The sequence below is a fragment of the Choloepus didactylus genome, chromosome 27, assembly GCF_015220235.1.
Source record: "Choloepus didactylus isolate mChoDid1 chromosome 27, mChoDid1.pri, whole genome shotgun sequence".
Lineage (NCBI taxonomy): Eukaryota > Metazoa > Chordata > Mammalia > Pilosa > Megalonychidae > Choloepus > Choloepus didactylus.
This window is the reverse complement of record NC_051333.1, coordinates 12339224-12389808: the sequence shown is the minus strand read 5'-3', so window position 1 is coordinate 12389808 and position 50585 is coordinate 12339224. Positions and strand designations below refer to the sequence as shown.

At 38.6% G+C, this 50585-nt stretch overlaps 1 protein-coding gene, 1 long non-coding RNA gene and 1 pseudogene across 6 annotated transcripts; 2 read left to right on the top strand and 1 right to left on the bottom strand.

Moving 5' to 3' along the window:
• The first annotated feature begins 964 nt into the window (after window positions 1-964).
• On the top strand, window positions 965-37113 carry ZNF227 (zinc finger protein 227). 5 transcript variants are annotated; one of them, XM_037819502.1, is made up of 6 exons: window positions 965-1293; window positions 1614-1767; window positions 11520-11581; window positions 23609-23735; window positions 24488-24607; window positions 34384-37113. In XM_037819502.1, exons 3-6 carry the CDS (start codon window positions 11567-11569, stop codon window positions 36528-36530), a joined length of 2409 nt encoding a protein of 802 aa, XP_037675430.1. In that variant the 5' UTR covers window positions 965-1293; window positions 1614-1767; window positions 11520-11566; the 3' UTR covers window positions 36531-37113. The 5 variants fall into 5 exon arrangements, with proteins under 5 accessions (XP_037675430.1, XP_037675428.1, XP_037675431.1 ...); XM_037819500.1 differs by having other exon boundaries at window positions 1611-1767; XM_037819503.1 differs by having other exon boundaries at window positions 966-1293; window positions 1611-1767; window positions 24488-24580; window positions 34384-37112.
• On the bottom strand, window positions 3994-5223 carry LOC119521158 (annotated as a pseudogene).
• A 5294-nt stretch (window positions 37114-42407) lies between the features above and the next one.
• Window positions 42408-49647, top strand: LOC119521343. Its single transcript, XR_005214339.1, has 4 exons — window positions 42408-42586; window positions 43751-43914; window positions 48395-48455; window positions 49269-49647. It is a non-coding gene; the product is annotated as an uncharacterized LOC119521343 (long non-coding RNA).
• The last annotated feature ends 938 nt before the right edge of the window (window positions 49648-50585 follow it).

Below are 50585 nucleotides of genomic sequence, written 5' to 3'. Positions count from 1 at the left end.
CAGTCTACCAATCAAAACCCACAAGAAGTTTTACTGGAGCAGGGGATATTTAATCTGTTGTTGATGGCTATAACTTAGGTGTGAATAGAGCATTGCACCATGACAGAAATAAAAATTTTGGCACACACTAAGTGCTCCGTAGATAGTTGTGCATACCAGAATAAGGAATAAATATCCAACAAATGAGAAATACAAACTTTTAGCCTAGGGGATATGTGGATATTTTAAGATATTTCTCTCTTCTACCCATCCTTATTATTTCTTCCACACATCAATTCTTTCATAGAATTCAGCAAATAATTACAGTAGTCTTGATAATGGCCATTGCTTAAACATCCAATTAACAATAATTTGTACATCTTTCAAATTCAGAAACTCCCCGATGAATGATTACAATGCTTGAAGAAGTTGATCACAGAAGTCTATGCTGAAGCCTGCCTTTTCACTCTGAGTATGTCTAGTCCTCAGTAGGCAAGTTATGCTGAATTATGTGTGTTAACAGAAGTAGAAATCTTCAGTTCTGCCTCCAATGTTTCTTATTTTCCTTCCTCTGCAATTTTTTGTTCTTTCATTCTTTTTGTGTCTAAAAAGTTTCTTTCCTTTTATATTGATCCTGCTGCATGTATACAACTGCAAATTAGCATCTTTTCTCCTCCTATTTTCTGGTAGTGGTAGGGTATCTGTTCTTTACAAACGTTCTTTTCTTTTAAGACTCACTCTTCACATATTTGCTGTTATTTTTCTATGTGTGTCATTGAGAAAAAGCTAAGATCTATTAGCATCAAAGACTTCACACACACAAAACGGCAGGTTCCATGAGGAGGATTCTGGGAGTTGTAGTCCGGGAGCTCCGAGAGTTTAAAGGCTTCCCCCCAACACTTCCTCTTTAAGAGGGCGGGGCAAGGTTCTGCCTCCTTTTTGGGATTCTGGGAAATGTATGCCAGAAGTCTTCCCGGAAGCAATTGGGCTGCAGGTGGGGCGGAACAGAGGCGCCTCTTTCCCTTCCTGTCGCCTGCGAAGTGCAGTTTAGGAGCTCTGTGTAGTCGTAGGCACTTCCACCCGGAGAAAGTGAGGCTGCCATCATCTTTTCTGTCAGGGAGGTGAGTCAACTCCGCGCCCCACGACCCTTCCAGGACTTTTCAGCCTGAGCGTGGGTCTCGCCACGACCTACGTCTGTCCTAGGAAGAAGCAGCCGCGGCCACCTTCGGAGGTTGAGAGGCGGAGGGAACGCGGCAGTTGTGGTTCCCTCAACACTTTCCTCACATACCTGCCAGCTCTGTTACTTCTATCCAGGTAATGTATAGCAGTTATTATTTCTGCGCTCTCGTTTCCTCACCTGTAGAGATGAAGAAATCGTAACTACCGGATAGGGTTGTAATTAGAATTAACTGTGACATTATGCTTAAAACTCTTAGAACAGTGGTGGCCCACGGTAATGGATTGGCTTTGCTACTGATAGAATTATTCCCTCATAAGTACCCTTTTGACAGGAAGCTCTTGTGAGGACAGAGATAAAGGTCCGGGCTCTAGGAGGGATGCCATGGCCCTTCTCTTAGATTCCTCAGGAAACCGAGCACTTCTGAACTTTTATTGATCTCTTTTTTTAAAAGAAGGATTGAGTCACCCGAGTACCTGGGGATGTCCACTGCAATTTATCCGGGAGAGAGAGACAATCCAGATAACTCACCACCACCTTTTCTTCACCTTCCCTGAGTTCGGAAAGAGGAGGAAGGAGAAACTTCCTGGCTTCCGACAGCAGAGTCCCAGGTACATATACTACTGAAGGTATTTGTGTGTGTGTGTGTGTGTGATCTTTGTTTTCAATTAATCAAATTTTCTTCACTCATTAGTAAATTCTGCTAGAAAGATGTTCAAATAGTTGTTGAATAAATGTGAGAATGTGTTACAGGGATACTCAGAAAGGAATATTGATGAATTGAAGTAGGTGTTGTTCTTATCCCTGTTTTAAAGATGAAGAAAAGGAGGCAGAAAGAGCTTATGTTACTTTCCCAAAGTCATTGAACTCTCAAGAGGTAGAGTTGGAAATGAACCCAAGCAGTCTCTTTCCAAAGCCTGTTAGTAATACTTACGATATACTCTCTTTCAGTTCTGTGAAGCAGTAATCCAAATGGTGAAAGGGAAGTCATTTGAAATCAGCCCAGGGAAGGTAGTTTGGGACTTTGCTGTGGAATTCTTGAAAAACTACATTAAGTTCCTTAATGTAATTTCTTGAATATCTCATTTATTTATTTTTATTTCATTTCAAATAAGATATGCTATACAGTATTCAGATTGTAGAAGTAACAACAGGAACATTTGAAATGTGGCTAGTCCAAATTGAGATGCACTGTAAGTGTGAAATACACACTGAATTTTAAAGACTTTTTACAAAAAAAAAGTAAAATATCTCATCAATAATTTTTGCATTGATTACATGTTGCAATTATAATATTTTGGAAAAAATGGGCTAAAATAAAATATATTATGAAAATTAACTCCTGCCCCACCCCCCACTCTCCTTTAAAATTTTTTTTTTAAATGTCACTACTGGAAAACTTTAAATTACAACTGTGGCTCTCAGTATATTTCTAATGAATAATATTGTTATAGATAATTCAGAAATTATAAAAATGAATAAGGAAAAAATTAAACTGACTTTTAAAACTGCTAACATTTATCTTTAGTATTTGCTCTGTATATATTTATGGATGTTTCTTAAAATTGGTTTGATACTCTTTTCTTTTTTTTCTTACAGATTATGGAAATTTCCAAGCATATGCAAATGAAATAGAGTAGTATAGTGAAATCCCATGTAACCAACACTTAGTTTAAACATTTGCTACAAATTATCTCCTCCCTGTTTTGTTTTTATTTTTGTTTTTTGCTGGAGTTTTATAGCATATCCCAAACATTGAGTCAATTTTCTTAAATTCTCCCAAACCTCCAGTGCTGAAGCTTGCTTTTTGGCATTTGCTTGGAAATTTTTCCCATCCCTTTTCTTTCAGTTATTGTCTTGTCATTATGTTTTAGTAGTGTTTCTTATAATTAGAATATAATTTTTTTAATGCAGTCTGGGATGTTTAATATTCTTGTTAACATGCATGTATTTTTACCATAGAATTTTATTTAACAACCAAAATTTATTGGCTCACAGTTTTAGAAGCTAGAAGGCTTTCTTCCTCCAGGGATCCATAGCATTATGGCTGTCCAGCAATCCTTGTGCTCCTTGGCTCTCCTGTCACATGGCAGTGTTCTCTTCTTTATCCTTCATGTTCCAGTGACTTCAAGCTTCTGGCTCTTCTCAGTGGCTATGTCTTGATAAGTCCTGCAGTAATAAGAATAAGACCCAACCTGATTCATTTGGTCATACCTTAACTAAAAATAACATTTTCAAAAGGTCCTATTTAAATGTGTTCACAGCCACAGGAATGGGGTTAAAATTAAGAATATGTTTTTTTCCTGGGGTACATTACTCAGTCTATAATATTTACCATGCTTTGCATTCTTTCTTTTTGTTCTCCTTTATTGCCTTCATTACAGTTAATTCCATTTTATTTGCCTTTAACTCGTTTGGAATTTATACAGTCTTGTGTTACTTTTAACTTTTAAAAATGATTATTTTTCTCAATAAATACTAAATTTAATCAGCATATATTCTCATTTTGAAAAGTACAGAAACAAAAAAGGACTTAAAAATTTGAAGATATCCCTTCCTGTTTTTCTTTTTAATTGTAGGTTAGGTTATAGGTCTACTTTTTATTATAACCACCCTCCAAAATTGTCATTTGCCTTTATTTTTTTTAAAGATTGTTATATTACCAATGAATGCACTGTGTCCTGTCTTCCAAAGCTTGTTTGACAGGATAAAAGGGGGGTGGGGTGGGTATGAAATGATTTACAACTTGACCTCTCTACTTTGGCCTGAAAAAACAAGAGTTATTAACTGGCATGAGGAATAAACAAGACCTTGATATTCTGCCCTTTGAGATATAGCTAGTAGAACAACTGGGAGAGAGGAAAAGTAGGAGTGGGATGAAGAACTGGGAGGGATTTGATGGCTGGCGATCTAGTCCTGTACTGGAATGGCTCATTGCTGATCTCTTTGAGAAGACACGTGCATATGCGGGCTTCTGTCACCAAAAAGGAGTCACAGTTGACAGGGTGGCAGTCTTCAAAAGGCAGTCTTCCTTTGGGCAAGAGTTGGGGAATGTGGACGTTGGTGCCACAGTTGGCTACACCAGCGGAGAAGTTGTTGACGTTGGAAGTTACATGGAATTCAGTTAGGCCCTGGGGGTTGTCCAGATCCCCCTTGGGATTGTAGGTGCAAATATGGTACTGGTGCCACTTGCTTAGTTTCTTGATAGACTCCTCAGTGTACTTTAGACCATTTTCTTCTTGTATGGCCGTGGTGTTAAAGTTGTTATGGCAACCTGCACCAGAGTCCGGTTCCCAGGAATGGGCTTAGGATCAAAGGTTGCTATCATGCCAAAGCCTTCACATACATGTTACAAGACAAAATGGGCCACACAGAGATGACCTCCCATGTCAATTCCTTCACGGGATCCTATCTGGAATTCCCACTGGGCAGGCATGACCTCAACATTTGTTTTTGTTTTTTTGCTAGAGTTTTAGAGTATATCTCAAACATCTCTTCAATCTTGGTGCCCACATAGAAGCAGGCCCAGTAGTGGGCCTGCACAATGTCTCGGCCATGGGCTTTGTCTGCTCCCGCACCACAGTAATATGGGCCTTGGGATCCAGAGAAGCCATTGGAAGGCCAGCCAAAGGGGTGTCCGTCTGTTCCAATCAGGGTATATTCCTACTCCGTTCCAAACCAGGGGTGCTAGTTGCTCACCATGTCCATTATCCATTTACAGGTGTGCCTTAAATTGGTCTCTGTAGGATTTCAGTTGTACTTAAAAACTTCACAGAACTCTAGCTTGTTGGGATCCTTGCAGAAAGGGTCCCAAAATGTGGCAACAGGATTGAGATAAGGTCACTGTTGGACCTTCAGACTGAAAAAGTACTAGAACCATCAAAATTCCACTTGGGCAGCAATTCCACACACTTGGGTTCACTGTCCAGGGTGTGGGTTTTGCATGGCAGTCCTTCTCCAGTGTCATTGATCCAGATTTCTGTGGCTTGGACTTTTTCACCCTGAGGCAGAGCCATGTATACCTGCTTGATACCCTTGTTCAAGTGGGGATTAGCTGAGGTGGGCATGGTGAAAGATGTTCTGGGCAGCGAGCGGGACAGAGGGAGGGCAGGCCATAAGAGCAGGGTGAGAAGAGGCCTGGTGTGCAGGTCAGACACTCAACTCTCATCTCACCTTGGCTCTCTTCTTTTGGTGTTTTAATAAATGGTTCCACTTTGCCTCTGAAAAATATCAATTGGCCACATTTGTATGGATTTATTTCTGGGATCTGTATTGTGTTTCATTGATGATTGTTCTGTGCTTTGCCAATGCCACACTGTCTTGAGTACTTTGCTTTATAGTACGTCTTAAGATCAGGTAGTGTGAGTCCCCTAACTTTATTCTTTGTTAAAATTGTGTTAGCTATCCTATTTATTTGCCTTTCCGTAAAATTTTAGAATCAGCTTGTCTATATCTACAAAATATTTGGCTGGGATTTTAATTGAAATTGTGAGAAATTTGTAGATCAAGTTGGGGAGAAATGGCTCTTACCTATATTGAATCTTCTAATTCTTGGGCACGGCAAGCCTCTCCGTTTATTTAAGGCATCTTTCATTTCTTTCATCAAGGTTTTATAGATTTCAGCATGTTTCTTTGTATGTGTTTTGTTAGATTTGTATCTAAGTATTTTGTTATTTTCTTTTTGGAACTATTGTAAATAGTGCTTTTAAAAAATGTTCCACTTTCAAATTTTTCATTGCTAGTATATAGAAATACAATTGATCTTTTGTGGGAGAGTGTATTGGACCTTATATCCTGAGACCTTGCTAAATTCATTTATTACTTTTTTAAAAGCAATTTTATTGAGATAAATTCATATACCATACATTCCATCTAAAAGTGGACAATCAATGTCTTCTGGTAAATTCAGAGTTGTGCATTCATTAGCATCATCAGCACCATCATAACCTAGAACCATCAAGAGGTTCACTATGTTATACAGTCCCATATTTTATCCTCTGGCTTTCCTTCTAGTAACATACACAACTCTAAACTTTCCCTTTTGACCACAATCGCACCCACGTATCATCAGTGTTAATTACACTCAGTATAATGTGCTGCCATGAGCTCTATCCATTTCCAAACATTTACAATCAACTTTATTCCATATTTTGTACAAATTAAGCATCAGCTCCCCATTTTCTGCCCTCAGTCTATCTTTCTTAATGAGCTGTATTCTAGAAATTAACACCATGTATTTCACTGCGGTCCAACAATATTGTCCTTTCATGTCTGACTTATTTCACTCAACATAATGTCCTCAAGGTGCATCCATGTAGTCACATGCTTCATGACTTACATTTCTTCAGCGTAATATTCCATCGCCTGTATATGCCACATTTTGTTTATCCGTTCATTGTTTGATGGACACCTGGGTTGTTTCCGTGTTTTGGCAACTGTGAAGAATGCTGTGATGAACATCAGTATGAAAATGTCCATTCATGTCCCTGCTTTCAGTTCTTCTTAGTTTATACCTAGTAGCTGGATTGCCAGATCATGAGGGAGTTCTATACTTAGCTTCCTGAAAACCTCAAACTTCCTTACAGTTTGCATTCTGCATTCCCACCAACAGTGAATAAATGTTCCTGTTTTTCTACGTCCTCTCCAACACCTGCAGTTTCCTGTTTTTTTTAAATAGTCGCCGTTCTAATAGGTATGAAATGATATTTTGTATTTTTGATTTGCATTTCCCTAATAGCTAGTGATGTAGAACATCTTTTCATGTGCTTTTAAGCCATATATATATCTTCTTTGGAAAAATATCTGTTCCTCTCTTTTGCCCATTTTTTAATTGGGTTGTCCTTTTATCATTGAGTTGTAGAATCTGTTTATATATCCTGGATATTAAACTCTTATTGGATATGTGGTTTCCAAATATTTATTCCCATTGAGTAGGCTTCTTTTTCACCCTCTTGACAAAGTCTTTTTTTCTGAAATTCAGTTTTGTTGCGATGTATTAACATACCCTACAATCATCCACAGTGTACAATTGATTGTTCACAGTACCATCATCTAGTTGTGCATTCATCACCAAAATCAATTTTTGAACATTTTCATTAATCCAAAAAAATTTTTTTTAAATAATAAAACATAATAAAACAACAAGAACACCCAAAATATCCCATCCCCCTCATTATTCATTTCAATTTTTGTTCCCGTTTTTCTACCCATCTCTCCATACATTGGATAAAGATAGTGTGAACCAGAAAGTTTTCGCAATCACACAGTCACACTGTGTAAGCTACATAGTTATACAATTGTCTTCAAGAAATCAAGGCTGCTGGGTTGCAGTTCAGCAGTTTCAGGTATTTCCTTCTAACTGTTCCAGTACACTAAAAAATAAAAAGGGATATCTATATAATGCATAAGAATAACCACTAGAATGACCTCTTGACTCCATTTGAAACCCCTCAGCCACTGAAACTTTGTTTCATTTCTCTTCCCCTTTATGGTCAAGAAGGACAAAGTCCTTTGAAGCACAAAAGTATTCAGTTCATTGATTACTTTTAAGCGATTTGTTTTTTTGGTAGTATACTTTTTGTACAGTGGTCACTCCAGTGATTATAGTATATAAACTTTTCATTATCTATTTAGAATTAATGTGTTTCTACTTGAAGTGGAATGTAAAAGTTTTAGAACCATATAGATGCCTTTACCCTCCACCATTACATTGTAATTGTCTGTATTTCCTCATCATATGTTGAAATCCACACAAGACAATGTTATAATTTTTGTTTTTAACCATCAAACATAAAGAATTAAAGAGAATAGTCTATTATAGCTAGCCATTTATTTACTATTTTTTTTGTTCCTCTTTCATTCCTGATAGTACATGTTTCACTCTGAGATTATTTCCCTTCTATCTAAAGAAATTCTTTTATCAGTTCTATTAGGGCAAGTTTTTTGGCTATAAAATTCTTAGTTTTTCTTTATCTGAAAGTCTATTTCATCTTCATTCCTGAAGGAGATTTTCTCTGGATATAGAATTCTGGGTTGGTGATTCTTTTTTCAGCACTTTGAAAATGTTGTGCTATTTCTTTCTTGCCTCTCTTGTTTTTAATGAGAAATTAGTGGTCATTCCGATTGTAGTTGCCCTACAAATAGCATGTCGTACGTCTCTAGCTGCTTTCAAGATGTATTCCTTGTCTTTAGTTTTCAGCTGTTTGATTATTATGTATCTAAGTGTGGTTTTCTTTGAGTTTAACATCTTTGTGGTTTGCTGAACTTCTCAAATTTGTAAGTTTATGTATTTTGTCAAATGCGGGAAGTTTTTAGCCATTATTTTATTATTACTATTATTTTTTTTTTTTGTGCCTCTCTTTCTGAGACTCATGACATGAATATCACTTTGTTATTATCCCATTGGTCTCGGAGGCTCTGATCATTTTTTTTCCTGGTCTGTTCAGATTGGACCAAGTCTACTGATCTCCATTTAAGTTCACTGACTCTTCTGTCACCCCTAGTGAGGTTTTTATTTATCTTATTGTGAATTTTTTGGTTCTCAAATTTTTTTTTGGTTTTCAAGAATGCCCATTACTTCGGGAGTATGATTATAATATCTGGTTTAGAACTTTTGTCTGATAATTCTTACATGTGTCATCTTGGGGTTGGCATCTGTTGCTGTCTTTTCCCTTGTGAGTTGAAATTTTCCTATTTCTTTATATGCCCAGAAATTTTGGATTATATCCTGGACATTTAGGACATTTTGGACCTTATTTAAAGTTTAAGAATAATGCTGCCCCTTTTTTCCCCTTTTCTTTTAGCAGGCATTCCATTTGATTATGTTCAGACTGCAATTTGTGGTCTTCCTGCTGTGGGCTACTGTTTCATTTCATTTCAATTTGCAAAGCTTTTGTGGTGCTACTGGGATCTGTCTCATGTGTGTTCCATCTAGTGGGCATCCTTGGATCCGGGCAAGGTCCAGCTATTCCTTAGTTCAGTCCTCAAAGCTTCATATGTGCTGTTTGGGTCTCTTCCATGCATGTTCAACCCAGGTATGAGCTCAGGAGTTATGCTTTCTTGCCCCCTTCTCTTTGCAATTTTTCTGGCACTTTCTGGCTCCCTGGAGACCCCCCTTCTTAGTTCTTCTGCCTGAAATCTGTGGCTTTTTAGTTTTCCCTCTCTGCCTCTGCTGCCCACTGCACACAACTGTAGGGAGCACGTGGAAGGCAGGGAGAGGATGAAAGCAACAAGGACTGCCCCACACTCTTGGGACCAGAGCTCCTCTAGTCAGGAAAGTCTCCCCTGCTGTCTCCGACTCTTTTCTACTTCTTGGGACAGAAAGAAAAGGATTCTTTTTGAGCTCTTTCTCTCTGCACCTATTATGTACTTCTGGGTTTCTGGCTATCTTTGTGTCCAGACTGGGCAGTACTGGAGGGAAGAGGCCAACAGAGAACGATTGGAGAAGATCGGGAAATACTTCACAATATTTTTGTCTGCCTGTTTGTGAAAGATGTTTTTGAACTAACAATATGTAGAGCAACCTTGACTTTTGAATTAGTAATACTTCCTCTTCCCCATGTCAAAAGCACTTTTTATCAGAGCGCTTTAGAGGAGTGACCCAGCTCCATGTTGAGAAAATAACTGAGCTTTTAGGTCCAGTTCTTTCCTATTAAATATCATAAGATATTGGATCTTGCAAAACCCTTTTACTCAGCAGAAAGCTGGCCAAATACAGGGTAAAAACAAAGGGAGTCAGAAGTTATGAAGGGATATTTCACTGAGAGTATAGAAATTTTATGCTTTGTCTTCTTTCATAGTAGTGTGTACTTGAGGTAGAAGGACCAGGAGATAATATTGGCTAATGTTTATTTAACACTTACTATTGCCAGGCACTGTTCTAAAAATGCTTTTTGTGGATTTAGTCACTTAAAATTTGTAAGAAATCTATGAAGTAGCAAACAGAGCAATCTTTAGGGTTATGTGGAGATTAAACAAGTTCAACAGTGCCAAAGGAGGCATAGAGCACTAGCAAATTGGAAGAGCCAGTATTTGAATGCAGATTTCTGACTCTAGAGACTACAACTTAATAACTATAATATCTCTTCTGGTTCCTTCCAACAAAGTCCTCTTCCCCCTCCATATCTGTCCTTTACTTTTCAACTCTCATTTCTCTGATTCCATGAGGATTCCTCACCCATCTGTTTTATTTGTCATTATAAGCAATACTGTGACAGTATTAAGAACTCTGGAACCAGAGCTGGATTCAGTCCACCCTCTGCTACTTGCTGTTTGTATGATCTGGGTAACTTAACTTCAATAAACCTCAACATCATCAGCTGTTAAATGGCAGTAGTAATCATCATTGTCACCATAAGCAGAATTTACTGATAATTTACCTAATGTGCCAGTAGTGTGCCATGGGGTTTACATAGATTTGCACATTTAATACCTTTAGCAGTCTTCAGTTTGGGGGGGAGGGGGTGTCATTTCTTCTTCTTTATTACCATTGAAATTTAATTCAAATGAGAGGGAGACTCTCATTGTTTAAAGAGAGAGATCTAGTGGAATTTTAGGTTTCATTAGGTTTTCTTTTTCTCCATGCACTTCCGTAAAATAAAATTATTTACCATCAAGCTTTTTCTTGCGTCATGAAGTAAATTGACCCAAAAATGGTACTTTCTATACAAATAATGGTATTTTTTACTGATGCCAATAAAATATTATTAGCTAGACAAAAATTATTAAGTAAGAAGAAATTTTAAGTCAAATTAGACTTTTCAGAGATCAAAATTGAGTTTAATAGGAGAGAGCAATATCTGAAGTCCACATACCTTTCAGGTCTTTTTTTTTTTTTTTTTTTTTTTTTTTATTAGTAAAAACATTTGCAAGTAGAGGTTATGATGCAAAGTATTCCTGGTTCTAAGAACTTTCCATCTACTCATTTAATCTTTGGAGCAATGCTATGAGGTAGGTACAATTCTTATCCTGTTGTCATGCAGATGACAGAATTGAGGCATAGAGAGATTTTTAACTTCTCCAATGTTACAAATGCCAAGCATCATTTCCAGGTTTTAAACCTAGCCAGTTGACTGTGGAGCCCAGTCTTTTTGAACCCATGTGTTATTACACTGCCTCTAATTTTCTACCATCCCCAGGATCAGAAATATTTATGGTAGGGATACTGCATTTGGCTGTTCTGGCTGTTCACTGCCTAACAGCTCTTGGCAGAAAGCGCTGGAAACTAGTTCGGACTCTGCTTACCAAGCTATATGTGGCTGCATCTGCCGGGAAGGAGAGGCATTCTTTTATAATTTCCGCAAGGATCCATACGGGATAATGGAGGCCTTGGCCTGTGTCTCATGGCTTCTTTATCCTTCTCCAGTTATACGTTCTCAGAACTCTGATTTTCTGAAGAAGGAACAGAAAAAAATGACCAAGTTTCAGGTAAGTAAGGCATTCCTTTCTTTCTCTTAAACTATTATTTTATTTCTCTGAGATTTGGCATTATTTTGTTCTCTTCCTTGGAGAGTTTAATGGAAAACAACAGATTTTGAGTGCATGTTGTATGCCAGACATGTGTGTTTTGTTTCTTTTATTTTATCATTGTTGTTATTTCACAAAATAATCTTTGAAAATAGAAATTTTAAATAGGCAAATTTAATCCAACTGTTATTCTGTTTACAGACTATTAACTCTTTTCATAGTAATATACTCTTTCATATGCATTCACAACTATATATTTGCAATAGTAGAATGGATAAAAATTTAGTTGTGCATTCTTACTTAATTATATCACAATTTAAATGTTATGATTATAGCATATTCCAGTGAATTGTGATAACAGTTTTTAAAAAAATGATTCCCTCCTCAACAAAATACTAGCAGACTGATTCCAACAGCATATTAAAAGGATTTTACACCATGACCTAGGAATTTCAAGGGTGGTTCAACATAAAGTCAATCAATATTATTACACTTATGTGTGATAAATGTAATATGTATATTTACCACATTAATAGAATGAAGGAAAAAAACAACATTATCATCTCAGTTGATGCAGAGATAAATGCCTTTGATAAATTTAAACACTCTTTAACAATAAAAACCTTCAGAAAGCTAGGAATAGAAGTGAACTTCCTGAACCTGATCAGGGCCATTTATGAAAAATCCACAGCTTACATCATACTCAATGGTGAAAGATTGAAAGCTTTCTCCCTAAGACCAGGAGCAAGATAGTGAAGTCCGCTTTCCCCATTTCTAGTAACCATTGTACTGGAAGTTTTAGCCGGAGCAATTAGGCAAGAAAAGGAAATAAACACATCCAGATTAGAGAGGAAAAAGTAAAATTATCCCTATTCACAGATGATATGATCCTGTATAGAAAGTCGTAAAGAATCCACAAGAAAGCTACTAGAGGAGGGATCCAAGACGGCGGATTAGGAGAAACAGAGCAAAATTCTCCTCCATGAAAAACACTAGATAAAAGACAGAAAGTGCTCCAGAATAGCAGCTCCAGGGTTCCACTGGCTGAACAAGGTCTTCCACATTCACAGTGACTGTACACTTGGAGAAACTGAGAGACTGCGTTCAGAATCGTGTGAGTGTTTGAGGATGCTGGGGAAACAGCAGCCAAGCTGTGCCATGGTGGGGAGAATTCTAGAGACATTGTTTGGATACAGGTTAGTTTAAAACCCCAGAAAGCAGCTGTGGAGCTGGCAGCGAGAGCTGTAGTCGAGCACGGTGGGGAGTGCCTTCCACACCCCGCGTACCTGCCTCAGTATCCGGCCTAGGTAATAGCCCTTTGTGCACTGGCAACTGGCAGCCCCCAAGCCAGGAATGGGCCACTGCAGCAGGTGGAGCACCATGGAAGGGGGTAGTTTCCACAACCCTTACAGCCATCTTTGCAGCAGGCTGGGAGACACCCCTTTGCAGTGCCGTGGCCAAGAGCTTCCTTAGGGATTCTGCTAGCTTGTGACGGCACACAATCCTCCTCCATTGAAGCATATGGAGTGCACAGCCTAGAGGCAAGGATGCCACACAGAAGTGCCAAGAGCCCTACACCAATCCCAGGGACTTGTAGGCCCACGGCAGAGAGGGACTGCAGAGAATCTGACCTGAAGGGTTAGATGCGTGCTACAGCCCCAGGATATTCCAGCTGCAGCCCTGGGAACGGCTTGAAGTACTGGGTCTTAAAGCGGTCTTCCCTGTGTAACTGCACAGGGCATGCCCCCACCCTCAGGGCAGGCAGTCCCAACTGTACATGGAAAATTGGTGCACTGATTGGACCTCCACAAGGTTTGGACCCCCACTTGCTGCACAGATGAAGTTGGGGAGAACTGGCCTGAGGGTAAGAGGTGGTTCAGGAGCGCCGTCTGATGGTAGGTCAGGGAAAGTGCACTCCATCAAGCTGTAACTCTGTCAAATTATAGATAATTGTTTAAATGAGCCTGCATATCCTAAAAGAAACCTGTCAAGATAAGCAAATGCCAAGAGACCAAAAACAACAGAAAATTTTAAAGCATATGAAGAAACCAAAAGATATGGATAACTCAAAAGCCCAACTCAAAAAACCAGAGGAGACACAGAACTTGGATCAGTTAATCAAAGAAGTAATCACAAACACCAGTACCATGGCTCAGGATATAAAGGACATCAAGAAGACCCTAGAAGAGCATAGAGAAGAATTTCCAAGAGTAAATAAAAAAACTAGAGGAGCTTATGGAAATAAAAGAAACTGCTGATCAAATTTAAAAGATTCTGGAAACACATAGCAGCAGATTAGATGAAGTAGAGGAATGAATAAGTGAACTTGAAGAAAGTGTTTTGTAGAGTAAAAGCACAAAAGAATGAGTGGAGGAAAAAAAAAATTGAAATGGATCTCAGGGATATCATGGGCAACATGAAGCACAAAAATATAAGAATCATAGGTATTCCAGAAGGGGAAGAGAAGGGAAAAGGTCTAGGAAGAGTATTCAAAGACATTGTTGGGGAAAACTTCCCAACCCTTCTAAACAACACAAATATGCAATCATAGATGCCCAATGAGCTCCAAACAGAATAAATCCAAATAAACCCACTCTGACATATTCTGATCAGATTGTCAAATGCCGAACAGAAGGAGGAAGTTCTGAAAGCAGCAAGAGAGAAGCAATTCACCACGTATAAGGGAAACAACATAAGACTCAGTAGTGACTACTCAGCAGCCACCATGGAGGTGAGAAGGCAGTGGTATGACATACTTAAAATTCTGAAAGAGAAAAACTGCCAATCAAGAATTCTGTATCCAGCAAAGCTCTCCTTCAGATTTGAGGGGGAGCTTAAAATCTTCACAAGCAAATGCTGAGAGAATTTGCTAACAAGAGACCTGTCCTACAAGAAATATTAAAGGGAGCCCTACCGGCAGAGAAAAAAAGGAGAGAAAGGTCTGGAGAAGGGCTCAGAACTAACGATTTTTAGTAGGGTACATTAAAGGAAATAGAGAGAGGGAAAAAACATATCTGACAAATAAAAACCAAAGGATATGATGGCTGATTCAAGAACTGCCTTCACAGTAATAACAGTGAATGTGAATGGATAAAACTCCCCAATTAAAAGATATAGATTGGCAAAATGTATTAAAAAATATGAACCATCAATATATTGCTTACAAGAGACTCGTCTTAGACCTAGAGACACAAAGAAATTGAAAGTGAAAAGATGGAAAAAAAATTCTATGCACTCTACAGCCAAAAGAAAGCAGGAGTAGCGGTATTAATCTCAGATAAAATAGACTTTAAATGCAAGGATGTCATGAGAGACAAAGAAGGTCATTATATACTAATAAAAGGGACAATTCAACAAGAAGAAATAGCAATCATAAATGTTTATACACCCAAATAAGGTGCACCAAAGTTCATGAGACAAACATTGGCAAAGATGAAGAAAGCAACAGATGTATCCACAATAATTGTACGTCACCTTCTCCTATGGATAGATCAACAAGACAGAGGACCAGTAAGGAAAATGAAAACCTAAACAATGTGATAAATGAATTTGACTTAACAGACATATACAACATTACATCCCAAATCACCAGGATACACATTCTTCTCTTGTGTTTATGGAATAGATCATATGCTGGGCCATAAAACAAGCCTCAATAAATTTAAAAGATTGAAATTATTCAAAGAACATTCTCTGATCACAGTGGAATATAATTAGAAGTTAATAACCATCAAAGATTTAGAACACTCACAAATATCTGGAGGTTAAACGACACATTCCTGTACAATCAGTGGGTTAAAGAAGAAATAAGAGAAGTTGCTGAATATCTAGAGACGAATGAAAATGAGAGCACAACATATCAAAACTTATGGGATGTAGTGAAGGCAGTGTTGAGTGGGAAATTTGCAGCTCTGAACGCATAAGTTAAAAAGGAAAAAAGAGCTAAAATCAGAGAACTAATGGAACAACTGTAGAAGTTAGAAAATGAACAGCAAAGTAATCCTAAAACAAGTACAAGAAAAGAGACAAGGATTAAAACAAATAAATGACGTAGAGAACAAAATCAACAACAAAAAAAGAATAAATAAAACCAAAAGTTGGTTCTTTGAGAAGATCAACAAGATTACAAGCCTCTAGCTAGACTGACAAAATAAAAAAGAGAGAAGACCCAAATAAACAAAATAATAAATGAGAGAGGCACCATTACTGCAGATCCCGAAGAAATTTTAAAAATTATAAGATGACACTGTGAATAACTGTATGCCAACAAACTAGATAATGTAGAGGAAATGGACAATTTCCTGGAAACACGTGAACAACCTAGACTGTCCAGAGAAGAAATAGAAGACCTCAACAAAGCAATCACAAGCAAAGAAATCCAATCAGTCATGAAAAAGCTTCCCAGAAATAATTGCCCAATGCCAGATGGCTTCACAGGGGAATGCTACCAAACTTTCCAAAAAGAACTGACACCAATCTTACTCAAACTCTGTGCCAGTTTGAATGTATTATGTCCCACCAAATGCCATTATCTTTGATGTAATCTTGTGTGGGCAGACGTTATCAGTGTTGATTAGATTGTAATTCTTTGAGTGTTTCTTTGGAACGTGCCCCACCCAGCTGTGGGTGATGACTCTGATTGGATAATTTCCATGGAGATGTTGTTCCACCCATTTGGGGTGGGTCTAAGTTGAGTCACTGGAGCCATATATAAATGAGCTGACAGACAGAGGGAACTCATTGCACCTGTGAGTGACATATTAAAGAGGAGCTACAGCCAAGAGGGACACTTCGAAGAATGCACAGAAGCTGAGAGAGTAGCTGCAGATGAGAGACAGTTTGGAGATGGCCATTGAAAGCAGACTCTTGCTCTAGAGAAGCTAAGAGAGGACAAATACCCAAGTGCAACTAAGAGCGACATTTTTGAGGAACTGCAGCCTAGAGAGGAATGTCTTGGGAGAAAGCCATTTTGAAACCAGAACTTTGAAGCAGACACCAGCCACATGCCTTCCCAGCTAACAGAGGTTTTCTGGACACCATTGGCCATCCTCCAGTGAAGGTACCCAATTGCTGATGTATTCCCTTGGACGCTTTATGGCCTTAAGACTTTAACTGTGTAACCAAATAAACCCCCTTTTATAAAAGCCAATCCATCTCTGGTGTTTTGCATTCTGGCAGCATTAGCAAACTAGAACAAACTCAAAACATTGAAGAAAATGGAACACTACCTAATTTATTTTATGAAGCTAACATCACTCTAATACTAAAACCAGGCAAAGATGCTACAAGAAAGGAAAACTACCGGCCAATCTCCCTCATGAATATAGACACAAAAGTTCTCAACACAATACTTGCAAATCGAATCCAAAGACATATTAAAAAAATCATGCACTGTGACCAAGTGGGATTCATTCCAGGCATGCGAGTATGGTTCAACACAAGAAAATCAATGTAATATAACACATTAACAAATCAAAAGGGAAAAATCAAATGATCCTCTTGATGCTGAAAAAGCATTCAACAAAATCCAGCACCTTTTTTTGATAAAAACACTTCAAAAGGTAGGAATTGAAGGAAACTTCCTCAATATGATAAAGGGCATATATGAAAAACACACAGCCAGCATAGTACCCAATGGCGAGAGACTGAAAGCCTTCTCTCTAAGATCAGGTACCAGACAAGGATGCTAGCTGTCACCACTGTTATTCAAGATTGTGCTAGAAGTGCTAGCCAGAGCAATCCGGCAAGACAAAGAAATAAAAGGCATCCAAATTGGAAAGGAAGAAATGAAACTATCATTATTTTCAGATGGTATGATCTTATATGTGGAAAACCCTGAGAATCAACAACACAGCTACTTAAGCTAATAAATAAATTTAGCAAAGTAGCGGGATACAAGATTAATGCACATAAGTTAGTAATGTTCCTATACACTAGAAATGATCTAACTGAAGAGACACTCAAGAAAAAGATTCCATCCTCAATAGCAACTAAAAAAACCAAGTACCAAGGAATAAACTTAACCAAGAAGGTAAAAGATCTACACATAGAAAATTACATAACTTTACAAAAAGAAATAGAAGGGGACCTAAACAGATGGAAAAATGTTCTGTGTTCATGGATAGGAAGGCTAAATGTCGTCAGATGTCAGTTTTACCCAAACTCATCTACAGATTCAATGCAATTCCAATCAAAATTCTAACAATCGACTTTGCAGACTTGGAAAAGCTAGTAATCAAATTGATTTGGAAGGGGAAGATGCCTCAAATTGCTAAAAACATTCTAAAAAAGAAAAACGAAGTTGGAGGGCTTACACTTCCTGATATTGAAGCTTACTATAAAGCCAGAGTAGTCAAAACATCGTACTGGCACAAAGATAGACACATTGATCAATGGAATCAAATTGAGAATTTGGAAAGAGACCCCCAAATCTACGGTCAGCTGATCTTTGGTAAGGCCCCATACCCATTAAACTTGGACATAACAGTCTCCTCAACAATGGGGCTGGAAGAACTTTGTATCCATATCCAAAAGAAATGAAAGAGGACCCCTACCTCACACCCTACACAAAAATCAACTCAAAGTGGATCAAATACCTCAATATAAGAGACAGTACCATAAAACTCCTAGAAGATAATGTAGGGAAACATCTTCAAGACCTTGTATTAGGAGGTCGCTTCTTAGACCTTACACCCAAAGCACAAGCAATGATAGAAAAAATAAATGGGAACTCCTCAAACTTAAAAGCTTCTGTACCTGAAAGGAATTTGACAAAAAGGTGAAGAGGCAGCCAACTCAATGGAAAAAATATTTGGAAACCATGTATCCAATGAAAGACTGATATCTTACATATATAAAGAAATGCTACAACCATCAACAATAGTAGAAACAACCCAGTTATAAAATGAGCATAAGATATGAAAAGACATTTCTCTGAAGAAGAAATACAAATGGCTAAAAAAACACATGAAAAAATGTTCATCTTCACTAGCTATTAGGGAGATGGAAATTAAGACCACAATGAGATATCGTCTCACACCAATTAGAATGGCTGTCATTAAACAGGAAACTACAAATGCTGGAGAGGATGTGGAGAAATTGGAACTCTTATTCATTGTTGGTGGAACTGTATAATGGTACAGCCACTCTGGAAGACAGTCTGGCAGTTCCTTAGAAAACTAGATATTGAGTTACCTTTGATCCAGTAATTTCACTTCTCGGTATATACCCAGAAAATCTGAAGAACAGTGATACGAACAGATATTTGCACACCGATGTTCATAGCAGCATATTCCCAATTGTCAAGAGATGGAAACAATCCACATGTCCTTCAACAGATAAGTGGAAAACAAAATATGACATATATACACGATGGAATACTACATGACAGTAAGAAGGAACGAGGTTGTGAAACATATGAAAACATGGATGAACTTGGAAGATGTAATGCTGAGTGAGATAAGCCAGACACAAAAAGAGAGATATTGTGTGTTACCCCTAATGTGAACTCTGTGAAAAATGTAAAATAAATGTTTTATATTGTAGAATATAGGGGACCTAGCAATAGACAGCAACTAGTGAAGTGGGAACGATAATCTAATAAGAACAGAGAAATTATGGAGGGTAATCTTAAGGGTATGGGAATGCTCAGGAATGACTATGGTTTGTTAATTTTGGGGGGGTATTGTTGGAATAAGTTGGAGGCTATTTGTTTTTCTTATTCCTTTGTTTGGTTATGGTTTGTTAATTTTCTTGGGGTATGGTAGGAACATGTTGGTAGCAATGTAGTTATTTTAGGTTATTTGTTTTTCTTATTCATTTGTTTTGGTTTTGTTTGAAAATTTTTATTGTTACTTTTTTGATAAATAAATTTAAAAAAATAAAAAATTAAGTAAAAAATTGAAAAAGGAAGGCTACTAGAGCTAATAAATGAATTCAATAAAGTGGCAGAGTACATGATCAATACACAAGAACAGTTGTATTTCAGAACACTGGCCATGAACAAGCTGAAAAGGAAATTAAGAAAAGAATTTTATTTACAGTTGTCTCTAAAAGAACAAAATACCTAGAAATAGATTTAACCAGGGAGGTAAAATACTTCTACACTGCAAACTAGAAAACATTTCCAAAAAAAATTAAGACCTAAATAAATGGAAAGCCATACCTGTTCATGAATTGGAAGACTTCATATTGTTAAGATGGCAATACTACCTGTGCCGGTTTGAGTGTATTGTGTCCCCCAAATGCCATTATCTTTGTGGTCTTGTGTGGGGCAGGCGTTTTGGTGATGGTTGGATTTGCTTGGAATGTGCCCCACCCAGCTGTGGGCAATGATTCTGATGAGATGTTCTCATGGAGGCGTGGCCCCGCCCATTTAGGGTGGGCCCTTATCCGTGGAGCTATATAAATGAGCTGACTTGGGGAGAAGAAAGAGAGTGCAGCTGGGAGTGATGTTTTGAAGAGGAGCAAGCTTGCTAGAGAGGAACGTCCTGGGAGAAAGCCGTTTTGAGGCCGGAGCTTTGGAGCAGATGCCAGCTGCCTTCCTAGCTAACAGAGGTTTTCCGGAGGCTATTGGCCATCCTCAGGTGAAGGTGCCCGGTTGCTGATCCGGACGCCATTGGCCATCCTCAGGTGAAGGTGCCCGGTTGCTGATGTGTTACCTTGGACGCTTTGTGGCCTTAAGACTGTAACTGTATAGCCAAATAAACCCCCGTTTTATAAAAGCCTATCCATCTCTGGTGTTTTGCATTCTGCAGCATTAGCAAACTAAGACACTACCCAAAGCAATATACACCTATAATGCAATCTCTCTTAAAATTGCAAGGCCTCTTGAAGAAATGGAAAAACTGATCCTCAAACTCATGTGACATTTCAAGGGGACCCAATTAGCCAAAGCAGTCTTTAAAAACAAGAACAAAGTTGGAGAACTCACACATACTTCCTGATTTCAAAAATTATTACAAAGCTGCAATAATCAAAACACTGTGGTACCACTATAAATGTAGACTTATAAACCACTAGAATAGAATTGAGTATCCAGAAAGAAACCCATCCATTTTTGGCCATTTGATTTTGACGTAGATGACAAGTCCATTCAGTGGGGAAAGTAAAGTCTCTTCAACAAATGGTGCTGGGACAACTGTATTTCCACATACAAAAGAATGAAGTTAGACTCTTAACTCATACCATATACAAAAATTAACTTGAAATGTAGTATTGAGCTAAAGCCATAAAACTAGAAGAAAATATAATGGTAAGTCTACCTGACTGTGGGCTTGACAATGGATTCCTAGCTATGACACCCAAAGCATGAGCAATGAGAAAATATAGATAAAATGGGCTTCATTGAAATTAAAAATGTCAAAGAACATTATCAAGAAAATGAAAAGGTCAAAGGACACTTTCAAGAATGTGAAAAAGCCTACAGAATGGGAGAAAATATTTATATATCAGATATCTGATAAGGGTTTAATATCTATAATATATAAAGAATTCCTGCAACTCAACAACAAAAAGGCAAAGAACCCAGTTTTAAAATGGACAAAGGACTTGGATAACATTTCTCCAGGGAAAATATGCAAATGGCCAATAAGCACCTGGAAAGATGATCAGTATCATTAGTCATCAGAGAAATACAAAATGAAACCACTATGAAGTACCACTTCATACCTATGAGGATGGCTATTATTCTTTTTTTAAAGGAATTTTTAAATTTTTAATTTCAATGAAGTCCATTATTATGTTATGTGTTACATAATATTATATTTTAAGTCCATTATTTAAAACAAAAGTTCTGGTACATGCTGCAACATGGATGAACCTTGAAATATTATGCTATGTGACATAAGCCATACAAAGGAAAAATATTGTATGATTCCATTTATGTAAAATATCAAGAATAGATAAATTCATGAAGGCAGAAGGTAGAGGAGGGAGAGATTTCTAGGGGCTTAGGAGAGGAGGAATGTGGATTTACTCCTTAATGGTACAATTTTCAGTTTGGGGTGATGAAAAGGTTTTAAAATAGATAGTGTTGATGGTTGTACAGCATTGTGAATAAAATTAATGAATTGTGTGCTTAAAAATGGCATGTTTTTTGTTATCTATATCTTACTCATAGACTTAGAGAATAAGAATTTTACTGTTTTTAAAAAAAAACACTGCAGTAGCATATTTTCTATGTATAACGTTTGTCCCCTGAAAGCAATTCTGGTGGAATTCTGCAGTATTTGTCCTTAAAATTTTACAAAGTATAAATTGAAGGTTATGTTTTACATGGGTTTTGTAAGCAGAACATCCAGAGTATGACTTGGTATAATACTATTAGATGTTTTCCTAGAAAAGCTGTATTTTTTCTTCCCTGTGCAACAGCTGAGTTATTCCAAGTTGTTTGTATATTATGGTTAATCATCTATTTTAGTTCTTACATTAATTTATTTTATCAAAGTAATTACTGTACATAATTTAAGGTCTAGTAGTACTTACATGCCTTGCTTAGCCCTTCTGTCTTTGCATTATGCTTTAGAGCAGTATGTGAGGATGTGATTTGTCTGCATTTTAAACATGAAGAAACAGGTGTGTGAATATCATATAACTGCCCCAGTTCTCTCAGCAGCCAGCTGATACATTGGACTCTGAAGCTTTTATTAGGTTAGGAATATCTGGCATTCCATTTTCATGAAAAGATAGACAGAAGGACACAGGACTTTTCCATTCTTTTATCTGAGCTTATATTGTGGAAGCACCTGACATGGCCTGTTGGATGATGGACTCCACAGATGTCCCTTGCCTGGATCCAGTCTCAATGCCTGTCTTTTTCCCCAGTGGATGTGTCTCTTAGTCATTTCATGAACCTAATGTTCAAGCACAGTTTTAGTATTAGTGTTTTAAATTTCCCTACAGCAAAAGACAATAGCCATCTGGTGGGATATACTTATATATGTTAGATAAAGGCTTAATATCTTTAATTCTTATTAAGAGTAATAACATAAAGAAAAAACCAGTTGGAATAATGAGTAAAAGACATAATCAGGATTGTCATAAAAAAAGACGAAGCTTATGAAGTAATGATTAATAATCAAATGTGTGCACGTGTTTACTTATATTATCAAAGATTTTTTTTTTTTAAATAAGAATTATGTCCTGTTTGGCCAGGTAATAGTGAGTCAGTAACACATTGCATGATTGGAAAAATCTTTTGAGAAGAAAATCTACCATTATACTTTAAAATATTTTAAAATGTATATTCTATAACTTTGCAATTTCTCCATCCTAAGATCTCTGTAAAAGAATCTTTGCAGCATTGATTATAGTAAGTGAAAATCTGAAACTAATTAGATATTATTTGTGTTAGTTAAATATAGATCATCGGTTCCAAGGCAGACCATGCAATCATGATATGAGGTGAAAGAAATCATAATGACGATATTAATTGTTCACATTTATTGAGCATTTCTGATGTCCCAGGTCCTCTTCTATGTGCTTTACATATATTCACTCATCTAAGCTTTTCAACGACTTTATGATTTGGATACCAGTATAGAGAAGAGGAAATCAGGATAGTGACTGGTTAAAGAATTTGCCCAAAGTCCTACAACTAGAAAAGGGCAGAACCTTGAAATTTGGACTCGATATCCTGTCTCCAGAGCCTGAGCCTTAACCAGCTGTAAATGCTGCAATAGATGGATATGACCTGTTTTGAGAGCACAGAGGAAGAGCTATATACGTATCCTGGAGGGTTACTGAAGGCCTGTGAACTTTCCAAATATTAAAAATGGATATAATCCAACCTTTGGGAGGGGAGGGGTAAAAGGGATGGGATCGGGGAGGAAACAACAAAAGGAAGGAAACCCTTGGTACTAAAATCTGACTGGCCTTTCTCCATATCTGTAACAATGTTTTTTTTGTAATTCTGTTTATCCTTCTCCGTGCTGTTCTTCCGGTGGAGGATGATTGTAAGATTGAGGTATTGTGTGTTTGCTATTGTAGGAGGCAGTGACCTTCAAGGACGTGGCTGTGGTCTTCACCAAGGAGGAGCTGGGCCTGCTGAACTCTGCACAGAGGAAACTGTATCGAGATGTGATGATGGAAAACTTCAAGAATTTGGTCTCAGTAGGTGAGGTCAGATGCCCCCTGACACTGAATGTCAGTCCCCTTGAGAGTCTCTGTGTCCTCTTTGTTAATCCCTGGGACAAGAGGGATAGATTTTTCTCACCTTTCTGCCCAGGCAAAATTCTGTCCATTTAAATCACCAATTTTCAAGGAGGAGTTGTTTTGCCCAGGGCACATTTGGCAATGTCTGGAGACAGTTCTGATTGTCATAACTGGGAAAGAAATGCTATTGGTTTCTAGTGAGTAGAGGCTAGAGATGTTGCAAAACATCCTTAATGCACAGGATAGCCGCCCAGAACAAAGAGTTAGCCAGTCCAAAATGTCAGTAGTGCCAAGGATGAGAAACCCTTTAAATAAGCAGCTTAGTTCTATATCTTGTCCTTCAGATTATGGTTGTGATCAATTCGTGGGTCATAAAATCAATTTGGTATGTTGCACCAACATTTTTTTTTTCAGTGAAATAGGTAGGGATAGAAAACATCAGAGTTCCTTACGAAGAATTGCTCACATCACAGTAAACCTGTGACCATTTGCATTCAGTGGTGTGAGATACAATAAGAAAAGACAGTGAAAACACATGTTGCTAGAGTAAATTTATTTCTGTATATACATGAATTAGGCCATGACCTAAATATGTTTATTATAGTTCAGGACCAAAAAAGTTATTGAAACATTACCTGAGAGGTTCTGAGGATTATAGGATTTGGACCCAAAATACATTTTAGCGGTGTGTTCGCCTTTTGCCTTTTCATTTAGGCCATGATCCCTTCAAACCAGATATGTTATTCCAGCTGGAAGCAGAAGAAAAGCTTTGGATGATGGAGACTGAAACCCAAAGTGGTTATTCTGGTGAGAACTCTGTGGCTATTCTTTCAGGTACTAGCTAGCCTTTCTCACCACCTCCATGATTACCATCTTTGTCCGAGTAGTTGTCATCTCTTGCCTGGATTATGATAACAGCCTCCACTGGTCTCCATGCTTCCTCCCCTGCAGTCATAATCTATTCTCCACACTGTAGCCAGGGTGATTCTTTAAAAAGCAAGCAAGATTACACCATTGTTCTGCTTAAAACCCTCCAAAAGCTTCCCACTTCACTCAACAACCATACAATGGACTGCAAGACCCTACCTGATCTGCCCTCCCCACCAAGTCTCTGAATTGTTCTGTCCTTTTCCTCTTGCTTAGACCATTCCAGCTATACTAGCCCCCTTGGAGTTGTTCTTAGACATACTGAGTTTTCTAATGTCTTTGACTAGCTCTCCTCTCTGCCCTTAGTGCTCTTTCTTTTTTTTGGTTTCTGATGAGAAATATGCACTCTTATTGAGGCTCCCTTGTATGTGACATGTTGCTTCTCTCTTGCAGTTTTCAGAATTCTCTCTCTGTCTTTGCTGTTCAACAGTTTGATCATAATAGGGTATGGCGTGGGTCTATTTGGGTTTACCCTGTTTGTAGTTCATTGAGAATCTTGGATATGTATATTTATGTCTTTCATTATATTTGGGAAGTTTTTAGCCATTATTTCTTTAGATATTCTCTGCCCCTTTCTCTTTTTCTTCTTCTTTAACTCCCTTAATGTATATATTAGTACTAGTGATGGTGTCTCACAGGTTTCTCAGACTCTGTTCACTTTTCTTCATCCTTTCTTCCTTCTGCTTCTCAGGCTGGATAATTTCAATTGTCTTATCTCCAGGTTCATTGATTCTTTCTTCTGCCAGCCCCAAATTGCTGTTGACCCCTTCTAGGGATTTTTAAATGTCTTGTACTGTGGTCTTCAGCTCTGTTTGGTTCTTTTTCATAATTTCCATCTCTATTGGTAGTTTATTTGTGTTCATTTACCATTTCCCTGATTTCCTTTAGTTCTTTGTTCATGTTTCCTTTAGCTTTTTGAGCATAATCAGGACCATGTTTTAAAAGTCTTTGTCTGGTATGTCTCTGGTCTTGGCCTCCTCATTGTTCCTAATGTTTTAATCTTCTCCTTTGCCTAGAGCTTCCTGTTTCTTTATATGTTTTATAATCATTTGTTGAAACCTGGACATTTTTGGAATTTTAATATGTGATCCCTGGAATTTAGACTCTGAGGCATCTGTTCTTTAAGCTTGTATCCAGCTAGGGTTATGACAGTGCTTTCCTTAAATACCAGGCACTAAAAAAAAAAGAGGGGGAGGAAAATAAAACACCTTTCCTGGTCTTTCCAGATTGACCTGTGCCAGTGCTCTTTATCAGAGCTTCTCCATTCAGTGAGTGTAGAAAACAGCTCCAGGCCAAAGCATAGGAGCGTTCCATGTGTCTTGCCTTGGACATGCATGTGTTGCCCTAGAAATTCCCCATTACGCAATACATATGTCCCCTCTTCCCTAGGAAGCAGTTTCCTTACAGTCCCGAGCACTGCACTGTATGTCCTTAAGCCAACAATCCCCATGGCCCCAGGCAGCTGCGGCTTGACTGCTCTCACACAGTGTTCTGTAGGAGAGTCTGTAGTTGCCTTCTACACTCGAGGCAAGTTCCGCGATGACAGGCCTGCAATGATTGTCCCGTTTCAGTCTTCAGGTCACAACCAGAGAGTTTGGACCAGACATCCATGCTCCATATATGTGCAGGATGGTTACTCTGCTCCTGCTGAAACTGGCAGCATGGGCCAGCACTGCATCGAACTATTGAGGGAATAGGGGATTGGCTTGTCAGGGCTCCATGAGATCATACCACTTTTAAGTTGCCTTTTTCATGATTCAGTGCTTGCCCTATTACTGCAATCCTTTAATTGTTTTCTGGAGCTTTGAGAAAGCTGTTTCTGCCAGTTCTTACTGGTTATTCAAAACTTCTCTGTGAGGACATAACCCTGATTCTTCTCACTCTGCCACCTTGATCCTACACTGTGTTTTATTTGGTGCTCACCTTGTTACTACATCCCTCTGTTTTCTGAAGCTCTGAGGAAGATGGCTCTGCCAGTTTTTGCTAGTTGTTCCAAAATTCTGTCAGGGGATGGAACCTTGGAGCGTCTTACGCTGCCATCTTGGTCATCTGGCCATCTCCAGTGCACTCTTGGGCTTAGAGGAACTCAAGATTTCAAAGTTAGAAATTGGCAGAGCTGGGATGTGAACCCAGTCTTTCATTTTTCAGGGCTTAAACTCAGCTAGTGCACTACATAGCTTCTTTTGGGGTTTTTTGTTTTGTTCTGGTGGAAACCATACTTGGGAATTTCTGTTCTTTAACCCCAAGGCTGTTTGTCAGATCCATATGGTATTTCTTGAGTTCCCTTTTCCTCTTGTTTTAAGGTCTCAGAAGTTCACCTGTCCCTTCTCTTCTCATAGCTGCCAATACCGTTACCATTTCATGGAATCCTCTCCAAGCTTGGGTATGGAATGTGACACCTTGTAGACGCTCCAGCGCTGTTTCCCTTCTTCCTTGGCATCTGTGAAGACAAGCATTAAGGCCTTTTCCATTTCAAGCATCTTACTGCTAATCACTGCCATGCAGTAAGAGCACAGTACGTTTCTTGAGGGCTGGGTTGCCTGGCGCACTTTGCCTGATGGTCTTTCTGTAGGCTGAGAATGTAGGGTAATCCATCTGATTTTTTCTTAACGCGTGATGCCTCTTCACTGACAAATTAAAAGTTTCAAGTCCAACCAATTGTGTCCAGACCATTCTTTTAATCTCCACAAGCTTTGTTGGAGAGGTGGTTCTCCAAAGGCCAGCACAGAACACTCCAGATAGTGAGGGCGTCACCTGCCCTCTGTGCAGCAGTGCCCTCCAGCCACCAGCGCCCTCCCTGGGCCAGGATACTGTTAGGAAACATCCCTCCTCCCGGTGTGCCGGGAAGGGGCACTGCCCTTAGTGCTTTTAACCTCCCTTACTCCAAGAGACCTTCTGTGTCTGCCCTATTTAAAATCTACTCTTCAAGCATCTGCTCTATTTAAAATCTGTCTACTCTTCATTCTCCATTCCCTCACTCTGCCTCACCTCCTGACCTAGTAACATTACTTGTTCATCATCTCTTTCCCCACAAGAGCAGCGATTTTGGCAGTTTCATTTACTACTGGCTACTCAAAGCCTTTAATGAGTCTTCAATATAGTAGGTGCTCAGTACATACTTGTTGATTGAATGAATTATTTAAATAATTACTGTTCTTTTGAACAGGAGTGAGAAAGCTCTCTTTACACCTTCTCCTAACTTACGGTCCCAGCTTATTCCATTCACGAAGAGTGCCTTATCCATCATATGCCCAGCCAGCCACTTTATAACTTTCCACCTGTCCTTTCCCTGCCCTCCCCCATTTTCCTACTCCCCCCTCCTTACACTTTTTGCCCTCCTTTCCATTCTATCTCCTTCCTTTGTCTTTAATTCACATTGTCCTTGGGTCCACCCATACTCATTAAACAAACAGATAAACAGATATTCCTGTGGGATGTAAACTTAAATATTCTCCACCTTCCCCAAAACAAAATATGGATGTTTATCTGATAACATGAGAGATTAGATCCTGAATTCTGTTGTGGTCTTTTGCCTCCTTTTTTATGTCTACATGCTGTTTCATGTTTGATGTGTTCAGGAATGTTAGATACTTGTTTCGCTTAAGTCTCATTTTCATGTGCAAACTTAACCTTGAGAATTATGATCCTAAGTATTGTCATTATTCAGTTTGCGTAATAGGTCAAGTCCCTCCTTGAGCAAATCATGTAACATTTTCTGCCAGCCTTTCTCAAAGGTTTTGTGGAGGGTGTTTTGGTCCTCTTCAACATCAACATTCTTCAGGATTTTGCAGCCATGCTTCATTTGTAAATAATACCCTAAATGCTCTTTATGTGTCATAGGAGCACAAATTAAAGGGCTTGTTTTTGTTGTTGTTGTTTTGTTTTTGTTTTTGTACCAAATTACTTTCTTTGAAGGAATGGTACAAATGAAAGAACTTGGTGATGTTGATACAACTTTGATGGGCTTTATGTGCTCATTCAGGTAATGGGTTTCAATGAAGTCACACAAGTGGGGGTCGTTTCTGTCAGTGGCCAGTTTGTGCAGTTCCAGTAGTGACTCATTCACCTTTTTTTTCCCAAGTGTAACACACACTCCATTGCATTCAGCCCTCTCTCCTAGTCGTCTCATTCTGGTTTCTTGATATCCTGAAGGAAGATTCGGCCACCTCATTGTTTTTGCAGCTTCATAAGTTTTCAGCATGTTCACTCTCCTCATGAGATTGGTGAAGAAAATATTTGACAAAGTTCTTCAGAGCTACATCATCACGGTCAAAGTAGTAAGATGTTGACAGGTAGACGTAAGAGGCGTAGAGTTCCAGGTTGATCTAGTGGTTGATGGTGGCCTCTGAGTCCCAGTTGTAGTTCCGGCGCACCCGTGACGGGGACGTGGTCGTCATGGTGGGCGGTTGAGGGCTCTGCTGTGCAACGCTGGAGCAGTGGCGGAGGGCTGCTCGGAGTGGCAGGCTGACGGGGGCAAGGGCTGGCTTCCATTCAAGCACTGTTGAAGCAGGAAACCATGGTGACTCTCCGCGAAGACATCTGGCCAAAGGGCTTGTTTTTGTGAGAATTCTTAAAAACAAAGTGTTTGCGAAGAATGGAGATAAGCAGACCTCTTGTCTCTATGACTCCTAGATATGGCTCATAGGTTTAGAACAGACTAGTGTGATTATTGATTATTTTGGAATATTGTCTTCTGGTGAATGTCCTAACATAATTCTAATTACTTTGACGCCTTTGGATGTGTAAAGATCCGGACCTTTTAACCTTAGAGGATAAAAGTAGCTATTCACAATTACCAGAATATACAACTAAACTGTCAAAAATTATCAAGACCAATGTGCCAGGCATTACATTTGTCAGTTCTCATTTAGCAATTTCTAGTTGGCTACTCTTTGATGAAAACTGCCTTATCCATACAGCCAGATTCCCCCTTAACCACCCATCCTCCCTTGCTTCTAATACCTAAGCAGTGATATCACCTATATCAGTAGTCATTTAGTAGTTTCAGGTTGGACATTTCCAGAAATCCAAAGGCATGTCAATAAGGTGAATCTGGTTAGAAAAAAAAATTAGAGAATTTCTAATTCAGTGTTATTCATATCCTAGTGGTTTTAATCTTAGCTAATATCACAGGTATTGTGAATAGCTCTTCACATGCATTTGATTCTCACAATGATCCTGTGACTAAGATGCTGTTGTTAATTAAAGGAAACTGAAACAGAGCAAAGTGAAGTAATTTGCAGGAAGTCACATAGCTAGTAAGTGCCTGAGCTAGGATTTGAACCTTGTTTCCTTACTCCAGAGTGCTTGCAGATATTTATATGCATTAAAATATCTTACCTCAATCCCCAGTTTTGCATTCTCTAGAGTGTTTATCATCCATCTTGGAAGTGAAACGATTTCAAATATTTATAAATCGTAGAAAAACAAGATAATTCCCTTATGTAACTTTTGTGTCTGTCTTAGTTAAGATCATCAGTTAATAAACCACTGTGCCAAGGGGCACATTGAATTAGAAGGTATTATTTGGTTTTCATTTTCAATCTGAAATACATTAAACCACCCAGTTCAATTTTAACTTTAATTTCCACATCCTTTTCTTTGTGATTGACAAAATTAACTTACCATTTTAAAAAACTAAAGCATTTTTGGATGTTTTTGCTTCTCTTATTTATTTGCAGATTACTTTTTAAAAACTTCTTTATTAGGAAAATATTAAACATAGTAGAGAGAGAAGTATGTGTGATGATTGCTCAGTGTACTAATCACTTAGCTTCATCAGTCAGTAGCTTTCTCCGTTTCTATTTTACTTAGAATCCCTTCCCTACCCTACTCTCCCCACCCACCACCACTTTCAGGAGTATTTTAAAAATCAAGATCCTGTCATTTCACCCTTTAATGCATCAGCAGTTTATATCTAACTCTTAATTCCTTTTTATCACCTAATATCCATTCCATGCTTATTGTTTCCTAGTTGTGTCAGAAATCTTTTTACCTCAGAGGTGATTTGTTCAAATCAGGATCCAAAGTCTGTACCTTGAATTAGAGTGGTGTATTTTTGAACACTCTCAACAGTTCTTCCTCCTTTATATTTAATGAGCAAACTAAGTCTTATTTCCTGTAAAATTTTTCACATTCTGGAAATGGCTGATTGTATCCTCCTGGTTTTATTTAAGATGTTTTTCTCTACCTTATGTTTCTGATAATGATGGTTTGATCCTAGTGATGTGATTAGGTTTATAAGGGATGCAGTACACTTCTTACCACATCTCATCAGTAGGAACTCAAATGTCTAGTTGTGCCTGCATATAACTTTTTTAAAAACCTGTGGTTTATATTTTTTATGCAAACACACACACACACATGCACAAATGCATAAATGTGATCATATACATTTCTTTAAGTGCAGTCTTTTTCTTGTTTGGTTTCCAGCTCTGTCCTTCCCTAAATGCCCAGCTTACCGACCCCAAGATTAATCTTATAACCTATTCTATATCCTTCCATGTTTGTGCATTTGTAAACTTACGCTTAGAGATACATGAAGAGTTTTTGTTTTTCTCATTTTTTTTTAAATGGGACAATACTATATTTTCTCTATCAGCATTATCTTGGTGAGAGGCCCTCAGTTTTACAGTTTCAGAGCTAGCTTGTTCCTTTTTTATAACTATATAATATTCCGTGGGGCTGTACCATGTATTTAGCATGTCCCTGTTGACAGGCATTGACTTCATTTCCTTTTTTTTTTTCCCTCTACTATAGACTATACTGCATTTGAAGCAAAACAAAACAAAACCCTTGTTACACATATATCCTCTGTACTGGTAGTTTATATCCAACAGTTACTGACATGCCCTTCCTAGTCCAATTTCCTTTCCTCATGCTCAGGAAGGAATATTTAGGGTGAGAGTAACAAAAGTTATAAAGCATAAACCCATCTTTGTGGCCGTTAGTCAGAAATAGGGTGTGATTTTTCTAAGCTTTTATTGCCTAACATTTTGGCCTTAAAAATACAATTAGATTTTAGAGAGGTTTCTTTTCATTCTAAGACTTAATGTGTAATATTCACTTGGTAAATATTATAACCTAGTAAAAAGAAATTGGCCTTCCATAGCTGACTTGACCAGAGAGAGGGAAAGAATGTTTTTTTTGTTTGTGTTTGTTTGAAGTAGCTGTAGGCTTACCAGAAAAATCATCCAGAAAGTACAGAGTTCCCATATAACCTCTCCCCTCCCCACCTCCACTTTTCCCTATTTTTAACATTTGGCATTAGTGTGATACTTTTGTTACAACTGATGAAACTTTATTATTATATTATTAACCTTAGTCCATTATTTAAATTAGGGTTCACTCTTTGTGTTGTATAGTTCTAATCTGATTAACATACGTACAACCTAAAATTAATCAATTTAACCACCTCGAAGCATATAATTCAGTGGTGTCAATCTATTCACACTGTTATTCTTCTATCACCACCATCTATTACCAAAACCTTTCCATTACCCCAAACAGAAACTTGGTACCAATTGAGTATTAACTCCCCATATCACACCCCCTCCTGGCTCCTGGTAACCTGTATTCCACTTTCTGACTCTGAATTTGCTTATGCTGATTATTTCATATAAGTGAGTGCATACTCTAATTGTCCTTTGGAAAGAATGTATTTTAATGTAACTATTACATGTATTCAAAACTCATAATCCAGTAAGTGTGAACCCCAGTACACTAGTTTTCTGTTGCTGCTATAATAAATTACCACAAATTTAGTGGCTTAAAACAATTCAGATGTATTATCCTATAATTCTGGAGGATCTTGAGGTCAGAAGTCTAAAATGGGTGATAAGGCTGTGTTCCTTCTGGAGACTCTAGGGAAGTATCCCTTTCCTTGTCTTTCCCAGCTTCAAGAGGCTGCCTGTATTTCCCGATTTGTAGCTCTGCATCATTCCAACCACTGCTTCCATTGTCACATTCATCATCTCTTTCTCTGACCCACCTGTCCCCCTCTATAATGCCCCTTGTCATTATATTGGGCCCACGTGAACAAATCCAAGATAATTTCCCCATCGCAATATTTTTAATTTATTCACATCTGCAAAGTTCTTTTTGTTACGTACGGTAACAGATTCACAGGTTCTTGGGCTTAGGACATGATTACCTTTGGGGGCCATTATTCACCCTCCATATCTAGAAATATATTTATAACTATTAACATTTTTCTAAGTTTATATTATTAGAATGTTACTTTCAATAAGCAAATTAATTATTTGATTAGGGACTTGATACTCCCTTAAACATTTTAAGCCAGTGGCTTTCATGCAATTATAACAATGACCCTCAGTAAGAAATATGTTTTGTATCTTCTTGTCCCAGTATAAATAATAGAGGTGCATATTTATATGTATGTTGTATGTATTTTATATAGTGAAACCCTTACTGCTTGTGATACACCTTATATATTTTTTTATTTTATTTCTTTTTTTAATATGTGTCACATTTACAGAATTGGTTTCTCAGTTCATTTATGTGTCCCAACAGTTTTAAAAGTACTGTTGCAGTGGGGATGAAGCAATAAAGAAAACAAAGTATGTCTTCTTATGACTATTATATTCTAGTGGGTCTAAAAAGACCAAAAAAACAAAACAAAACAAAACAAAAGGAACTATATAGTAAATCAAATAATAATATTTGTCCTTTGAAAAGAATGTATTTTAATGTAACTGTTTGCTACATGTATTCAAAACTGATAATCCAGTAAGTGTGAACCCCAGTACGCCAGTTCTCTGTTGCTGCTGTAACAAATTACTACAAATTTAGTGGCTTAAAACAATTCAGATTTATTATCCTATAATTCTGGAGGATCTGGAGGTCAGAAGTCTAAAATGGGTAGGGGTGGGCAAATGAGAAAGATCAGAGATGTATGGGGATGGGTAGGAATTATTTTATATTGGGTGATAAAGAAGGCCTCACATTAAAGTGACATTTGAGCAGAGATATGCAGGAAACAACCAAGCCTTGCAGCTCTCTGGTGGAAAGCTTTCCAAATCAAATGTAACTCTCCCTTTCTTCCTCTTTAGGGTTGGCTTTGAGAGCCTGCACTATGCTCTATTTCTTTCCTTTCTCAAGTTATTTTTTTGGTTGAACAAGATTAGCTTTCCTTCTTCCACTTTTTTTTATGTGGACATTACAGACACTGGAATTACTACCTGGTTTTAGAACAATGTATGTTATTATTCCAACCTTTTCTCTTTGGGGATAATTTCTACCAGAACCTGTCACCCTACAAATGTCATGTGTGTGCCTACAGTCTGAGCATTTCTAACCTAATTTAGTAGAGCCCTACAGGTAATGGACCTACTGATGAAAAGGTGAACAGGGTTTTAATTGATGTAATTATAGGTTATAATATGAATTGTGTTTTGTTGCCCTATAGCCTCCTGCTTTCAAATTTATAGCTTACATATTGGACTTGAGGTTCTAAATGGGTTTCGTTTATACTTAGTGGATAGGAGCTTCCTCTTTGCTTCCACCTTCCTGAAAATACAAGAAAAGGATAAATGATGGTAAAGACAAAATAAATCTTCCCCTGGCTTATTAAAGCCTTCGCTTTTGGCCTAAGTGTGAAATCCTAAGATTTCTGAACAAAGCGTCTATTTATTCTCACCTCTGAATATTGCTTATTCTTATAGGCGGCAAGAATCAAAACGAGATGGAGACTCTTCGTAAAGTTGTATTAAAATACCTTTCACATGAAGAGTTATCCTGCTGGCAGATATGGAAACAAGTTGCAAATGAATTAACTAGGAAGCAAGATTCCATGATGAATATTCAAGGAAAGAGTTCCCAGTTACTACAAGGTGTTGGTGTTCGAGTTTCTGAAAATGAGACCTGTATAATGAATCATAAAGGAGATAGCTTCACTTATATTGAAAATAAAGAATTGTTGTCTTTGAGAACCCAGGATTCTTGGAGGAAAATATGTCTGAGTAATTCACAGAATCAGAGTAGAGGTAAAGAAATTAACATGAAAAATGATCTGTGTATATGTGAAGACTTCATGAAGAAATCACCCCTTAATGAGCATCTTAAAACTGACACAGAACAGAAGAAACCCTACAAATGTAATGAATGTGGTAAAAACATTAGCGATGGCTCCAATCAGCAGTTACCCTTTGAAAAGTCCCGTACATGTAATGAGTGTGGAAAGAACTTTAATTACAGTGCAGTGTTTCCTGTTCTTCAGAGTATTCACAAAGGAGAGAAATGCTTCAGTCAGAGCTCACCTCTGCAAACTCATGGGAGGAATCACCCAGCAGAGAAACTTGACAAATGTCATGTATCTGGAGATTGTTATAATAAGAGCCTTCTTCATGCTCATCAATCTAACCATACAGGAGAGAAGTCCTACAGATGTGACAACTGCAGCAAGGGATTCAGTAGCAGCACAGGTCTTATCATTCATTACAGAACTCACACTGGAGAGAAGCCTTATAAATGTGAGGAGTGTGGAAAATGCTTTAGTCAAAGTTCAAATTTTCAATGCCATCAGCGAGTCCACACTGAAGAAAAACCATACAAATGTGAAGAGTGTGGTAAGGGCTTTGGTTGGAGTGTTAATCTTCGTGTTCATCAGAGGGTTCACAGGGGTGAGAAACCGTATAAATGTGAGGAGTGTGGTAAAGGCTTCACTCAGGCTGCACATTTTCACATACATCAGAGGGTCCACACTGGGGAGAAACCTTATAAATGCAACATCTGTGGTAAGGGTTTCAGTCACAATTCACCCTTAATATGCCATCGGAGAGTTCACACAGGAGAGAAACCATATAAATGTGAGGCATGTGGGAAAGGTTTTACCCGTAATACAGATCTTCATATTCATTATAGAGTTCACACAGGAGAGAAACCCTATAAATGTAAGGAGTGTGGTAAGGGCTTCAGTCAGGCTTCAAATCTTCAAGTCCATCAGAATGTCCACACTGGGGAGAAGCGATTCAAATGTGAAATGTGTGGTAAGGGCTTCAGTCAGTCCTCAAAGCTGCAAACCCATCAGAGAGTCCACACTGGAGAGAAACCATACAAATGTGATGTGTGTGGTAAGGACTTCAGTTATAGTTCAAATCTTAAAGTGCATCAAGTAATTCACACTGGAGAAAAACCATATAAGTGTGAGGAGTGCGGGAAAGGCTTCAGTTGGAGATCAAATCTTCATGCTCATCAGAGAGTCCACTCAGGAGAGAAACCCTATAAGTGTGAAGAGTGTGATAAGAGCTTCAGTCAGGCCATAGATTTTCGGGTACATCAAAGAGTCCATACAGGAGAGAAACCATACAGATGTGATGTGTGTGGGAAGGGTTTCAGTCAGTCCTCAGGTCTTCAGTCTCATCAGAGAGTCCACACTGGGGAGAAGCCATATAAATGCAATGTCTGTGGAAAGGGCTTTAGATATAGCTCACAGTTTATATACCACCAGAGAGGCCATACTGGAGAGAAACCTTACAAATGTGAGGAGTGTGGGAAAGGCTTTGGTAGGAGTTTGAATCTTCGCCATCATCAGAGGGTCCACACTGGAGAGAAACCTCATAAATGTGGAGAGTGTGGTAAGGCCTTCAGTCTCCCCTCAAATCTTCGAGTCCATCTGAGTGTACACACTAGGGAGAAGCTATTTAAATGTGAGGAGTGTGGTAAGAGCTTCAATCAGAGCTCACGTCTTCAAGCCCATCAGAGAGTCCACACTGGAGAAAAACCATACAAATGTGAGGTGTGTGGTAAGGACTTCAATCACCGTTCACGTCTTACGTATCATCAGAAAGTCCACACTGGCAAGAATCTTTAGAAATATGAAATGTGGTATTGGGTTTAATCAGAAATTAACATCTTCAAATTCTTGAAGTCCATGTGGTGATAAACTCTTGAAGGTATTGAGAGTGGAAGGGGATTTTTTCAGACTCAGAATCTTTATAACAGATACATTAAAGTAATGCTATGGAACTCATATTAGGGAAGAAACAGGTTTAGCCCTGGACTGTGTTTCTTTTTCTTTAATTTTTATATTTATTATAGTGACTTATTTTTATTAAAGCTGTAAAGCTATGAAAAATGAATAAAATTGTTGACTAAAGATTTTCTGTAGTAAAGGATTCATAATATGATTGCTTTATCTCTTGTGGTATATAGGCCTAAATTAAGGAATATGTCTCCAGAGATGGATCTTTGATCTTCAAAAATAAGATTGCATCTGTCATGGTGGTATATGAAAGGTAGTTCATTGTATCAATGTATTTAATAGCAACCATAGAAATCACCAATTGGATTGCCAAAGTATTCTGTGGTTTATGGATACATTGGGACACTATACAGACATGAAATGGGAGAAGGTAAATTTGTAGTTGTGGATATTGGAAGACATCCAGAATGTATTTACCTGGAAAAATATGAATGATGGGATTTTTGTGTGGTCTCATTAAAAATGAAAAATGTATACATGAATAGTTATGTCTAGTTATCTATAAATGATAGGGTTTTTCTTCATATATATTTTTACATTTCTTTATACTTTCTAATTTTGAAGTCATTTAAAATTTTCAGAAAAATGATATAAAATCTCCCATATACCCCTTGACGAGATTCACCAGTCGCTAACATGTTGACTTTACCATTCTCTCCTTGTATACATACATGTGTAAACACACACATGTACATATTATCTGATACACATTTTGCTTTTATCCATTTGGGAGTATGTTACAGACATCTTGCCCCTTCTAAATACTTAAGTGTATATGTCCTAAGATCAAGGGTAATTCACTGCAGTACATGTATAAAATTTAAGAGAATATTGATACATAAGTAATCTACAAATTTATTCAGATTTTATCAAATTACCCAATAATATATTACACTTTTTTTCTGGTCCAGAATCCAGTCAAGGATTATATATTGCATTTAGACTCTTGATCTGGATCACTACCTCATTCTTTGTTTTAATGACCTTGGTATTTTGAAAGTTATTTTGTAGAATGCCTCAATTTGGATTCGTCTGAGGATTTCTCATGATCAGATACAAATTTTTGCAGTTTTTGACAATAGTACTTGTTCCAGTTTGCTAATGCTGCTGTCATGCAAAATACCAGAAATGGATTGGCTTTTATAAAGGGGGTTTATTTGGTTACAGAGTTACAGTCTGAAGGCCATAAAGTGTCCAAGATAAGGCATCAACAGTTGGGTACCTTCACTGAAGGATGGCCATTGTGTCCGGAAAACCTCTGTTAGCTCAGAAGGCATGTGGCTGGCATCTGCTTGCTCCCAGGTGGCATTTCAAAATGGCATTCTCCAAAATGTTGCTTGTGGGGAGTTTCGTCCTCTTAGCTGCAGCTCCTCTTCAAAATATCTCAGCTGCTCTCCAAAATGTCACTGTCAACTGCTTCAGCATCTGGGCTGTGTGGCTCTTTTTCAAGTACTCTAGTGATCCAATTGACACCCACCCTGAATGGGTGGGGCAACACCTCTATGGAAATTATCCAATGAAAGTTCTCTCCCACAGTTGATTGGGTCACATCTCCATGGAAACACTGAATCAATAGTTTCCAACCTAATCTAATGCCCCCATAAGATTGGTTCAAAGAATATGGCTTTTTCTGGGGGACATAATTATATACAAACTGCACAGTACTCTACAAGCTGTGTCCTTGGTGCATCACATAAGGAAACATACTTGTCCCATTATAGGTGAGGTTAACTTGGGTGACTTGATTAAGATGGGTGTGTGCTAGGTTTTTCCACGATGAAGTTACTGTTTTTTCTTTTGTAATTAATAATTTGTGGAGTGATGTTGGCTGTCTCTGTAAATAGCCTGTTTCTCCACAAACTTTCACACACTAGTTTTGGCATGCATTGCTAAGTATGACCTAAATCTATTTTTACTCTAATGGTTGCAAAATGGTGATTTTCCACATCCATCATTCTTTTAACATTTATCAGATAGTTCTACTCTAAAGAAGAACTTTCCCTTCTGTCCTGTTTGCCCATCATTTATTTTCCATAAGTTGAGCACATCCTTGCTTTTTGGCACAATAGGATATTCCAGGCTCATTTTGTACTTTACCTGCCCCAGCCATGGAATCTGCTATTTTTTTCAGGAGCCCTGAGTTCCTCATTATAGAGAATGTTATTAAGAAATCAACATCTAGATGAGCTCCTTTTTTACACTGGGATTAGAAGTAAAGTAGTAGAAAGGATAAATCATGAGTTCATACTTTTACCTCCAATTCTTAATTCAACATCATAGTGTTCTTCCTAACCTTCCCCCATTCCGTATCTTCATCTTCATTCTCCAGGATTCAGATATTTGGCTTCCAGTATCATTCTTATATTTATTGGGGAATGTGGGCATGTACATAGCTAGAACTTGGGGGGTTGGTGGTGGGTAGTAGTTCAAGAAGGAGACAATGGAGTATCACTCAACCACTGCCATAGATGTTTTTTGGATGGCACAGTCTCCCAAACCTCTCTTTTCTCATTCTCAGGGCATTGACCCTTCAACCAAATAAAATATTAAAGTAGGAGCATGGAGAAAAGTGTCCAATAGAATGAAAAATCTGTAGACAGGCATATCGAGGTGTTCTGGTTTACTAAGCTGCTGAAAATGCCAAATACCGGAAGTAGATTTGCTTTTTTAAAGGGGGCATATTATGTTACAAATTTACAGTTCTAAAGCCATAAAAGTCCCCAAACTAAAGCATCAAAAAAAGGATACCTTTACTGAAGAAAGGCAGCTGGCATCTGGGGTTCCTCTGTCACATGGGAAGGCACATGACACCATCTGCTGGTCGTCTTCTCCTGGGCTTTGGTTTCAAAATGACTTTCTCCATAATGTCTCTGGGTATTTTCTCCCTAAGCATCTCTGATACTCTCTTCAAAATGTCTCTCTGCCTTTTATCCTTTCATAGAGGATCCCAGTAAACTAAGACCCACCCTGAATGAGTGGGGCCACTTCTCCATGGAAATAATCTAATCAAAAGGTCTCACAATTGAGAGGGTCACATCTCCATGGAAACAACCTAATCAAAAGATCCCACCTGCAATAGGTTTGCTCCCACAAGACTGGATTAAAACAACATAGTCTTTCCTGGGGTACAAAGTTTAAAACAGCACACCAGGTGAGAATCCTGCAATGAAGGAGTCCTCACAGATAATAGTCCAGCTAATTAGTGAAGGAATGATTCCTTGTGAAGTGTAGTTGGGAGAGCTCTCCTGGCCTCGAAGCACAGCTAATACCATTGATCAGCCCTGCTTCACTCCCATTCTTCTACTACTCAGAGGGAGATTCATAAAGTTCTCAGACCATCAAGGACCATATTTGTCCACTGCTTTTTTTTTTTAATTCATTTTTATTGAGATAGATTCACATACCATGCAGTCATGCAAAGCATACATTCAATTTTCACTGTACCATTATATAGTTGTGTGTTCATCACCAAAATTAATTTTTGAACATTTTCATTACCATACACACAAAAGTTGTGGGGAATCAAGTCTTTCATGTTACTTAGACCGTGTCCAGGGTGGCAGCCTGGAATGCTGGGCCGCAGGCCTGCATGGAATGCTGTGCAGGCATACCTTGTAAAGATATGTGTCTTGTGACTACGATGTCAAAGTTTACCATTGTCCTGAACCTAGATTGTTCCTTCTGATATGCAACAGGATGTAAACATAGGTATGTGGTGGGCTCTGCGTGCCTTAGGACACTTAGCATATACTCTCTTATCTTCTGAAACAAATAAATAGCTGGAGCACAGGTGCATTAGGATCCACTTAGCACACGATGCAGTGGATCCCCTGCTCCCTTAATTCTTAACTTTGTGTCTCATTCCTGTGCCGCCCTGTCAGCAACAATATTATATAATACTGAATTTGTTTTTAATTTCATTTGGTTTCATTTAGTATTTATGGTTAAGCAATACATGTCTTTACTTTTTAGAGATACATGTGGAAATACTTAGGGGGAAATAGCATGATGTCAGAGATATGATTTAAAATATACCACAGTAGTGAAAATGGAAATAAGAAAAAGTCCTAGATGCTCAAAAGGATATACTGTACAACAATGTTCATAGTAATATTTTTCACAATAGCCAAAAGGTGGAAAAAACTAACCTAAAATGTCCATACACAGATGCATAGATAAACAAAATGTGGTATTGTCATACAATGGAATATTATTCATCCATAAAAAGTATTGAAGTACTAGTAGATCCTACAACATAGATAAACCTTGGAAACATCATGCAAAGTGAAGTAAGCCAGACCCCAAAGGATAAATATTGTATGATTCCACTTATATGAAATAGCTACAATAAGCAGAATAATAGAAAGTAGATTGGAGGTTAGCAGGGGCTGGGGAGGGAGAAGGGCCTTGGGAAGTTATTGCTTATTGGGTAAAGATGTGCTGTCTCAGGTGATGAAGAAGTTTTGTTAATGAAAAGTAGTGATAGTAGGACAACATTGGAAAAGTAATGCCACTGAATTGTATTATTAGAAATGTTAACATGGAAAATGTATTTTGCATCTATTCCTACATAAATAAAATTAAAAGTCAGATGAAGCAAGGGTGACAATATACTAATAATTGTTGAATCGGGAGGATGAGGGCATGGGGGTTCATTTTACTATTCTTTCATTTTTTTTGTAATAGAGTTAAAAATGCTTTTATATTCTTTCTCAGTAGAAATGTGGGCAGTGTACTCTTTCAGGAGTTGAATTTATTAGCTGTCTAGACAGGAGCCCCCTACTCTACCCCCACTTTTTGAATAACCCTGGCTCCTTGATTTCAGTCAGTTGGTAGAAAAATTAGAGTCTACTGTGTTTACGATGTCAAGAGCAGGATGGATGTAGATTATGGGATGTTTGAAGCTGAACTCAAGAAAGAAAAATTTTCAAGATATATCCAGGTTGTTTTTTCCAATTACAGTATTTCCTTCATTTTCCTGCCAGTGCAGAGCCTTTCATTTGCTGGAATACCGATCATCAAAACGAACAACTAAAGTCTATAAAAGTTGAAAGCTTTTTTGTTTGTTTTGTGGCCTGATCGGAGTCTTTAGCACCTTGGAGTGAATAGCTCACACCAGGTTTTATTGTCAGAGATCTAGCTGCAACCAGTCACGTGTAAGGTAAGGAAAGCAATATAAGCAAACCAAGTCTGAAATTCTTCCAGGGTAAGACCAACCCAGGGCTTTAAATTCCTCCACTTTTATCTTAGACATCTCTTCCCTGTTATGATGTGATTTTATTTCCTGATCGCAAGCTTCCCTTTTCTCTCCTATATGGCTACATTTACTTTACTTATTACTTATTTAGTACTTATTGGTACTGTAATTTAAAAACTTAGGAAAAAAGAAGGAAAAAGGGAGGGAGGGAAGGGAAGAAGGAGAGAAACGGAAAGAGAAAAAGAAAAAAAGGAAAGAAAAAGAAAAGAAAAAGAAAAGAAAAAGAAAAGAAAGGCAAGGCGCCAATAGCTCCCGTGAACTGTGTTCTAAACCTGCTTATATTACAAAAATTAGCGGCAATCCAGTGTAAACGCTTCGTCGCCGAGGATTCTGGGAAGTGTAGTCCTGGAACTGGCGTCAGCTCAGAAGCACTTCCGCTGCAGGAGGGCGGGGCTGTGGCCGTGGCAATCGCCGGGGTTTTCAAATTTCGATCCTGGTGCCGACTGATGTCCCAGGCACTTCCGCTGAGGAGCGCGAGGCCGCCACTATTAATCCCCTCTGGGAATTGAGTCAGCGCCCCTCTTCCGTGTCCTCTCCGAGCTTTCCTGGCCGGCACGTGGGGACCGCAGGTGTCCGCCCACGCCCTCGAAGGAGAGAAACTGCGGCCAGTGGTGGAGGGCGCTGCCAGGTGACGGGGCAGCAGTTTGCGCCCCTCGGCGTTTGGGGAGGTTGGCGCGTCCCGGGTTTGGCGACGGGTCCGGGTCGTGCATCGCGGGGGTTTCAAGGTTTTCCTGGCGCTCCGCAACCCCATCCCACCTCCCTGCGCCTTCCACAGCCTCTGCTTCCTTGGGTGATTTTATTTTGGAAGAGTTAACTACTCCGTTTTTCTTTGCAAAAACTTTGTTAAAACACCGAGTAGGGGTGTTGTGAGAATTACCTAAATAGACGGGAAAATGCTTAGAACCGACCCTGGCAGGTACCGAAAGTTATCGGTTGTTACTATTCTTATTTCTTCCCGGAGAAGCGCTCCGTCCCTGAAAGCTTTTGTGAACCCGGAATTGGGTCGGAGCTCGGCTGTAGCGTCACTGGACTTTCTTCGATTTCTGCAGCAAGTGGGGCTGTTCCGGGATTCGTAATGATTCTCCTCTCCCTCCTTTTTTTGTAAGCATTAGGTCTCACACACTGGTTTTTCTGGATGGGAAACAGTGGTGATATCTCCAGCCTCCTATGCGCCCTTGGCCCTGACTTATCAAAGAGGGCTGCAGAGAGGAGGAGTTATCGGAAATAAAGCGGTACCTGTAAGGGAATAAATGCTCACTCGGTTCTAGGGGAGAAAAGAATTTATTTATGATCTTGCAAGATAAGGTGCACAGCCAGAAAGGTGGTGGGCTGGCGTGGGGGAGGAAGAACATGGCGATGTTTTACTGTCCTGTTCCTAATGCGCAGGTCCCTCCGCTGTTTCCCCATTGGCTGGGTAGTACAGAGGTTACAGCCTATCCAAGAGAGCTAACTAGCCAGTCTTTGAGATTTTGAATTGTACAGCCTATCCGAGAGAATTCATTCAGTTTAAATTTCCTGCTGGGAGTTCTCACCTCTGATTATACCCCATATCCCTTTACATTCCAGTAACCCTGGTTACTTTTCCATATTAGGAGCTGGCACAGATTCTAGGCTAATGTCATGACGCTGTCTCTCTCTCTCTCTCTCCCTCCCTCTCACCCTCTCTCTCTCTCTCTCTCTCTCTCTCTCTCTTTCTTCCCTTTCCACAGGGCCTGTTCAAGCTGGTTCTGCCGCCATTTTCCCTATTCCATGCTGCTTCAATGTGAAAGCTCAACTTAACCCTTTCTTACAGATTGACCCCTTGGGTTCGGATAATGTTGCGGGATTTGGGTTCCTATGTTCTTGACCATGCACCAAGAATTCAAGGGCACAGCACAGATTGAGGAAGAGGTAGAAAGTTTATTAGGAACTCATGTGCGAGGACATGTGGGCACTCTGCAAGAAAAGGGGTGAAAGGTGAGAGGCCGTTGGCACTGTGGGGCAATCCTTTTGTAAATGTTTATTATTGTTCCTTTTGTAAATGGAGGTTATTTTACTAACCTCCCCTTTTCCTCCCCCTTGATGCTTGACCTTAGATGATCCCCAGCTGCTGTTTATTGCTGTTCTCAGAGATTTCTTTCTCCTTGAGGCTGACCAGTTCTCAGGATTGCTCTTTGCTCATCAGCCAGCCGCCGCCCTAATTCTAACCCTACCATGAGAAGTCTCAACATGCTGTGTATCGTTTCTGCTATCAGTAGGACAGATTCCTTTCATCCATTAGCAAATTCTTCTGCTGGGAATTTAAAAATTTGTAAAATAAATAGGAGATCGGATGGGACATATGCTGATGAATGAGTAATAATCATTGACTAACATGTGGAGTTTCAGATATTCTAAGGGCTTTGTATGCATTGGTTAGCTTAATCCTTATAACATACTCTTGACTTGTTACAAACATTATCCCTGTTTTACAGATGATATGGAAAGACCTTAAGTTATTTGCCCAGTATCAAACAGCAGACAAGAGATTGAACTAGGATTTAACTTGGGCTGCCTGGGTTTATGCCTTTATGTCACATTCTCCTTCAGCCCTAAGAACTGGGAATCCTGTGTGAGGGGGGGAGTGTTACTTGGTAATAAATTATGAAGATGTTTTGCGACTTTAGGTAGAGGACCTGAAGGGTATGCTCATTTAATTAATTTCTTGTTTTACATGACATTCTAGTGTGTATTCTGATTGTAGAAATAATGCGTGCTCATTTAGAGAATTTGAGAACTATCTGAGGAAGAAAGCAAAAATTTATTATCCCAGGATGTAGAGATAATTGTAAACATGTTAATGTTTTCCTCTTTAGTTGTTTCTGTGTATATATCTTTTTTCTATGTTTTTAAGGGTTTGTATCATAACTTACAGTACTTTTGTATTTGGTAAATTATGATTGTGAGAATTCTCAAACGTATACAAATGTGGAGAGGATGACTTAATGAGTTCTCATGTAACCACCCACACTTGTCCACCTTCAACCCTTGTCAACAGTTTGCCAGTCTTGTTATATTATCTCCATCAACTGCCCCCACCTTTCTTCTTTTTTTTTGCTTGAGTATTTTAATGCAAAGCTCAATCTTTGCATCAAAAGGACTTATGTATCATACCACTGATTTCTCACCTCCATGGTTTCTGAGAAATCCGTACTTAGGCTTCTTGAGCTTCCCTCAATACCATCCCATTTTCAACATTTTGCAAAATTGACGTTTGTTCTCTCGCATGTAAAAACATTCTTTATTTGCACATTTAATAACCATCATTTACTGCTCTAGATTTCACCAAGTTATACAGTCCCAGTCTTTATCTTCTATCTTTCCTTCTGGTGTCCTACATGCTCCTAGCCTTCCTCTTTCAACCATACTCACATTCAACTTTGTTCAGTGTACTTACAATATTGTACACTTACAATGAATTGTATGGTATGTGGATAAAACTGTTTAAAAAATTAAGAGAGGGATACAAGTGCTGGAGAAAATGTGGAGGGGGTATTTACCTAATCACTATTGGTGGGGAAGTAGAATGGTGCAGCCCATCTGGAGGGCAGTGTGGTGGTTCCACAGGAAGCTAAGCATGAGGTTGCCATATTGTCCTGCAGCCCTGTTATTGGGTATATACTTGGAAGAACTGAGAACACGGACGTGAATGGACATTTGTACTGTGGGGTTTATGGCCAGCAGTATTCACAATTCTCAGTGGCTGGAGGTGATATACGGGTACATCAACTGATGATGCAGTGGTGAACTATGTTGTATAAATACAATGGAATATTGAGTGACTGCAAGAAGAAATGAAGTTTTGAGGTACGCAACTAGGTAAATGGACCTTGAGACAGTGTGTTGTGTGAGATAAGCCAGAAATGAAAAGACAGACATTATAATGCCTCACTAATATGGACTAACTATAATGTTCAAACTGAGAATTGAATCTGAGAGCATAGGTTATCAGGGGAAGGCTTATTGTAATGGTTCCTAGACTGTAAGCTCTTACAGCAATTACATCTATTCCTGAGTTGTAAGAGTTACTTCTAGATTCTGAGATGCTGAGCTCTTATGTATAACCTGGTGGATCCCTGGAACTTCAGGTATCAGTGTGACACCTGAGGCACAAAGCTAGAGTCCGACAGCTGTGAATGTCAGCATTACTCCATACAGCAAATGTTAAAGATGCTGAAAAAGGGATCAGACTTCAGTTAGAGATATATATGAAATGGCCATGCTTAGGACTAAGGTCAATTAGACTAAAGGGTAAAGGATGATATTTACTGTGTTGTAAAACTTCAGCTTCTGTGTGAGACCAAAGGTAGAGATGATTATTTGGTTGAAAATCTTTATTTTATGTAGCATGCTATGTATTTAACTTGTGTGGTCAGTTTATTCAGACACCATAATTACATGGAACCTTGAATAGGGAGGGAGATTTGGTTTGTTTGTACAGGTTAGTGTGAAGCCCCAATACATCCCAGAGTAATTTGGGCAGAGGATAAAAAAGTATTTGAAAAGCCCACTTGAGGGGCTGGGGAAAATTGTAGAAATATTAAATTCACCCACCTTGGGAATTCCTTATGTTCTTGCAAACATTGGGGACTACAGTTAGTAGGCTGAACACTTAATCTTGGGGCTTCCCCTTATGAAGCTTGTTGCTGCAAAGGAGAGGCTAAGCCTACTTATAATTGTACCTAAGCATCAACCCCAGGGAACCTCTTTTGTTGCTCAGATGTGGCCTCTCTCTCTAAGCCAACTTAGCAGGTAAACTGATTGCCCTCCCCCTCTGTGGGACATGACTCACAGGGGTGTAAATCTCCATGGCAACATGGGACATGACTCCTGGGGATGAGCCTGGACCCGGCGTCATGGGATTGAGAAAGGCTTCTTGGCCACAAAGGGGAAAAGAAATGAAACAAAGTAAAGTTTCAGTGGCTGAGAGGTTTCAAATGGAATTGAGAGGTCATTCTGGAGGTTATTTTTATGCATTATATAAATATCCCTTTTTAGTTTTTAGTGTATTAGAATAGCTAGAAGGAAATATCTGAAACTGTTGAGCTGCAACCCAGTAGCCTTGATTCTTGAAGATAGTTGTACAGCTTTATAGCGTACACTGTGTAACCACGTGATTATGAAAACCTTGTGGCTCACACTCCATTTATCCAGTGATGGACAGATGAGTAGAAAAATGGGAACAAAAAAATAAATGAATAATGGGGGGGTGGGAGATGGGTATTCTTTTGTACTTTTATTTTTATTCTTATTTTATTTTTATTATTTTTTGGAGTAATGAAAATGTTCAAAAATTGATTGTGGTGATGAATGCACAACTATATGATGATATTTTGAAAAATTGGTTGTACACTTTGGATGATTGTATGGTATGTGACTATATCTCAATAAAATTGCACGGGAAAAAAAAAACTTATGTCTCAAAGACTTGAAAATAGGTCCTGAAACAGATACATGTACACGAGTGTTCATAATAGCATATTCACAGTAGCCAAAAAGTGAAACAGCATCAGTGGGTGACTGGACAAAGATGTTGTGATCTTTCCATACAGTGGAATGTTTTTCAGCCATAAAAAGGATTGAAGTGCTGACAGAGGCTGTGACTTGGATGAACCATGAAAACATTATTGCTAAATGAAGGAAGCCAGGCACAAAAGATCATGGAGTCTGATTCCATTTATATGAATATACAGAATAGATACCTCCATAGAGACAGCCTGCAGATTGGTGGCTGCCAGGTGTTGGAATGGAAGGAATGAGGGAGCAACTGCTTAATGGGTGCAAGGTTTTCTTTTTGGATAATGAAAATGTTTGGGAGGTGTATAGACTGGGTGGTTGCTCAACATTGTGAATGTACTAAATGCTACGAAATCATTCAATTTAAAATGGTTATAATTTTGTGTTATGTGTATTTTACCTCAACTAAAAAAAATGACAAAAGACATCATCAAGGATGGTTTTATGATTCCTGACAATCTACTTTTCTGCAGGTACAGGGAAATTAGTTATGGGTTTTGCCCCTACTCTCACATTTGACCCTCATAACAACCCTGTGAGGTAAACACTACTATTCTTACTTTGCAGGTGACAGACGTAAGGCACAGGGAGGTTAATTAGTTTAACCAGGATCAGTTAGTAGCAGTACCAGAATTTGACTCTAGACCTTCAGCCCCCCCAAGTCCACTCTTGTAGGCAGTACATTCCACCAGCTTCCGTTTCCCATGATGCCCATGACGAGAGCCCTGGGAGCTGCAAGGGGCTCTTGTGTTAGGCCTGCTGCTTAGAGTTGGGCAGGTTGTCCACTGCTTGGGGGTCCCTGGCTGAGTGGTCAGTTATATGTGCTGAAGGAGAGGTCTATTTTTTAAAAAATTCATATGGACTAGACCCTGTGTCTCACGGCTCCTTTCTCCATTCCCAGCTCTGCTTGTCCAGGCCTCTTACCTCCTCCAGAGGAGCAAAAGAAAATGACCAGGTTTCAGGTGAGTTGAGTTTGATTTTTCTCTCATAACATGACATCTCTTTTCTCAAAGATTAAACCCTTTTTATCTCTTATTTGTGAAAGATAAAAGAGGAAGCAGATATTTATTATGTGCTAGTTACTTGCTTTTATATTCTATTTTTTGTGCATGTAAGTTTTGTTTTTTTTTTAATATTGGTTTGCTTTATCATCTTCGTTTCACACATAGTAGTGCAAAAATTCATAGATATCAAAAAAATGAAATTAAAATAAAACTACAGCCTTACACTGCCTGCCAGTCAGCTATTTTCTGGACTCTGCAAGAATAGCTAAAGGAAATTCACTAAACAGAAAGGAAAGAGAACAGAAGGAGGCGTGGGGCTTCAGGAAGGAAGGGAGAACAATGGAGTGAGTAAAAACAGAGGTAAATATAATAGACTGGCCTCCTCCTGAGTTTTCTATTAGGTTTGATGGTTGAAGGAAAAATGATAACATTGTCTAATGTGGTTCTAAATGTATGTAGAAACGTTTAAAAAATTGTAAGTGGAGTAGGGTAAAGGAAGTTAAAGGGAAGTAAAGTTCCTGTACTTCACTGGAACTGGTAAAGTGTTGAAACCAGTAACCTGTGAGTTGTATATATCATGTAATACCTAGAACAACTGCTAATAAAGCTTTGGAGAAGATTCAAGAGAAGGTGCAAAGGTAGTAGAGAGAGGGCCCATGTACCCTCCACCCAATGTTCCTCATGGTCACACCTTAAGCACCTATAGTACAATATCAAAACCAGGAAATTGACCTTGGTATAATGTGTGTATATATTTCTCTGTCATTTTAGCACATGTGCAGATTTGTGTAACTACCACTTGGAATCAAGATGCAGAACTATTCCATCACCACAAGATCTCCTGCAGCACAATTATAGGCACATCCACACTCCCCCCTTCCCCCCTCCCTACCCCCTGGAAATCACCAACTTGTTGGTCATCTCTAAAATTTGTCATTTTGAAAGTGTTATATAAATGGAATTATGCAGTATGTAACCTTTTGAGATTGGCTGTTTTCAATAAGCATAATATTGTTAAGGTCCATCCAAGATGTGTTTCAGTAATTCACTTCTTCTTTATTCCTGAGAGATGTTCCTTACTCAGGTGTACCATTCACCATTGAACGACATGGCAAGTTCCAGTTTTGGGCCTTTTAGATTAAAGCTTCTATGGACCGTAATGTACTGGTTTTTGTGTGGACATGTTTTTTTTTTTGTTTTTTTGTTTTTATTAAATTCAGAAATGTTGCTATATTATGTAACTTTCTTGGGGTAAAGTAGGAACAGGTTGGAAGTAAAGCAGTTATCTTAGGTTAGTTGTCTTTTTCTTACTCCCTTGTTACGGTCTCTTTGAAATGTTCTTTTATTGTATGTTTTGTTTTTTTTTTTTTAATTTTTTTTTCCATACAGTTGATTTAAAAAGGAAAAAAAGGTTAAAAAAAAAAAGGAAAAAACAAGGAAAAAAATATGTTGTGCCCCCTTGAGGAGCCTGTGGAGAATGCAGAGGTATTGGCCTACCCCACCTCAATGGTTGCTAACATGACCACAGACATAGGGAACTGGTGGTTTGATGGGTTGAGCCCTCTACCATAGGTTTTACCCTTGGGAAGACAGTTGCAGGAAAGGAGAGGCTAGGCCTCCCTATAATTGTGCCTAAGAGCCTCCTCCCGAATGCCTCTTTGTTGCTCAGATGTGGCCCTCTCTCTCTAGCTAAGCCAACTTGAAAGGTGAAATCACTGCCCTCCCCGCTACGTGGGATCAGACACCCAGGGGAGTGAATCTCCCTGGCAACGTGGAATATGACTCCCGGGGAGGAATGTAGAGCTGGCATCGTGGGATGGAGAACATCTTCTTGACCAAAAGGGGGATGTGAAAGGAAATGAAATAAGCTTCAGTGGCAGAGAGATTCCAAAAGGAGCCGAGAGGTCACTCTGGTGGGCACTCTTACGCACAATTTAGATAACCCTCTTTAGGTTCTAAAGAATTGGGGTAGCTGGTGGTGGATACCTGAAACTATCAAACTAGAACCCAGAACCCGTGAATCTCGAAGACAATTGTATAAAAATGTAGCTTATGAGGGGTGACAATGGGATTGGGAAAACCATAAGG

What these genes read in the sequence shown, in the direction of transcription:
- ZNF227 (XM_037819502.1), top strand. An exon ending in CAAGAATTTGGTCTCAGTAG is followed by an intron (nt 23,736 to 24,487) that starts GTGAGGTCAGAT and finishes CTTTTCATTTAG; the next exon opens with GCCATGATCCCTTCAAACCA. An exon ending in CTCTGTGGCTATTCTTTCAG is followed by an intron (nt 24,608 to 34,383) that starts GTACTAGCTAGC and finishes TTATTCTTATAG; the next exon opens with GCGGCAAGAATCAAAACGAG.